This window comes from Peromyscus maniculatus, chromosome 5, assembly GCF_049852395.1.
Source record: "Peromyscus maniculatus bairdii isolate BWxNUB_F1_BW_parent chromosome 5, HU_Pman_BW_mat_3.1, whole genome shotgun sequence".
NCBI lineage: Eukaryota > Metazoa > Chordata > Mammalia > Rodentia > Cricetidae > Peromyscus > Peromyscus maniculatus.
In genome coordinates, this window is record NC_134856.1 from 98888142 (window position 1) to 98960230 (window position 72089).

Genomic DNA, 72089 nt, shown 5'->3' on the forward strand with positions numbered 1-72089 from the left:
ATATGGGACAATAGAAGAGTCAGCAACTCTGGTAACTGAAGTAGAGAATACAATGACTTCCCTGTGGGTATTTTTAAAGTGCTTTAAGAAGCAAGACTTGTGTTTGTATTGGGATATCATTTCATTGTAATTTTGAACAAGTTCTTTCTTGTTTTCAGAGGAATTGCTTTTTAAATGCACCCAAGAGACAGTCTGTGGGCTGGTCTCCACAGTCACACAAAGACATACAGAGAAGAGCAGTAATCATCAGTCACAGGAATACTGGTTAGCCACAATGACACACACCTCTAAAACAGATAGTCAAGATGAAAATTTAGAAAGTATCTTTATAAATGGATGTTTTATAATAATGACTACATCTTGAGCAGTGACCAAAATAGTCTGATCCTGCACCTTTTTGGCAACCAAAGAATGTAGATTCAGCACATCCCAAACCTCAAGTGGTTTCTTCCAAGCTGTTCAAAACTCTCTTTGGTAAAATGCTACCTGTATTTTGGTGAAGGATGAGCCTTGAGTGTCTACTGATTTTTTTCCATATTTAAGAGCCTGGGGAATGACGTGGTAGACATTAAGATGACTAATACAGATCCTCCATCCTCAAGAAACTAGACAGTGCATGGGGTGAACACAGCATGGGTGAGCAGAGAAACAAAAACCAGACATTAAACTCTATCCCCTAAGTGGGAGTGGGCATATGACAGGGAGGCAGGAAACAAGATACAGCAGAAGTTCTAAAAAAGATCAGGCAATCCTCATTAAAACCCATCACCTCAGCTTTCCACCTCAGGCATTGTAATTATATGGTCTTCTGACCCCCTTTCCACCTCCACGTGCTGTGTGCTACAGATGACATCATTCTTTGGCACCATTCACCGCAAGAGCATGCTGGACTTTCTCTGACCTGACTGAATGCTTCATAGATCTCAGGCCCATTTTTCATTCCTTGCCATCTCCATACACTTTTTATCAAAATGTGACAAGAAGCACTGCACACATTTATATGTATCTCATTAATTTCTTATAGAGGCCTACAGTACCTTCCTTTCATTTATGTTCATTCAGACTCCTTCTGATTCCTTGTCTTTTCTTTAAACTGTATATTCGCAAGCTGTGCTGGAGACTGGGGAATTTATTTTTCCAGTCCTAATGTAGCTAAGCTTTATATAGTTTCTTCTTCTAGAACTTTAACCTCTTCCTCATTATTTGACATTTCTTCACATGGGATTTCATTAACTGGTGATCAGGGTATGTTTCCATTTGTCTTTTCATATCATCCTAAATTTCATCACTGGTCTCTTATGTGGAGAACTAATTGTCTACTTTCAACACTTTCCTACAAATATCCTTTATTGGGTAAAAGTATTCAGAGAGAATCCAATTTTAAATGCTGCTTTTCTTCCCACCAATCATCTTCTGTCCTTTTCTCTATATTAGAATAAGTCAACAGAAAATTTAACTGTCTCCAAAGGCAAGACACCACACCATGTATACTCATTAGTAATGTACAGGTCTCTCATTAGATATGTTTGTCAACTTCAGGCACCATTCTTTTAGAAAGCAAGATTCAAAGGATGGTTGTAGGATGCCATTTTTATAAGGTTCATCAACATTCATGTCTCCTTCCACACATATTTTATGATGACTATCTTTTCAATAATTCATTCATACTTTTCCATTGGCCTTAATTTGTATCAAAGTAAATGTAATGTTTGGATTGAGGAAAGCTCTGATACTTCCTATCTCCATCATCTCTCACCTCCTGGCACTGTTTCCTCAGCTGCACTCTTGAGATTGTGGCCTCCTTAAGACCATATTCCCCAGTCTGTATGGCTCCCTACTTCTATTCATTCATTCCATTCTTACTGGTTACTTCTCCTTCACCAGATCTCAGTGATAGACTCTGAGATTTAGGCCTTAGCCTTATTTTCTTTACATTTATTTTCTTTTTATTTGTGTAGGGGGGGGTGGTATGTGTCTCTCTGTGTGACGTGTGTATGCATGTATGTGTGTGTATGCATGTGCACATTGTGTGTTTGCTCATGTGTTCCTGCAGAGGTTGAAGAGATCATAAAATTCCCTGGAGCTGGAGTTACTGGACATTATAAGCTACCTGGTGTGGATTCTGGGAAATGAACTTGGGTCCTTTCCTAGAGCAGCAAGTACTCCTAACTGTTGAGCCCTCTCTCCAGCCCCCTTACTTTCTATTGAGAGTATCTTCCTTAATAATTTTCATCTGTCATCATAACTTCAAATACCATCTATATGTGGATGTCTTTTAAATTAATATCTGAAATACAGATTTATAAAACCATGAATATGAGTTACTTTGATAAAACTAAAAAGAGCTATTTAGTACACGTTGAAGCCCAGAAGAACAGGCAAGCTACACAAAGTTAACTTTGACTTGTCAGTAATCTGATGTGCATTACATTGCCAAACAGAACTTAGTGAAGAAACCGTTTTATGAATATGAGTTGAGTTATCCATGAACTACCTTTAAAAGAAAGCCACTACCCTCCATTAGTTGAAACAGCATAAGGAAATACTACTGTTTCTTGGGCCAACATGTGAAATTGGGAACACCTAAACATAGAATCCAAGCATCAAAGCAGAGAAAACATTTGAAAGAGCTATCCCACACAAACCCAAGAGCTTCTCACACAAACTCTCATTTCATCTTCCGATGCCTTGCTAGAGTCTTCCATTTCCCAAAGTTTGCAAAAAGTCCCAGAACTGATATAGTCCATAGTATGATAAACTGTAATAAGGAAGGATAAAGACTAAATCTCAGAGGAATGAAAGAAACAAAGGGGCAGTAACCAGCATTATTATTCTAGAAGCCTGATTGGTAAACCAGTCTAATTTCCAGATCCTACATAATTTCAACTAACTATAGTAATTTTCTCCATTACAGATTAAAGTAAACATCTTCCCTGTGAGAGATGTAGTTGCAAATGCATGAGGCTTCTGGTCCCTGGCCCACCACAGAAACAACATGGATGACACTATCAAAACCTTCTGCAAATAAACTGAGAAGACTTCAAATCATCAGTTCTTAGATCTGAGCAACATCAGAATTCATAGAGCAAAACTTCCAAACTGGTAGAGAAAAATAAGAAGACATTGAGACTCTCAAATTACCACAAGGAATGAAAAGGCCTAACTTAACATTAGTGCAGCCATAACAGGCTGCAGACTAATAATACTGAGAGTAGGCCTCACCCTTACAATAACCAGAAAAAAACCACAGACTGTATGTACCCTGTGGGGGGGACCAATCAGAATCAAGACAAACAAGTACTAACTGCTCTAGAACATTAAGGATAGCTTGCATAATCTGTATATAGGTTGCCAGTTTCCTTGCAGCAACACCAGTACCAAACCCTGTTTGGCAACACTTCTGTTGCCCCACTCCTGCCCAATCAGGAGTTCAACCCCCATCTGAATCCAGAATTCCCTACTCCACCCCTCCATCCTTTACTCCTTAAAAACCCTGCCTCAGCTGAGCTCGAGCCTCTCCCTGATCAACCACTGTGTCAGATCATCCCTCTGAGCTTGCAATAAAGGCTCTTTGCTTTTGCATATGAATTCAGACTCCTTATGGTCTCTGAGGGGGCATGGCTAATGGCGTGTGCATAACAGAGAAATCCATAAGCAAAATTTTTCACATGAATCAATACTAGAGTATGAAATATGAGCGCTAACTGAAGAGTTGATGGGGACTTGGTGTAAACTCTTGAAAGATTCCAGTATAAAACAAAACAAACAAACAAACAAAACACCTTGCCTATTTAAAAAGATAAAAATTGTAGATGACCTCTCCAAAAACCATAATATCAAGAAGATAGTGGTAAAAAACTACAGAAACCGTAGGCTATTTAATGAAAATACCAGCGCCAAGAGCGATTTACCTATCTTTACATGTTCTACTGAGGTCTCTGAGTCCCTGACAGGATATCAGGAAATCCAGCTAGAACTAGACTAGAGACTGCCTAACTTCCTGCTAACCCAGTCCCCATAGTTCCAGAAAGTGCTGTGTATACTTGGGGAAAGCTGTCATCACTAGTCATATCCAGCTATGAATTCTATGTGCAACAATCTGTATTGGCCAGGAAAGATGAGCGCACTGGTGTAATAGTGAGTGATAACTCTGTTACAGGTGTAACCAATCATTTCCTGCTTGGATTTCATGAAGACTTCACAGGGGACAATTTATGCTTTGCTCTATAAATCAGGTAAAAAGTCTATGGCTGGGAAGGCTATAAGCATTAGCAGGGAAGCTACTGTACTGTGGAATGTAATTCTGTATGCTATGAATATGTGCTACTCCGACTGATTGATAAATACAATGCTGATTGGCCAGTAGCCAGGTAGGAAGTACAGGCAGGGCAAGCAGAGAGGAGAATTCTGGGAAGAAGAGGGCTGAGTCAGGAGTCACCAGCCAGATACAGAGAAGGCAAGATGACAAGGCAGAACTGAGAAAAAGTACCAAGCCACATGGCTAAACATAGATAAGAATTATGGGTTAATTTAAGTGTAAGAGCAAGTCAGTAATAAGCCTGATCTAATGGCCAAGCAGTTACAATTAAAGTAAGCCTCTGTGTGTTTACTTGGGGGCTGTGAGTGGGAGAGATTTGTCCCAACTGCCAGCCGGCCAGGACACAGGAATACTTCCAACTACACTACTGCTATTATTTTATTAAGTGAACATAGCATGGTGTGCTTGTCCAATTGTCTGCTACATATATGTGTGCCTGGTAATATAGTGCTGCTGTTAACTTGATCAGAGAAACTTTGTACTGCGAGTTAGTTCTGACTGCAGAGACTAACAACTGGTTGAAGTGCAGAAAATAAATGATTGTCAAATATCCATACATAAATTAGATTATTATAGCACTCCTTCCAAGGCTCAAACAGCATCATGGAGGAGGTACAGTGAGAATTTAAGAGCCAGTGGAAGTAATGTGTGTCAAACACTGACTTCCAGGCACAGTGTAAATGATACACCATTGAATCCATATCATCTATGATTACACGCACAAGATCTTCACAAGAATGAGCCTTTTATGGAAGTCATAGAGGCTAATGCAGCTCTACCCCTCTCTGAGGAATTATATACAGATAAAGTTTGATGGAGAGAGAGAAGCATTTTCTAAAATAATATAGCCACCTGAAAAGTATGCATCATCCTGTAAACATATTCCTACTCATTCAATGGTTCATATAAAAGGATGAAAAAAAGGAAGCTTTTACTTGTTGTGTGCCTACTCTCACTCTTGCTGACAAGTTCATCTATACTGCTGCTGAGACATTCTTTCACTGATATTAGACTCTACTTCTTCAGGATTCCTGAAGAGATTAAAGACCAGCTGAGACATGCAGTTTCATGGACTGAATGATTACAAGATCCTTGGCCTTTCTGTCAGGAGACAGCCATGATTGGACTATTTCAACCATAGCTTGTAAGTACTTTAATAAATCTCCTTTATAGATACATATATTGATTCTATTAATTCAATTAGTTTTGTTCTTCCTAAGAACTCTAACTAGCACCGATTGTGGAAATTAATTGGGTCACAAACCTGCACAAAAGACATGAAAGTAGAAGGTAGTTAGCTATGAAGGGGAAGAGAATTAAGTGAAGTTGAAGGCAGACAAGAGCAGGTAACAGGTGGTGAATATGATCAAATGATCAAATGTTATGTAAATGCATGAGAAAACCACAGTGAAACCTATTATTATGTATAATTACTATATGCTGATAAGAAGCTTAAAGGGGAGATTGAAAATTAATGTAAACATTATAAAAATTAAGTTAGGATTGATTAAAAATACACCAACATAGTATTTCATGCTCCGAAAGATTATCTCTCTAATTATCACATCCAGCTGGCTACAGAAAAGCCACACATCATCATCTCTAAAGAAACAGAAGACACAATCGTAAAACATGGCACATATTCATATCAAATCTTTCAGAAAACTAGGAATAGATGGGCAATGTCATGAGTTTATGAAGAAGCCTACCCCTACACACAAATCTTTTTAAATTGTTTATTGTTTTTACTAAATTTTTTCTGTACATGTTTTGATCATGCTCTTTTCCCTTCCCAACTCCTACCAGACATCCTCCCCACCTCCCTACTTTTCCAATTTCATGTTCATTCTCTCTCTCTCTCTCTCTCTCTCTCTCTCTCTCTCTCTCTCTCTCTCTCTTTCTCTCTCTCTCTCTCTCTTTCCTTCACAACACACACAAACACACACACACACAAAAAAAAACAAAAAATGAAAGTCAAGACAAATAAATTCCAAAGCAAAGCAAAAAGCATTAAAATCAAACAAAACCATAAAGTTGGTTTTGCCCACACATAGATCTTATAGCTAACTAACATACCACTTAAACAGTGAAGAAGTGGAAGGACAAAAATGGAGAAGAGCTCTTTCATAATTACTCTAGAATAAAAGCAAACAAACAAACAAACAAAAACCCAAGAAGTCTTTGGTTGTGTGAGTAAAATGATCAACTCTGATATATCCAAACAATGGACTATCTTTAAGCACTAAAGAAAAATGAGCTTGAAAGCCATGAAACATGTAAAGGAATGGTAAATACTAATTGTTAACAGAAAGAAGTCAATCTGAAAAAGCTAACAAATTTTCTCATTGAAACATTATGATTTTGTGGAAATGACGAAACTGTGTGTTTTCATTACTGTTCTATTGCTGTGAGGAGACAACATGGCAAAAGTAACTTACAAGAGAAAAGCATTCAACTGAGGCGTGCTACAATTTTAGAGGGTTATTACGTTGTAATCATGGTGAGAAGACAGGCATGGCACTGAAGAAGTCGCTGAGGGTCTTTGAGAGCTTTACATCCTGATTTGCAGGCAGCAGGCAGAGAGAAAGACACTGGGCTCGCCTGCGCTTTTGAAACTTCAAAGCCCACCTCCAGAAACTCACCTCCTCCAACAAGTACAAGTCTACTCCAACAAAGCCATACCTCCTAATCCTCCCAAAGGGTTCATCAGCTGGGGACTAAACACGCAAATATATGAGCCTATTGGGGCCATTTTCATACAAACCACCACACTATCCATGCAGTGAAAAGATTAGTAGATTCTAGGGGACACTAGAGGTTAAAAATGAATAGCAGAACAGACAGAACACATGGGACAGTCAATGAAATGAAACAACTCTATAGAAGCCTACAACAGAGGATTCATCCCATTATGCAGTTGTTAAAATTCGTGGGATGTACACCACCAACACATTGATTGGACTCATGACTGAGAGATTGCACCACTCTGGGATGGGATACTGTTGACAGGGAAGACTGGGAGCAGATAGAGGATCCATATCAAATCTCCATATCTATCTTTGAGATCTGTGAACATAATCTCTTAAAAAATTGTCACTTACTTGTTAAATATGGGTGTGATTTACAGTGTTGGGAGAAATGATACTTATAACTCCTTGAAGCCAGGCAATGTACACTTACCCCACTGTAAATTTTAAAACACAGTTCACTGGAAAAAGGTGGAATGGAAAAGCAGTAATGACAGCAGCAACTAACACACTATGATTAGACCAAATGACAAATAGAATCAAGCCATGTGATTTATTGCAATCACTCATCTTATTTGCAAACCCTTCATTAAGATGAAAATTACTCTCAATAATTTTAGCATACCACTTGTAAATAATGTCTTCTAGCTTGGACAATATAGCAATGGCACTAACATTTCTCTGCACACAATCTCTGAGATTTTGGCAGGTTAGTCACTCATTTAAGAAAGTTGTATATGCTACAACACTATATATATATATTTATATATATATATATATATATATATATATAGTGCAATTTTCTTTTTAGAATTTTCAGTCTTTAAATATTTTTAATGAAAATATGAGACATAACAAATACAAAAGTAAAACTTTAATATTAAACTTTTTAAGGAAAAGATAAAAATAATTAATTTAAAAGCAATTTGCTCTTAAAACAACTGGGCAGCAACTCTTAGCCATTATATAATTGCATTTTCTATTAGCTGAATCACATGACTGAAAAATACTATGAAGTAAGCTTTATCAATTCCTCTAATTACTATTTTATAGTATAATTCACCAGTCAAAATGTTCACGGGGAAATTGAAATACTTTGTGATTCTTTGACCTACTCAGGGCCCAGGTTGAAGTCTTGTGTGGTCTGAATTTGTGTGGCCACTTTTCAGGATGATGACTCACCAGTGGTTGTAGCCTCCAGCACATTTGAACACAGTAACTTGGGCATTGCTGGGGAATATTCATGGAGTTGGCTTCCTTACTGCTAGAGGAAAGGGAACAGAATAAAACCTTGTATTATCAAGCAACTCTCCATGTTTATACAAACAGATTGAACATTTTCATTGACAATGGATAGCTGATCGGCTCTACTTACTTGGTCACTCTACATATTAACTTTGGAGAGTTCATGCAACAAGGAGGTAAGACCCCACATTTTTGGAAAAGAGCCTAACTGCAGCAGTGAGGGACTTTTGCTTGAGCTGATGAAACAAATTCTCATCCTGAGCATCCCTAATATAGTTTTTCCATGGATTTAAAACACATGAACAAGTTTGAGACAGAATATTTTCCATTATTTTTCTTCCTTCTAAATAAATTGTTATATTATAATTTTGAGACTTGCTTATCATAAGAATAAGTTTATAGATAATAATTATGTGTAGCTAATTTTTATGTATACCCAATATATACTTATTTTGCTTTTTAATATAATTGATGTATTTTCTTCAATTATACTAAAAATCTTGCAAAAAACTCATTCACATGCCTTAGGGTTATGGGACATGGACAAAAAGTAGAAAAATTGAATCTTCTATTCAAGGTTAAACACATAATTAAATGTAAAAATGATCAGTAAATAATACATTTGTAGTTAACTTGTGCCTGAAGGAGGATAAAGGGGAATGCCTCCCTTTATTTCTGGCTTGCAGGTACTCCTCTGAAGACAGAAGTAGCCACACAGACAGAGACATCAACTGATATGTACACAAAGTACTGTTTGTAAAAAAATAGCATAGCAATTCCCAACATGTAGAGATGTATTTTCTTCATAGTCTTTGGCAGGTACTAGAGAAACATGAACTCTGTCTAGTCCTTTCCCTGATCTAGTTTGAAACAAACTCCCATCTTAGGTGTGTCTTCTTCGATTCTGAAAGTTGGAGCCGTTTTTTAGGTTTTTCCCTGATAGAATAGTGGCATGGCAGAGGAAATACACATTTCTTGTGCCTTACACCATTATCAACTTCTGATGTCACTTGTCATTATACTCTTTATTTTTTTTTTATTGTCGACACCATTTAGAGTCATCTCAAGAACTGCCTTGATCAGTTTGGCCTGTGGTGATGTCTATGAGAGAATGGTATGATTGAAGACTGATTTAGGAGAGCCCAGCCTACTGTGGGTGGTACCATTCCTGGGATGGTGGTCTTGAGCTTTAAGAGAAAACAAGCAAGCATGATCCAGATAGAAAGCCAACAAGCAGCCTTCCTGTACATTTTCTGCTTCAAGCTCTTGTTTTGAGTTCCTGCTTTGGCTTCCTTTGATGAAGGACTGTAGCCTGAAAGAAATCATTTCCTCGGCGATTGCTCCAGAGTCGAATAGCTGCATAGGATGTCTGTTAACCTGTGCTGTGAAACACAACTGTCAGACTGCTCTATTCCTTAACCCTAAGCTCTTCTCTGACAGTCAGAAAACCACATAAACACACTAGCTCCCGCAAAGTCTTCCTTATCGCCAATGTGCAGAGGGACAATGTCAGAAAAAGCAAGTCTAGAGATTGCTCTCAGGTCTTTACCTACAGGTTCCCCTTCCAACACTCAAGGAATCCAGGAGCTCAGTCTTACCTAAATGGCTGTCTCTTCTCCCCTGCTTGGGAAAGAAAGCAAAGAACATCAAAGAATAAAATAAAAATGAAAAATACTAAACCATTCTATAGTCAAAGATAAACATTCATTGTAGTTTGAATTAAGCTCTGGGCGGGGGCGGGGAGGGGAGAAAGGAAGGAAGGAAGGAAGGAAGGAAGGAAGGAAGGAAGGAAGGAAGGAAGGAAGGAAGGAAGGAAGGAAGGAAAGAAGCAAGCAAGCAAGCAAGCCTCACCAACAGATGGTATACAATGTATTTCTTTATATTTCCACAAATGTAATCTCCATTCCTGACCTAGCAGTTAAGGACCTAGAATTATCCATTGTTAATCTTAGGCACAGTGCTGAGCCCTCTGAAACTCACTCTACTGACAAATCTTAGAGACTGCCTAGCCTGTACCCTCATATACAGCCTGACCACATAATTCTATCTTGCTGGATTTCAGGAAACAAAAGCTGTGGTTTTCAATCTAGAAGATTTGATGACCCTAAAACTTTATTCGCTTGAGTTAATTATATTCTTGTGTTTTCCAAACTGATTCTCTTTGCAGGGTAAAACCCAGAAAAGCAGAATTTTGATGAACTGAATAATCTGAATTGCAACAGCTATTTAAACCAAAACTGAAATGCACAAAATACTGTGAGCTTTTTCATTATATGCAAATAGATTTAGAAAAAACTGCAGATAATACTGTGTCTTATATAAAACAAGAGGCTTATGTGTAGCCAGAAACATTCTCTCATCTCTTGTTTTTCAATCTTGTGGTTTTAAGATAATGGGTCCCTGTTGCACAACCTGGGAAGTCAAAGCAAACCTTGAGTTAAAATGTGAACACAGATGAGTGCTACAGAATTCCTCACGCAAAATCAGGCTTGTTAACTTACTTCCCTCAAGAATGATTAATAGCCCACCATATTTTAAAAGCTAGAAAATGTTGTACAGTTACCAGAATAAGCATTACTCTCATTCACCAAATTCTGAGCACATTTTAATTAAGACTATCAAGATTTATTAGAGGAAGCATGGAGACACAGAAGCCAGAGATTGAAGTCCTAGTTCTCTCAAGTACCTCTCAGGACACTAGGAAATCAGATAAGCTTTGCACACTCCCAAAGCTCATTGCTTCTTGAGGGGATGTTCTGTGTACTTACTTACTAGAGGCAACTGCAAGACAATTCTCATAACTGGTCCTGCCATCCTCTGTCGGATGAGCAGCCCTCTGTAGTGATTATCCCAGTGCCAGAAAGTTAGTGCAAGTCCTGACTGCTAGGGTCAGAACCCTTTCAACTAAAAAACAGTGTTGCCCATATTTAAGGTCTCTTCTTGCACTGACAAGAAGTAGTGTGTGTGTGTGTGTGTGTGTGTGTGTGTGTGTGTGTGTGTGTGTGTGTGTGTGTGTGTGTTGAAGCATCATTTATCACTCTCAAGTCATTATCTTAAAGACTGCACTTGAAACAAAACCAAAGTCAACAAACCTACTCTGCTTTACCAGCACAGTCTTGGCTTCATGTCTCTCTTGAGTTCTTTCATAGGAAAGAAAGCAGTGCAGTTATGTCTAGTTACAGCACCTTTGCATCCTCAGCTGAACAGCAGTTCTCTATTTCTCCAAGTGATTTCTCTAGCAGCTTTTCCACCTGTGACCCCAACTTATTTTGTCTAACTTGTAAACCCAAATCCCAAATGTCAAAGAACTCTTGTTAATATCATCTCTTTCTGTTAATAGAGTCAGAGTCCTTGTATCCTCCGGACTTTGGATTGCTGCGTTCTTTGGAGCAGATGGAGGAGGGTAGAAATGGAGTGAATTTCTGAAGTATTTCTACTTTACCAGACAATGAGCTTGAATCTCTGTATATGTGGTCATACTAAACCCTCCAAAATCTTCAATAAATATATCATAATAGTTATTTATGACAAGATAGATATTTATGGATTACTGAGCTGGTCAAAGGTTTTATAACAAATTATTTATTAGTAAAGATCAGAAATATTTATGGTTACCTCAACATGAAGACTTTTTAGGATTTAGAATCCTTAATAAGTTTGATATTAGACAAACACACAAATCTTGAAAAATTATAGCTGGGGTTTTTGGTGAGTATATGAATATATATGTATATTAATATGTATGTACTTATGTGTATGTTATTGTTTGAGATTGTTGTGCTATATGAATGCACACATATGAATATATGTGTTTATATGTGTATGTTTTATCATTTGGGATTATTGTGCTGAAAACTCACTGATCTCTTATATATAACAGTCTCTTAAGTTTGTGTGCATAAGTATTTGTGTACATGCATGTGCTTGCAATTCTGTTTGCATATGTAAACAAATGCCTGCATATGTGTTTTTGAATATGTATGTAATTATGCATATGTGTATATATGTGTCTGCATGTGTGTGTTCTTATTATTAAGATTATTGTGCAGCTAACTCACTGCTTTTTAGTTACTGGGGGAAAATTGCTGTTACAAATAATCTAATATTTTATAAAGTTTATTTGGGTCCATTTGCCATAAGCCAATTTGTGTTTCAGATGCATGGCCTTGTAAGACACTGTTGGATCTTAATGTATTAAAACTCTTCCTACTTACTCCTATTTTCAACTTTGGATCCTTGGGTGGTCCATATATCCCCTGAAGGTCAGATCTTGGACATTAACATTGCAGCTATCCCACAAAGATACTTCCAAAAATGAACCAAACCCAGAAATAAGCAAATAAATCTTGCATTTAATTGCACTAGCTTCACAGTGGCCTTTTCCATCTATTTTCTTGTCATTTTCCCACAAATTCTTCAGAGATAAAAATAAGCTTTTACCCCAAAGACCTGTCTTGTCCAATTTAACCTGTAGCTGAATTAAAATTGGAGTGTTGTTTATGCAAATAACCTTGACACAATTGCCCCAAATACAACACTTATTTTAAGAAAAATATCATTAGACTTCTAATTTCTAACAGCTCATAAACTCTCAATTATCTAATTCACCAGAAGTTCCCGATTGCTTCGACATTAACTGTGGGCTCATATGTGAAGGCAGGTGGCTGTCAATGATTTTCAAGTGGATATTTTCTTTTCCACCTGATTTTCTCAAAACAGACCCTCACATGGTTTGACTTTCAAAATCATAATTTACCTTACTTAAAGCCAGGGAGTCACTTTTCAGTGAGTAGCTTTGTGATGGAAATAATATGATGTTATCATCAGATTTGATCAAGTACCCCAGTGGTTTTCCCATATCTCACCTTAGTTATTTGCTAGTCTGCTTAGATACCAAACTGGCAGTTCTCAGCATGTGGCCTGGAGATCCCTGTGCTCCCTCTTCAGGAAGGGGAGGGGTCTTTACGGTCAAATCCATGACCAGATTAGCAATATTATAACAAGGATCATTCTTTTTGAATTTCATTTCTGTAAGAATGTATAGTGGAGTTTCCTTAGGCTTCATAGCACCATAGAACATGCCTGCATATGACTGTGCCCTTCAGCTTTCCATTATGCATAGGGGAGGTGCTCATGAGGTCTCGTACCTTCTCAAGAGGTGAAGACTGTTAATGGTGGCTACAAGAGGGAATATCATTCTCTCTAATGGTGTAGCCACTGGGGGAGAGAATAAGAGGCTGCAGTGAAAGGGAAGGGAATGCCTGCAGAGGTAATTATAATCCCAACACATTGTATATGTGTATGAAACTTTAAAAAATAAAGAAAGCAGAAACAGATGCAAAATACCAACTGTCCTCTATGCAATCACATATCAACATGATTGAAAAGATGTAAAACAACTCCACTTCTTATTAATTTTATTTTCATTTTATAAAATATAGCTATTTTATATGATGTTACTTGTGTTGATGAGATAGGTTTATTAATGCTTTAAAAATTAATTATAAATTTAAACTATGTTTTGGTTGTGATTAAAAATACCCTCCATGTAGACAGACAGAATCATATAAAACTCTTGAAAGTCTTCAATAATTTTCTATCATGCAAACTAGTTCTGAGACCAAAGAGTTTTAGAGCTGGTGACCTAGAGAAATGTCAATATTTTCCTGTAAAAGAGGCAGCCAAAACTCTGTCTCTGATTAACCTTGATTTTTTTTAAAAGAAATGCAACTCATGAAGCAGCCGGAGAAAAGACAGTACAAATGCTATGTCTATTACTTTTTCCAAAATATTTAGTCTTAAGTTCATGTCATCTGCCTTTGTACTTGCTTCTCATAACCTGATCTTGTAAATAAACATCTTCACCCTGATAACTCATCATTGGAAGATAATAAAAGAATTTCTCTGTATTAACACAATGTAGAAACATTGTTGAATATTTTCTCTTTGTAGCTTTTTCCTAATGGTGAGGATTTAAGTCACAGGGTCATTGATAATCTGTATTTGCATCCATTCCCCCACATCATCTAGAGCAGTGGTTCTCAACCTGTGGGTGGAGACACTCTGGGGGTTAACTGACTCACAGGGATTACATATTAGATATCCTGCATATCAGATATTTACATTATGATTCATAACAGTAGCAAAATTACATTTATGAAGTAGCAATGAAAGCAATTTTATGATTGGAGGTCACCACAGCTTGATGAGCTGTATTAAAGGGTCACAACATTATGAAGGTTGAGAAGTACTGCTCTAAAGAAATAGAAACAAAATGCTAGGAAATAGTCACTCAACTGGGCATGGGGGAGACGATTTGGAAATCTGTCAAGTCTGACTTTTTCCTTTTAGTCCAGGAACTTTATCAGTTCACACTAACTGGATCACAGAAGGACTGATTTTCCTTCTGTGTCTACACAATAATGGTGAGATCTCTTTCACCCCCAGAAGCTGGAGAAGAACAATGCAGCATTCTGCAGGTCTCAGGTAGCAGCCAGGGGCTTGCCAGCATGCTTGACACCTGAATCCTCCTGTGAAGGGCATCGTTAACTCTCTTTTGAAGGTGGCATACTTGCCACTATCTGGAGACATATGGTGACTTCTTCCCTGCCAACGGAAACCAAGCCCCTGTGCCAGAGACTGAGCCAACCAGTACTGACTCCCAGACCTCCTTTCCCAGGGGAGGGTACATGAGCAGCCCCCAGCATTGTTGTCTGTTCTGAGTCCAACAGCATGCTGAGCTCCTGGGTATCATGGTGTCAGGCACACAGAAAAGAAGAGGACGTGATCAATAGATAGAAGAGGTGATAAGGAGGACAGTAACCCTCTCTGATCTCTTTGCTGATAGGCAAGAGTTGGCGCCCAGGTTCTGCCCAGCAAGCTAATCCCATTCACTGGCTCAAGAAAGGAGCTCAGTGGCAAATGGCTGGCCTGTTGCTCTCAGGTTCAGCAACTTCAGCTTTTATTGATCTGTACCCTAAAGAGATGCTGGTCCAAGTGGGGTCTGTTTTCCCTTAGGACTTAGGCCACTTGTGGTCCTTCCTTCTTCTTCTTCTTCTTCTTCTTCTTCTTCTTCTTCTTCTTCTTCTTCTTCTTCTTCTTCTTCTTCTTCTTCTTCTTCTTCTTCTTCTTCTTCTTGTTTTAATCAAGTAAAAACATGTGAAAACCTGAACATTAAAAAAAAAACAAAAAACAAACAAACAAACAAAAACAAGCTTGTAAGTCTGATATAAAATAGCTATAAGGGTCATGTATTCCAAGACATGATTTTTATTCTATCACTTGTAAATACAAATTGTAATTTTGTTTTGTACCCAGAAAATATTCAAGAGTGTGTGATTTGGGGATCCATAGCCTATAGAAGACAATGATGCAGGACTTGGAGTCAGATTGTTTGGATTTGAATCCTGCTTCTCCATTTACTATAGTACTATGGTCAACTGAAAGACTTTCTGACACAGGGTCCCACAGATTGTGAACTCACTGGAGTTGTTGAGAGATAAGGCACATGAAATAGTACCTGGCTCATAGTAACAAATTTTTTATGATTACTATAATTAATATAATTAGTATTTTTATGATTCCTCTTGAAAACTTAACAAAAATATACAACACATGCCATTAATTTTAACTTTACCTTTTCCTCATAGATGAAAATAGTTGCAAGGTTTTTCTATGTAGTCACAGGTCTGCCTCAGTTTCTTTAATAGTCATATGAACTTTATTTTATGGATATACACATAAAATTTCAACAAAATTTGCATTGACTAGTATTTGGAGTTTATAGGTTTTTTTCCTACTTCAGATAATGCTTGTAAATTTTTGGTTAATATACTTGAATGATAAACTTCTAGACATGGGATCACAGGGCCAAAAATAATGTTTTGTTTTAAAATTACTCATGATTATTTAAAACAAATCTATTTAGAATTTAACTTTGATATGTTGTGAATTAAGGATCCAATTTTTCCACATCGACAACTAACTAATTACACAAATATCATTAATTGATCAAAATATACTTTCCTTCATTGGAATAAAAGACAAATTACAATATGTTGAGTTCTGGGTCTTTTTCTAGTTTATATTTTCCTCCAGTGAGTGACATTGTTATTCCTGCACATCACTTGCATCAAGTCTCTCAAATGCCTTAAGTAGGAAATAGATTTTAAAATCTTGGTGGAAGTGTCTTAGAAATGCATGATAGAAATACTGGATAAATAAATAACACTTTGGATAAATAAATAACACTTTCACACCTTCACCCTTCCAGCTTTACATATTATCAATTATTTTTGTGAGTCTGCTATTTGAAAAAACATTATTAATATATTTTATTTCATATATTTTAATTCAAACATAGAATTAAACAATCTTTTGCATTTATTTATTTGTCCTTTAGATTTTGTTTTTTTGTCAAGTTTTAGTTTTTCATAGTTTTAAAAATAGTTTTTTTTTCAAATAAGTTGGTTTCTAATTACTAAACCTGTTGTAAGATTTATTTCAAGTTTTACCTTTAATTTCTGTTTCTATATTTGTAGTATACATCCGTTTGACTCATTGTTTACTGTTTTCCTTGAGAGAGTCCTGACCTGGATGTATGCTTCACAGACTTTTGCACTATAATGAATAGATACACTGTTCCTGTCAGTGTTTCCTTATGTGAAAAGTCAATGTACACAGAGATAGTTCTTTTGACACAGACTTTTATAGGTTTCAGTTTGTGACTGATTAGCCCCATGGATTTGTGTCTGGGCAACACATCATGAAGGGAAAGCATGACAGAGAAAACCACCCCACTTACAACCATGGGGTAAGAGAAATAGAGGGAACTCAAGCTGGGTCCCTTAAAAGACAATAATCTAAAGGCCTTTTTGCCAGGTTCTGCTTCTGAAAGTCTCTAACCTACTTCCTAACCATAAGTACCAAGTCTACACATCAATTTTGGGAGCCACATAAGATCTTACATTGGCATAGAACATACATGGAGACATGAATTTCCTCCTTATTGACTCCTATTTCTTTGTGAAATTTATTTTTGTGTATACATATTTTTAATGATGAGAAAAATATGTTATTGTGAAATTTTATACCTATTTTGAAGTATTGTAGCTATCTATCAAATATTGAGCTAGTTTGTAATATTATTTACTATTTTTCTTTTCAATGTTGATTTAAGATAGCAGAAATCATCAAATGCTGAAATGTACAGATCTACTCCAGTGTCAAAATGTGCTAGTTAATAACTCTCTGATGTGACTGATTTTTAATTTGACTGATTCTACTTCTTTCCTTTAAAAAATTGTTTTGAAAACTGGATATTACCCAGTAAAATCTAGCATAATTTCCCCAATTTTCATAGCAGGAAAAATATTTGAGACTCTGAGTAATATAAATAAATCAAATTTCATGTTTTGAGTATTGAAATGATGAAGTTGTGTGAGGTCTAAAAGCTGTAGTCAGGGTGTATCTCCAGTTCCCCACTGCATCTCACTCAAGCGAAAGTTAGGGACTTGAGACAGCCAAGGGCCATGCAGGGGTCAGCCCTGACTTGGTCTATTACATTATCTCCTATGTTGTCTTTCTTGTTCCAGACCAACTCTGTGGGTCTGCTTAATATTTCTGAACACTTGTCCCTTCTCTTAGTTTAAGAATACTGTATTTTCTCTTCCCCTTATCTAGAATCTTTTTCCCTCTGATAGCCACAAGACCTGAATGCTCATTTCTTCTAGTCACAGTTTCAAATGCTGCTTGTTAGTGACGTTTTACTTTGCCAGCATCCATGCCATGCTGCTTAGGATAGCACAGTTCTCTTCTAGTTGGCACTCTCCAGTTCCCTTTCCTGTTGCCCAGCTTGTCATAGCATCAAACATCATCACAGCGTAAGGTGTTTATTCTGTATGGTGTCTGTCTCCCCTCCTTCTGCCCAGCTTGATAAGCCTAGGAACTATTTTTTCTCCTATTTTTCCTTATTAAAAATAGACCTTTTTTCATACAATATATCCTGATTACAGTTTCCCATCCTCCACCTCCTCCGAGAATTCTCCACCTCCCATCCCAATCAAATCCACACACTTTCTGTCTCTTTTAGAAAACAAGCAGACATCTAAAGGATAATAATAAAATAAAATAAAATAAAATAAAATAAAATAAAATAAAATAAAATAAAATAAAAAAGACAAAACAAAAACAAATCAGAATAGGACAAAGCAAACAGAATAAAAAGAGCCAAAGAAAGAGCACAAGAAACACACACACACACACACACACACACACAAACACACACACACACACACACACACACACACACACACACACACACACACACACAGGAATCCCATTAAAAAAAGAAAAAAAACACAAAACCAGAAGCCATAATATGGCTATATATCCCAGGAAATAAAACCTAAATACAGCAGGATGGCTGCACATATGAACTCACAGAAACTGTGGCAGCATGCAACACAGTCAGCATGAATCTGTCGGATAGGATCCTGGAGTTCAGAGAAAAGTGGATATATATATATATATATATATATATATATATATATATATATATATATATATATCCGTTAAGGCTAAAAAATGTCTTGACAAAACATTATGAGACGAAGAACCTCCACTGGCTAGGCATTGGGTTCTGCACTTGAGAGTGGTTTGTACCCCCAGTGAGATCTAGTTGGAGACAACTATGTTTTCATTTCCAAATGGTTATCAATGGGTGATAGCTTCTAGGCTAGAGATGGGAGTGTGTTTCCACTTTTCTCTCAGCTCCAGGATCCCATCCGGCACAGACTCACGCTGACTGTGTTGCATGCTCCACAGTCTCTGTGGGTTCATATGTGCGGCCATCCTGCTGTATTTATGTCTTGTTTCCTTGGAGTTTCCCATCCCTTTTGGCTCTTACCACCTTTCTGTCTGCACTTCTGCAGACTTTCTTGAGCTCCGAGGGGAGGGGTTTGATGGTTTGCAAAGGTTTCTCCTTTGACAGTGTGCAGAGTACTTTTCAGTACCATGAACACCAGTCTATGAAGGCTCTAGGTAGACATCAGATTGACTTTTCTGTGTTCAGTCAGCTGTGTAGGAATTGTCTTCAGCATATTGTCTGGTTATGGGTATTTGTTCCCATCTGCTGCAGAAAGAAGCTTCTCTGATGATGGTTAAACAAAGCACAGGTCTAAGTCTAGAAATACCATTAGGAGTCATTTTATTGCTATATTCTTTAGCAAAAAGGTAATATTTGGTTTTCCTCTAAGTTTCTGACCTATCTAGTCTCAGGCACTGGCCACTCAAGCAGCATTGGGTATGGGCTCCATCCCATGGAGTAGGCCTTAACTCAGACAAGATATTGGTTGGTTAGTCTCAATACTTCGTGCCACTATTTTACCATTGTATCTTGCAGGCTGGTCACCATTGTGGTAGAAGGCTTGGAAGCTGAGTTGGTGTTCACCTTTCTAATGTGGTATCATGAGGAGTACCTTCCAGTACCATGAGCTCTAGTCAGGAGTGATGAAGACTCTAGATAGGTACTAGCTCGACTTCTCCATGTTCGGGGACATATACAGGTGTTTTCTTCAGCAATAGGGCCTTAGTATTAGTTTGTGGAGATCAACCAATAGCCTTGGCTATAGCCTGGCTTATTTGGGGGTTCCTATAGGCCTCTAGGACCAACAACTCAATTAGATGTAACCCATCCTGGAACTGAAAACTTCATTTGGTAATGAGAGATGTCTAGTTGAGGTTCTGACCCCATTATTTGACAATTTCATTTAAATTACCTTCTTACACGCATGTTTTCCAAAGATTCTACTGTACTAGGTTTCTGTAGGATCCCTAGAATGGTCCTTAATTTTAGATGTCCCTCCTCATATTTCCCCCCATTGTCCCCTCCTCCTTCCCCCTCTTTGTTTGAGCCTCTTGTTCCTGTTCCTCCCAATTCCATCCATAACTATCTATTCTATTTCTCCTTCTTAGGGAGATCCATCCCTCCCTTACTCCCTTACTCTTTAAATGATCTCTGTTTTTATACTGATTGCAGCCTGCTTATTTTTGACTTAACAGCTAACATTCACATATAAGCAAACCTAGGATTTCCTAATGCAAGAACTTTTACAAAATGAATTGTTTGTCTAAAATACAATATGGTTTATAATGAAATTTTTCAAGTCCTTCATATACAGGTGATTTATAATATATAATCTTATTTTTCTGTTTTAAAGCAAAGATACTCTTCTGACTTTTTAATTGGGTATTGGTTGCACATAAAAAGGATTATTGAGTCTTTATTTTCACAGTGTTATTAACTATTGATTTAATGACATTATTCTCATATATGCAGCCATTTCTAGAAGAGACTGTTTCATAGCAGAATTTCTTGTATTATGACTCTTAAAATCTTTTTGCCTCCTCTTCCACAATGTTCCCTAAGCCATAGATGCATGAACTGTGATGTAGATATATCCCTTGAGGCTGGGATCCACGTGATCTGTTGATTTCTGTATTATATCTCTTGTAGATTTTTGTGATAGTCTCCATTTGCTTGGTAGAGGGGCTTCTTTGATGAGAGGGCAGTAGCCACAATTGTCTATGAGTATAAGGATAAGATTTAGACTCTAGAAAGGAATTATTCTGGTCCAGCAAAGTGCCAGTGGATCTGTGACTTCATTGGCCTGGAAAGCTGTCTAGATTTCCTATACCAGACATGGTTTCCTCCTGTTGAATGGGCCTTGAGTCCAATTAGATAGCTGTTCATTACTATCAACATGTGAGTGCCACTTATTGTATTTTTTATGCGAATCTTTCCATGCTGGCAATTTTCATGTTTCATAGGTTGCAGCTGAAAAGGCCTGCTTAATAGTTTTACTCCTTTGGAAGCTTGTATAGTATTTTTTGAAGGAGGCATTATGGTTAAATCCATCTCTAGTCACTGGGTTTTATTTCCAAAGTATACAAGGTTTTTGGCAATAGGGACTCATTCTCAACCTTTGAGAGACCATCAAGTGTTACCTCAATAATTTATTGTTTTGGTAGTCTCTTAGACTACCCTACTCAACCATTCAAATGGAAGCTTTTCATATCCAATATTGGACACACACACACACCCAGTTATGTATAGTGTGTATGTATATAACTTTAGTGAATATAAAATAAAATAATTTTGGTGCTTTATCAAGCAATGTTGGTGCTATTTGTCCCTTGTTCTGCCTTCTCCTTCTGTATTGACTATCTACCTTCCTGTCCAGCTGAAGCCCTCTTCCCATTATTCTGTTTTCTACTTTATATCACCAGTATCCTGCTCTTTCACTCCAAATCCCCAATCTACCCATGGTTCTTTTATACATTTCTAGTTTCTAGGGATAGTCTATGTTGCATACTCAAATATGAGCATTTGGAGCTAGGAAGTAAATAAAGATAAGAGAGAACATTCAGTGTTTGTCTTTCTCAATCTAGGTTACCTCATTCAATATATTTTCTAGGTCCATTTATTTACCTGCTAAATCTCATGTTTTCTTTCATTTTGTTTATAGATGAATAGTATTACATTTTTATATGTATCACATATTCATTATTCATTAATCTACTGAAGGCATTTAGGACTATTAATTCAAACAAGTCAAACATAGACACACATACTTTGTGCCTCAAACAAAAGGAGGTAAAATTCATACTTCACTGGGTCTCAGTACCATATTTAATGTAAAATAAAATGGGAAAAAATAGTCCTCCTTTAAGAAAATTTACTTCTATTTTGCCCAGAAACACTTGTTGAGAACAGGTTGCCACTAACAGCTGGTGCCCACTGACTGATGGAGAGACATGGATGAGCAAGCAGAGCTTGCATATTTAATACACAATGGAGATTCGCACTGCTCCTTCCAGACAGCGATCAAGATCAGACCAGATTGAAGGCCGAGGGGGGTAGGCCAGGGATTCAGGACACTGGGAGGTCTGGTCCCAAGAGCCTAGAGGATGGAGACAGAAAGAGCAGGTGGCTGCACATAATAGGTACACCTGAAACAGGCACCATTCACTTAACATCTCCATTTAAGTGGACTTCTTCCTGCTAACCCAATTTCTGGGGAAGCTCACTGACTTGGGAGAAGTATTGCTTTGTTCCAGACTGAAGTCTAAACTTCATTGGAAACACACCACAAAGACATCATCTGTTCCAACATTTCTCAGCTCCCCCCATGTAAGGTTGGCCAGGATAAAATCTAGACAGAAGTAATGGTGACACAGAAGGGAACAATGAGATGCTGTTTGATCTCAATTTTTAATTTTTTTTTTTTTACTATTTCAGTCTATTAAAAACATGCTTATCCAAACTCATGTTTGTAGAGCTACAAAGGCTTTGAGTGTCAAGATTAGAGTTTAAAAAACTGAAAACAACAACAAAAAAGTAAAGGATGCCAGCCCTTAATGCTGGACAACTGGGTTTTATTTGGCTGGAGTTCTTTCAGTCTGTCAGAAGCACTGACTTCTCTTCTGTTTGTTTTGTTTCAGAAACAGAATCTCACTTCATGCTCAGGCTGGCTTTGAACTCAGTCTTGCTGCCTCTAGCCCCAGTTCTGGGATTATAGACGTATGCCATCCTCAAAGCTTGTTGAAAGATTTTTCTGGATGAAGACACTTATGTGTGATATGTGCCAACTATAAAAGAATGGAAGTCAATATCCTTTGTGATTCTAGTGAATATGTCACTAAATGAAGGTGTTCCCAGCTCATGAAGTAAGAGAGAACTATTTATAGCATCAGGAATGGTGCAATGATAGATCTTGACTCATCTTGTGCCAGTTACAATCCTTAATCAGAGCATTAACAAGAAGGAACATTTTTCTCCAGAGACACTGTTGCAGGTTTGAATTCTGATAAGCATACACATGATAAGAAGTCAACACAATTGGCTTATGATGGCTCTGTGGATTGAAGTAAGGAAGTACCAGGCTGAAGAAAACCACCCTTTCTGATGGAGAGACAACCAGTCTCTTTGATGATCTACACAGTGTGTCACCAGATGCCAGGCCCCAAATTTCAGCTCCCTGGTAGAGAGGTCTGAGGTTCATTTAAATACTAAGGTCAAAGTTAAAGAGAAAATTGTTGTGCTTTTGTAGGGGTGGGGAGATAAACTATTATAATTACTGGGGGTATAAGAAAAAAATGTTCTTTCTAGCCAAGGTGGAAAATGTGTGGTGAGTTAAAAAGTAATCTCATTCATATTCATATTCATATTCATAATGGTTTGAAATGCTAGAAAAGAAATTTACCTAATCTGTAGAAGAAATAGGACAAGAATAAGAAGGGTACAACTTCATTTGAAGTATCTTTATTTAAAATTATTTCTATGAGAATGTCAAAAATGTCAACACGATTAGTAGAGAAATAATGCCAACATCATATAATTGTTATATATTTAAGTTTATCTGTAAAATGAAGAACCCATAGTGACAGATAGTTTTCCATGTTTGTTTTTCCTTTAACAAAATAAGACAATAAATCCATTATGGCTTGGGATTTGGGGGTGAAAGCGAATGAAATGCTTGTTCTGCTATAGAGTGGCTTCTATTTGATGGCTTCCTGGATCTCATTTATTCCTATGCATTTGGTATTAATTGTGCTTAAGACTTGGATATGACAGGATCTTGGAGGAGACAATGAGGGTGTCACTATATAAAGTGATCACAGCTTGAGCTGTGGCTCACTAGGGGTACAGGAACCATGAAAGTCAAAATGGTGACCTTCAAGTATGATACACCAGGGGCAAGTTTGGAGTTCTGATGATTAGGAGAAAATTGCTATAACTTCAGTGTTGGCCTGAGAAGCAGCAAGTCTCCAATGCATTTTTTAAAGTGTTTTCCATCGTTAATTTAGATATTTCAAGGGAAATTTTATCCATATGTTTGGGATCCATTTAGACTTAACTCATAAATATACTCCATCAAGGACTGCCAAACTCTGCATTTACTAGAATCAAGCAGTTTCATGGGACAACAATACAGACAGGAAATTTGATATCCAAGGGTCCATCACTCAGACAAGGAAGAGAAACCATCAGGTCCAACCACTGCCTATAAATAATCTTTGAGCAGTAATTTACTCTGTAATACCGTCATAGCAAAACAAACCACTTGCAACTGTTGGGGCACACACAGATACACAAACATTCAATGCATGTCTCTTCATAGGAAAACAGCATAGCACACAGTCTTTCTTGCTGCCACATCCAGAAAGGTTAACAACCCTAATAGGAAATTATAGCCTTCTATTTATTTCCATATTTAAAAGAATCTGGATAGACTTTCTGCTTCTTCCTTTCTGTCTTTCCTGTATGCCTGACAACCATGGGGTTGGCGAAGTCACAGGCTGAGAATCCCTGTGTCTTCTGCGTACCACTGATCAGTAGGATAACTTTGATTAACTGTATTGAGTTTGTATTAATAAAATGCCATTTTTCAGCTATGTTGATATTGTATTACTGAGTAATATTTTCCAAATTAAATCTCCATCAGCTGAGATTTGTCTATGCTGTACTTGGGAGCTGTGCTCTGAGGATTGTGAATCCTAGTGTCTTCCACTTGGAATTGTACAAATATTGTTGTCTCAATGAAGATAAAATATAAGTTTATTGCTTTAAAAAAGGTCAATTTCTATATATTGTTAATCAAACATCACCTTTCAATGCATTATGAGCTTTTAATCTTTTCATACTGTCTTGGAGACTTGATAAATGAAGAAGAAATCTACAATCCATTTCTACATCTTCTGAAATTTATTATGACAGTGGCACCTGATATCTCAAAACACCTGTTGGAATCTAATAACAAAACACATCTCAGACATTGTGATCATGTTATGAAAGAGGGAGGGAGGAGAAAAGGAAAGGAGAGGGAAGAGAGAGATACAGAGAGAAAGGATATGAAAGATGATTTACTATATGAATTCAGACATTTGAGCATATTCAACTCACAATTATTGGTAGGTAGGGACAGCAATTCACTGGTGAGGGGATAATAATTCAGAAGTAAGATGGCTTAATTATTCCCCTACCACCTATTACCTAAATAGTTAATAACAGTTATGGTATCTGTTCATTAACAAGCATGAGGAAAAGAATAAATCGGTCAAGTAGATCATAAAATATAGAATTGTCTTTTTTAAATTAATGGTTTTATAGTTGAAAAGACCATCTATTTTTGACTTACTAAGAAAAATTACATTGTATTCTTCCCTTCTATGGGAGAGGACAATACATAGCTGGTTGTTAAATTATCAGTTTAAAAATGGTATGGAATTAGGGCAAGACAATCTTTTAAAGTAGCGTAGTGTGATGTGGAGGATGCCCACTTTCCTTCACTCTACACTTTCACTGTTGAAAAGACAAATTACCAAATTGGTTGGTAAGTATACTTTGCCCACAAGATAGAATACTTGATGCCATGTGTGGTGACGTTTTGAGGTACAACTAGACTTCAGGAAAGGAAAGCAGAGACAAAAGATGAAGGAAAGAAGAGAACTAAGTGTATTCAGAATGTTTACTGGTTCCCTTGCTTGTGGAAGCTACCAAATCCCTCTCCTGGTTTCAGTGCAAGACAAACAAGGAAGGAATGTCCTTCTCAATGTTGGTTTGAAAAGCACCAGACTGAGGCAGTTTTAGCCAGAGCAGCCAAACCCTGCTGGGAACCATGACAAACTTACCTGGTGACTCTCCCTGCCCTGCCCTCTTTCCTCACTCACAGCCTCTAGGCATCAAACTGCTTCTGTATGGCTGGCCTCAACCCTGCCCAAAACCACAAAACTCCAATATTCTCACCATCTACATTTCACTGGCAAGCCCTTCCTGGGTAGTCACAGCTGCCAATGACAAACCCATTACCTTCAAAGCATAATTTCAACATTCACTATCTACAGCCTTCTTCCCTTGGTCTATTGAATGGATTTGTTTATTTATGAATGTATCAAAAATGCTGTTTGCTATATGTATTTTAATCTTTAACCTTTATCAAATTTTTGCAAGGGACTCTAACACTTTTAGCCCTGATTGACTTTTCTTATGTCTACAGGTGGCTGAAAGTGGTCTTATTCCACCTTGAGTGGCTTTCCTTTATAAGCCTCAGAAAAATGCCCTAAAAGGAATATTTCAATACAATAAAGGTCCTTTTGTTACCTGGTGTATTAGGTAAGAGCCTGGGCCACAGCAGCCCTAACAAACTAGGTTCAGGTTCCTATCCTCAACAAGCCAATTGGAAAATAGGAAGTGGTAAGAAGAAGAGAAAATACATTGATTAGATGCAGAATGTTCAAAAGAGGGAGAAAGAGGCCAAGTTACTTTCTTAAGTCCATCTTTGGGGTCCTGATACCAAGTTCAGGACTGAATAGAAAGCATGGTCAAGGCATGATCCCCACACAGTCCTGGTCAAAGCATGATCCCACACAGTCCTGGTCAAGGCATGATCCCACACAGTCCTGATCAAGGCTGATCCCACACAGTCCTGATCAAGGCATGATCCCACACAGTCCTGGTCAAGGCATGATCCCACACAGTCCTGGTCAAGACATGATCCCACTCACTCCTGGTCAAGGCATGATCCCACACAGTCCTGGTCAAGACATGATCCCACTCAGATTTGTTGCTCTCGCCTGTCCTCCAAGGTGGCCTACCACCTCTTGAGAACTGTGTGAAATCTCTTTTCTGGGAAACCAGTGCACTTACTGATTGTCATCAGGTTTTGTCCCTTTCCTTTTCCTAGCATGAGATTCTTTGGGGAATTCTGATTTCTTAGAGAGTGTTGCTTCAATAGTCTAAATAGCTAAGGAGAGAGCACATGTGTCTCTTAAAATTCTTGCCAGCATACTTAGATTGCCCACTCTTTGTCTTAATGTACATGTCACACACCAAAAGAAGTAGAAGCAAAGACAATGGCATTCAATCATTGTCAATGGATCATGTGTAAGAGCTATTTCTCCATAACCTCTTAGCTTTACTTGCTTTTTTAAAGGAATAGCTCAAGTAAGTCCAGTCCATTTCTGTTGTTCTTGTGACTGATCTCCAACTATGAAGTTTGGGCTGGCTTTAAACTAATGATAAACCTGCTTCAGCCTCCCAAATGTTGGGGTTATAGGCAAGTCCTATATAGGTAAGTCCTATATATACCATGCACAGTATACCTATATTTTAATCCTGGCCACAGCCCCACTCTGTCTCTGAACAATGTTCTTGGAAGACATTGACAGTTAACCAGCTGAAGGTTTAATCCTGGCCGTCCCTTATCACCAGGACAAGACCTGCCTCAGATAATCTAATGTGAGGAGGCAGTTGACAGACAACAAGGAATTAGTGCCAATAAGACTCTTTAGTGCCAGTTTCATGCAACTGGGAGTTCTGGAAGGAGGGGCTCTCAGGCCAGGCCATCTGCTTTCTGTCCTGTGGGTGATTGCCTAGCACCTCAAAACTCCACAGGTTCTTATGTCCAAAGCCCTGAGTCTACATAATATTAACAGACAAAACTTATAAGGTTCTTTTTTTAAAAAATACAACCAACAATAAAACACAATATAAGAAAAGTAGTTAGAGAATTAAGTATTTATTTATGGATATATTCCTCTCCTTAGATGAGATCCAGCACACTTTAATAATCAGAGATGCTAGTTTGGAGTGCTATGTTAAAGGCTTATCTAATCTTCGATCTCCTTCTATCATGTAGGTCCTTGGGATTGAACTCGGGTTCTCAGGCTTGGTGCCAAGTGACCATACTCACTGAACCATCTTGCCACCCCCAGTTTAGAAATTTCTTGAGCATTAACAAAATTATATTTATGTTTTCATTTTCTGTTATACTTGACTATTAAAAATAAGTAGATTTAAAACTTTTTCCAAAACTTGTTTTGAAGGAAAATTCTTATCAAAATCTGTAGTAATACAAAACTTTGTAATTTAGCAACACGTTTATCTTACATCTGTTGTTTCACATGAACAAACTGGACGTTAAGGAAAGTGGTTTAGATGCTTATTGTCCTTCAAAATACTTGACTGAGAAGATAAGTATCTTTCCTAATCCTGTAACAAGAGTTTTTTTGGGTTTTTGTTTTGTTTTGTTGTTTCTTGTTGTTGTTGTTGTTGCTGCTGGTGGTGGTGGTGGTGGTGGTGGTGGTGGTGGTGGTGGTGGTGGTGGTGGTGGTGGTGTGTGTTTCCCTAAACCTCAATTTTAAGAATTAACATTTAAAAGTTCCAGCCCATCACCTTTAATCCTAGCACTCGGGAGGCAGAGGCAGGTGGATCTCTGTGAGTTCGAGGCCAGCCTGGGCTACCAAGTGAGCTCCAGGAAAGGCGCAAAGCTACAGAAAAACAAAAAACAAAACAAAACAAAACAAAAAGTTCCAGCCCAAACCATTCCACCAGAAAGGAAGCTCAGCTGTCAGGTCTGACTGAGGTTAAGCCTGCATAACAAGGTGTCTGTCTGTTTGTCTGTCTATCTGTCTGTTTGTTTGTTTCAGTCTCAATTATTACCATTAACCATAAAATTCCTATATTTTAGCTAGCTGTTTTTGTTTTTTTCAGAGAAAAAAAAAGACAAAGAAACAGCAGCTCTTGTACATTAATGGAGTCTAAAAATCACCCCCAGACATACGTGTACATGCGCACACACTGTCAGCGGTCCATGCCAAGACTAGAAATGCCAGTTTATAATAAGTTCAAAAGAGCAACAATGAAGTGGCCAGAGGCTTCTACTAGTTTCTCAGGCATCCTCAGGGCAGATTACTGTTGTCCTGTGCTACTTTGAGGATTGTTAAATTTACAAAAGACTACTCAATGCCGTTCCCCCTAGGGGACACCAGTACACACAGACATTTTAATGTCTACACAATCACAATGGTGACATCAAACAGACAAAGCTGCTCACCAAACGGCAACTGTTGAAATGTTTCCAAAAGAACACTAAAACTCAAGGAAGCCTCCAGATAACCAACAAGAAATTTTGTGAAAGTCCAAACCAAATCCAAAATCTTATTTATCTGCTTCACCAAACAGAGACAAAAGCAGCTGGTGGGGGCTGAAATGGAAAGGTAAGAAAAAGCCCATGGAATGAAATGATTCCAACAGGCACATGGCATCACTGAATCTTTCTGCTTTATTCAGGGTCAACATGTGAGTACTGGCATGCAAAAATGTATCTCTGCTGGCCATAGCTCCTAATTGATATCAGGATTGTTGTTATAAGGGCTTTGGCCCCTAGATGTCCTTGGCTTGGCTACCTGTCTGAATAGACCAACTAAAGAAACAAGTAATAATGAAAAGCACAGAAGAGTGATTTATTTAATGTGGACACACTGGGAAGATGAACAAAAAGGTCCAATGACAACTCACATCATTTTTGGGGTCCTGACAGAAGTTTAGGCAGAAGGCAGAAGTCTGTATGACTAAGGGTTCCTGGTCAAGGAATGGTCTAGCCCATTAATTTTTGGGGCTCCAGTTTGTCTTGAAAGATAGTTTAACAAGTTGTCAGAACCATGTGAAAACTTTCTAAGAGACAATTTTCTCCTCTGGCTGGCAGCAGGCTGGGATTCTTGAGGAAATTTTACTTTCCCAGAGACTGTTGTTTCAATAGTCCAATAGCCAAAGGGTGAGCACAGTGTCTCCTTAGAATATCTTCATTCCTACCAGGATGATTACACTTTGAAGTGAATGTCTCCAAACAGAGAATCCTATTAATGTATATATCATGTTGAGCTGTAAGTCTCTTCATTCTCTAGTACCTGTTTCAAGTGTGTTTAACATGTGGGATGTCCATGAGAAATGGTGGAGGTGGAAAAATAGTGGCAGAAGAAAGGAAGTCTCTGGGGGAGGTCATAGCTCAGAAAGAAAAGGAAGGCTGCCCTCAATTACCTACGTGAAAGCAGCTCTAAGAGGGGGAGATGTAGAGATCATGCCTTCTAGCCAACGGGATGTCAGAAATGATCAGGGAGAACGTCTTCTAGAGAGACAAATGCCAAGTTTCCGGAAGGAAAAAGAGCAAAAGTGCGTCCTGAGACACCCTTTTGGGGCCTGAACCAACTTTTTTTTGGATTTCTCAATTAAATGGTCTTTTGTGTTTCCTCTTCTGTTTCAGATGGTGCACGTGTTTTGTTTTGTTTTGTTTTTCTCTCATTTTCACATAGAAATCTTGCCTGATACAGAACACTAGCCAGTAAAGAGAGTGATTTATACAAAGCATAAAATTTTGAAATGAGCAAACAGATTAATTTAACTGGAGTGAGAGTCCATATAAGACAGTAATGAGAAAACCATACGATCATCTCAATGGATGTTGAAAATGCATTGGACAGACTCCAACAGCAAAGACCTAAGCAAAAATGGATGGCTACTTCCTTATCACAATCAGAAGCATCTATGATGTTGGAGGATTTATTTGGTGATGAAACATTCCAGGAATTCTAATTAAAATGAGCCACAAAACTCAGTAGGTAGATAGATAGGTAATTTATAGATTTGATACTTTGATACATGTTCAATTCCTGACAGGGCCACTTTCTTCTTTTGTTATTGGAAATTGAAAAAGTAACCCTGAAGTTCATGGATCAAAGTGTACATGCAAACAGTGAAGACTTATTCGAAAAGGTCTTAATATATATTTTAATGTAGCAATAATACAAATGATTTAACACTGGCATGAAAATTAATCAGTGAGGGACTGAAGAGATGGCTCTGTGGTTAAAAACACTTGCTGTTCTTACAAAGGATCTTGCTTGGTTTTAAGGATCCACATAACGGCTCATAACTATCTGTAATTCCAGAGATTTCAATACCTTCTTCTGGCCTCTGCAGACACTCTACTCATGTGGTACACATACTTCCATACAGTCAAAGCACTCATATGTATACATTAAAAACAAATATTTTGCAAATTGACTGGATGGGGTTGCTAAATGATTGTTCAATGAATTTATATAATTATTTGATGGAATTGCTTGATGAATTGACAAAATGTTTTGGCAAGATTAGAAGTAGAGTTCTATTTATAAAATATTTAAATATACAAAAATACATACAAACATTCTGAATTTAATATTAGTAGCAAAAATGAGAGAAAGTCAAGGAACGTATTGTAGAGGCTATATGTCCTAAACCTGAAACATCTCTGGAAAAATAAAGATAAGTTCAAATAGGGAAAGAAAGTAAAACAAATATCAAATTTATTTCTTAACAGACAACCCTAACTAAATATATAATTATAAATCAATTTTATTTTGAAAAATGACAAAAATATTTTCTGACAAACTTTAAAATTATAAATTTTAAATATTATTTTTTGAAGATAGGCAACAGAATTATAGGTTCTCCTTGCTATTTATATGAGTTAATTTTTCTTTGTGTTATTTTCTTTTTAAGTGAAAATCCAAGAGAAAAGTGAAAGGCAAATTTGTCATTAACCCTTTGGACTTTGACTATTGATAGGACAACTAAAATTGCCAGGACTTTTGAAATCTTTAAACAATACATTGAATACATATAATTATGTTAATTGCTATTATTCCCAATGTTCTTTATACAAATTGTTTTAATTTTATATGCATTATCTAAAATTAGTGTACACATTCAAAAGATATTTTTAGATATATTTTGAAACAGGACCTCCTTGTTTAATTGTACATGGGTGTTTATGTAGATTCTTTTTGTACTCTTAGCTATGTGAAGGAGAAAGCATGGTTATTCTTTTTCTATAATGAGCCTTTTGGCAACCTTTCTTAGAAAATATGTAGGGGAGAAAAATCAAAGTATGTAACTTTGGAAAAAAGTCATTCTTTTACTTTTACTCTCTTACAATACCTCACAAAGTAGGAACTATCCTATAGGGTATCCAGCCATTACATGTAGATACAAAGATAACAAAATACTTCCTAAGCCTTGACTTGATAGCCTGCAAGTTGTGGTTCTGAGAAACATCCACAGAAAGCCCTTGAAACAGAGCCTAGCATACTGCAAACACTCTAGACATGTGCTCTGCTGATTTCCCTTGCTTCTCTGGAACAGTAGAGGCACCCTGAAAGCCACTGGCATAGTAGGAGCATGTTGCTAACTCTGTGACTGTCTCTACCTCCCAGATGATTGCCTCCCTTTTCCCAGGTTGCAATTTACTCTAGATAAACATGATCAGGACACACCCAGGTCAGAGGCTTCCATCCAAGTTGCTCTGCTGCCTGGCCATACAATTAGCAATGCATTCCCTTGTGGTTATTAATCATTTATTGATAGCAATAGAAGGTGAGAAATTCCCATGTTGGATACACAGGTGAAGTCTGTCACTCCAATCCAAGTCCTGTGCATGCAAAGAGAAGCCATGTCCTACTGTCTATTGCTAGTCATATCTCAAAATGGCTTAAATCATTGTTGTGCTGTGCTGAGCTGCTGGTAGGTTCTTCAGACTAACCTGAGGGCTACTATGTGGGTCTTGTTCAACATGTGCTACAGGGTTGGGTAAGAGAGGAGACTGTTAAACAGAAGAAAGGATTTTACTATATTTACATATTTACATGGATTATACTTTTTAAAGAGCAAGTTTTGCTAATAGTGGCATTTCATGTGTCATGGATAATGCATCTATGGTTAACTAGTCATTAGGCATGTACCATTGCCTGTGGGGTTGATTTTTCCTATAGGGACTGTTTAAGATCTCAGACCGAGGCAGCACTTGCTGTGTTAATAAAAGGCAAATAGCCCTGGGTGGTTGAAATCTGTTGTGTAGTCTGTATGTTGTTCCTACCTTCCTGGCTATGATTTCTGAGCCATACTTAGATCTCCAGATGCCAAGAAGTAGTCATAATGATGGAAGTAGAAGGCTGGGAAGGGGATCTCCTTCATGAACACCAAGGGGTCATTCATGATGCCCAACTATGGTGCTCAGTCTGGACCCAAAGCCCAAATATTAATCCTCCCATCCTTCACTCCCTCTTGGAGGGCATCCTTTGGATTTCATTCCTTTGTTTGTTTGCCAGTGTTCAGAAATTCCTTGAATTTTCTACCTTGTGGTTAAAGGCAGATTTTCTTGTTTCCTTCACAATGGAGTAAGCTTAACTGCTTTACTAGTCACCCCAGCTAGAACAGGAGAGGTCCTCCTGACCAACTGACTACGTTCATGATGGTAGAAATGGGGGCGGGGGGGGGGGGGGATTAAAAATTCCAACATGCCTGTCAATGACCCAGAGAGTATTACAGTGTAATATTTAATTGCTCTAAAATTCATTTCGTGCTTTCAAATCTACTCTAATAAAGAATTCCCTAATGCTCTGGCCTTCTCCTTCGACATTCTAAGCTGGGAAAGAGGACAGTTGTCCCAGTAAGGATGCTATACATGAATCACAGACAAATATTGTCACCAATTTGCCTCAGAAAAGCCATTGCAATAGTTCCTTTTTAAAGACACAGCAAGTGAATTTTCTCATGTACCCTCAACATCTAACACAACCAGGGACTTTTACACATACCTGCTAGACAGGTAACATATTCCCTTTTAAAAAAAAAAAAGTGGAAATTCTTTGCTTCAAGTTGTAAACTAAATGCTCCTCCCCTTGGAAATCTCAGAATAGGTCTCTGTGATATCAAAATCCTATGCTGGGAAAACCAGAAGCAAACAATGCCATAGGGGACTGCCTTTGAAATGGAGCCTGGGAACTAGTCAACCACACAGCAGTATTTGTTTGCTTTCCTTGTTTTCCCAGAACAGCACTCACCTGAAGCAACAGTCTGAACTTTGTCCTTTGTGGGGATAAGGAGGGGCAGGAGAAGGGAAGCCTTCTGGCTACTTGTCAAGGCATTCCCAACTAGAGACTGTTCAGAGTGTATATCTTAGGTAACTCTAGGCCTACTATTTATTTCACCTGGCTAGATATACAGGGACTATGGCATCCTCAGCTAAGTAACAATTCTTTAATCATCCTTTAAGCCCAAAGTTTCTTGCTCCCTGGCATTGGTGGTATGTTTGCATACTGAGAATATGGAGAGGATTTGACCAGCTCTTACTTTGTATTCAGTCCATCTGAAGCCATTACTTCCTTCTGTAAACTTTAGTCACAGATGTCAGAAAGGAAACAAGGGGCTCTTTTCCAGGACAGCTTATTTGGCAGACTTCTAATCCTGACTTCCACTCAGGAGGGCAGAGATGGGACACTCTCCTCCATTGATAATGAAACCTACGTCAGAGTCTTAGGCTCTTTCTTTCTTTTTCTTTTTTTTTTTTTTTGTCTTTTTGAGACAGGGTTTCCCTATGTAGTTTTGGTGCCTGTCCTGGATCTTGCTCTATAGACCAGGCTAGCCTTGAACTCACAGAGATTCGCCTGCCTCTGCCTCCCAAGTGCTGGGATTAAAGGCGTGCACCACCAACGCCTGGCTTCTTAGGCTGTTTCAAATGACAAGACTCAGATGGTACTTTGCAGAACTTTTTCGGTGTGGTCACTTAAAATATACCAAGTAAAAGGACCATTATACCAGAATTGAAACATCACCTTCTATGTCAAAAGCCTGATTTTGATGACTTATAATTGACATTCCCCAAGTCAAAAGCTTGTGATTGTCTCTGCTCAAAGGCTCCACCTCACCAATATTGTTTGATTGTTTGTAGAGGCAGCATCACTATGGAGCCCATCCTGGGCTGGAACACATGATTCTTCTGATTCTCCCTATTGGGGGATTGTAGGAGAGTGCCATCAAGCATCCTACCATTGTAATATTGTTTCTACTTTCTATTTCTGGAGCCCAAGATTAGGTACTTTGTAGCTGAAGTTTTCCTGTGTCCTGCCTGGCCTGCAGTCAGGGCAAATCTCTCTCACCCTCTCCACAGGATTTCTGTACTATCTGAACAGGAAAGCTGTGGACATCACTTCCAGTAAGGTCAGTTGCTTGTAGCTGGAGAATTTCTCTCTAGCCCCCTCCAAGCCCCGGCAGTCCCGCAGCCCATTTATAAAATAAACACACAGGCACTTATATTATTTAAACTGTTTGACCTCATGGCTCAGACTTCTTGCTATCTAGTTCTCATATCTTAAATTAACCCATTTCTATAAATCTATACCATGCCATGTGGCTTGTGCCTTACCAGTACCTTTACATATTGCTTCTCATGGCGGAGGCTGGCAGCATCTCCTGACTCAGCCTTCCTGTTCCCAGAAGTCTCCTCTCTCTTTGTCCCACCTATACTTCCTGCCTAGCTACTGGCCAATCAGTACTTTATTTATTAACCAATCAGAGCAACACATTCACAACATACAGGGTGATATCCACAGCAGTACCTGCCTTTAAACTTTTCAAATAACAATTGACAGTTGAGTTAGTTACTATCCAGGAAAGGTTATTCTGCTAATCAAACTTTTCCCCCAGTCTTCTTGTTCACTGACCACAAAGATTCTCTCTTGGGTCCCCAAAACCATCCCTGGCTAGCTACATGATAAAACCCTTTGTTTCATGAATGAGGTTTCTGTTCATCACTGCTTCATTCAGGACTACAGAGTTGGCACTCTAGGAATCACGTTTTGCCCAGTTCTGAAGAAGCACTTTCCAATGTGGGCTTTGCTAAGTAGTCTAATTAACTTACATTATCGAAGGTGTGGCTTGCTCCTCTCTCTTAGTGTAGCTGAAAAATAAGATGAGGAGACTATTTTCAATCCCTTCTAGATTTCTAATTCTTAAAAGGCTTTGGCAAAACTCACTACATATCTAGCCTTCAGGACTCTAAAGCTACCACCTCAGAGGTAAAATTGGTTCTTATGACATATCAGGGCTAATCACAGAAGTGACATTGGAGTGGTCCAAACAGGAGAGGGGTGATACTAGGTGATTGGAGGCTAGTTGGAATTGACTGTAAGGATGCACACACATCCTGAGATAACCTTAAGACTTGACTGAAAGTCTTTGGCACTATACGGGCAAGCACAAGAAGAAACACAAAGATATATACTATGAAGAAGAAAAAAAAACAAAAGGAAAGAAGGGAAAATAAATAAAGGAGAAAAACTTTAACTTTAGAATACATAGAAATTGGAAGTCAGTTCTGCAATACCATTAAGTAAGGAGTTTAAAAGTTAGTCTATTTTCATTGGTGTTAACAAAGTACATGAGATTGTATGACCAGTGAAGTACAGAGGTTTTAACTGGACCACATCTTGGGATGCTACAACAATCTCAAGCATGGCTTCCACATTTTCTTCACTTCTAGAGAGAGAGGCCTCACACTGCTTCATTCACAGTAGGAAGCAGAAAAGCAAGTAGGGAGGTGTAAAAGACTAACTAGGAGCAACAGCTCTGATTTATAAACAACCTACTTCATAATGTTAACAGGGAGAATGCACTCCTAAAACACATGAATCCTTCTGAGTAAATGCACAATCACCCCTTAATGGCCCCCACCCCCAAGAACAACCATAAGAACAATCAAATTACAAGGTGAGTTTTAAAGAGCTTTGCTCCTCCTTCACCCGCCCCATGGCCCATCTGGAAATCCTGTCTATTCTGCTTGGGACTGTGGGACTTGTCACTCTCTCCCGTTTGTCTTCAGCTTTCCCCTTTTTGTTTTGTTCCATTTTTAACCCTGAAAGGCTTTTGAATGTTCTGTACCTTCAGTAGCCTTGGAAGAAAGCAAATGCTGTCCCCGGGATGAAGCTAGAATATTCCAAATATTAAAGCAGAAATACAAAGTTCATGGAAGGTGCTCCCTTTATAACCAGCAGTGGTTGCTGGGTATGTGCTTCCTGTGTGTTGGGTATGGAGCTCTGGCTTCTTTATCTGTACAGAGGCTCAACTCCATCCTGTTTCCCCCTCTCCTCAGCACTTTGTAATTTTTGAAAGGCACATGCCTCCCACTGTAAGAAATACTTCTGTCCACCAGCATTCCACCCACCCTCTCCACACCACTGCTATCTGATGCTTGGTATTGTCTCAAAACTTGTTAAAACGCTTCCATAATCTTTGTTATGTTTAATCTGTGGACCTGTCTATGACCTAGTCATTGTACCTGAGATTGTTTTGACTTTTTTCAAATAAGTAAGAATCTCCCAGCTGGATGAGGTTGCATGCTTCAAGGTGAAGATTCTCAAGGCCATGGAAAACCAGAAGCCTGTGACCTAAGGGCACCACCTCTCCCACTTTAAACCCTCCTCTGTCCTTTGTCCTAATTCATAGGGAGTTGTTTTTGTTTTCTGCTAGCTTGGAAAATGAAGTTTGGAAAGGATCTTATGTACTAATACTTCAACAGGCAACAGGTCACCCCTCTCAAGGACACTGTGTTTTATTGAGCTTCCATCAGTTACATAACATGAAGAAAAGCTCTCCTAAATACACAACTGTAAGCATTAGAGGGGGCTGTGCTCCAGAGATACTAGGGCTGTTTGTTTGTTTGTTTGTTTGTTTGTTTTGTTAATAGCTCTCAAACCACATTATGCCCAGGATCCCTTTGTACGGACTCCCTAGTTCTCTTAAAGATTACTATTTTGAGACATTGATTACGCACCTATTAAGAATATAAATAGAGGTAGAGGGACTTCCTTGCCATTCACCCATAATACAGTCAGGGTTGTGCTTCGATCTAGTGATCATTAGGCATGCCTCAGATCTGCTTGTGTATGTTCTCAGTATAGTCTTATTCTGTTCTTTACCACACTGTGTTCTTTACAACATTTAGGTCTCTGACCATAATAGAATAAAAGCAGTCTAGCTACCCTGGGCCAATGGCAAGCAGGAAGGGTTAACCGTTTTTGCATGAAGCAAGCCTGGCTCAACCCCATGAATCTCTTTTTCACATTTGCTGCTTATTCATAACCCAAGCCCATCTGCTGTGCAAGTAACGATCGATCAGCGGCTCCTGTTTCAGATGTCAACCGCCCCAGCTGTTTCTCTCTCTCTGTAAACACAAAGGGGGAAGCAATTACCACATTAATATTCTGACTTGATTATGCCTATGCAGTGAAATGAAGCCTGCTGAAGTCTCCTCTTTGCCCACCACCACCTCAATCCTGCACATTGTACCCTTATGCAGCCCAGTCTAGTACACACCTCCCAAGATAGCTCAGGTGACTACTGCAGCCTGGACTGTGACCCAGTCCAGCTAAAAATGCAAATACGAGCATCATGGGCTTGAGAAAATTAATAACACACTTGAGTCTTACAGTGCTTCAAGAAGTCAACACTGAAATTAAAGAACAAGGCTTGAGCTGGGTATGGCAACACATGGCAATTACCCTAGCACTTAGGATGTTGGTGCTAGAGGATGGGGAATTCCAGGCCAACCTGGGCTAGAAAGGGAGTTTGAGGGAAGTCTGGTTAGCATAGCTAGACTTTGCCTCAAAAGATAGCAAAAGAAAGAGAGAAGAAGAAAGAATGATTTACATCAGCCCCAGTGTAACCACAATAACTCTTAGATACATTCTAATATAGATTCCTATGTGCCTAATAATCTTATCTATCTGCAATATTTAATTTAAGGTAAATATCATACAGAAAGTATTGTGGAAAACATGCTTTTCTCCTAGGTTTTTTTTTCTAGCAGGGCAGGAGAAATGGAGTGATATTTTTTACCATGAAAATTGTCTTCAATGATTTCATAAACTTGTATTAAACATTAATTCAGCTTTCTTCAGTCATGAACACAGACAGAGCAAGGCAAGTTATGAAGCATCACAAGGCAACATGGAGCACTCCATGTTCTCCTCAGACTTCATGCTGGTTAATAGTTGAGTGAATATTTAGAAAAAGAAGAGGATGAAGGAGACTGAGTCAGCCTGCTTCCAGTTCCTGGCTCTGTCATTTAGCAAGTTCATGAACTTGAGCATGCTCTGTTTCTTTTCCTTTGTCAACTTCTGAAAACCTTGATGCTTTGGCCATGGTTTTGTCAACTTGGCACAAGCTGCAGTTATTTGGGAGTGCAAACCTCAATTGAGAAATTGCTTCCCTCAGATTGCCTGTAGGTGAGTATGTAGGGTATTTTCTTGATCAGGCCAGGCCCACAGTATGTATGTGTCAGGGTTGCAACTCCTGGACAAGTGGTTCTGAGTTGTGTAGGAAAGCAAGCTGAGCAAACCATAACGAGCCAGCCAGTAAGTGGGATTCCTCCATGACTTCTGCTTCAGTACCTTCCTCCATGTTCCTGCCCCAAGTCCCTTCAGTGATGGAGTACAAACTGACAGCTGCAAGGCAAACAAACCTCTTCTTCCCCAGGTTTCTTATAGTTGTGATGTTTTATCACAGGAACAGAAACTTTAACTAAGAAAGTTGATAAGTGGAAAATTAATAAAGGAAGCCCTGAAATACACAATGTGAAATATGCTGCACTGTTGTGTTCCTTTTTCTTAGAGAGTTTTCACATGGTAGTCTAAATGAAACGTTGGGGAAGTCCTCATAGTTAGGGCACCTACATACCAAGCTCTGGCCAAAAGAACAGGAGCCTAATATCCCCAGAGAAGATGGAAGCCAAAAGAATAGCTGGAAGACAGAAGAGAGAAGCCAAAGCTCTCTTTGCCTTCAACATGAGTCAACATGAATGCTGAGTGCCTTCTGTGAGCAAAGGGGCACCTTGGAAAAGAGACATTCGTGTGGCAGGCTGGAATGACCTCTCTAAGAAACTAAGGAATCGGGATGTGTTCTTACAAAGCATGAGAATACTTGGAAAGTCTGTAAGAAATAAATCCACACAGAAAAGTCGGGGAGCAGACAGTAGAGAGCTTGGTTTGAATGACTTCCTAATAAAAAAGTTAAAAAATGTGTCTCTGTAGAGACATTTTAAGGGACTTTCACTTGGGGCAGGGGGGGTTGTAGAATTCCTTCAGTTTCCTTTAACTTTCACTATTGAGTTGCTGTATTTTACTGAAAATATAATCTTGTTTTGTGAAGCAGCATTCTCATAGTTTGTGTACAAAGATTTATAGGTGTTCTGGTACACTTCTCTTTCTCTCTCTCTCTCTCTCTCTCTCTCTCTCTCTCTCTGTGTGTGTGTGTGTGTGTGTGTGTGTGTGTGTCTGTGTCTGTGTCTGTGTCTGTGTGTCTGTGTGTGTCTGTGTGTCTGTGTGTCTGTGTGTTTATGTATGAGTTGGGGAGAGTAGATCCAATAAGATGGCTCAGATGTGTATGGTAAAATTCATCACCTTCATATCCTGTTCTCAAAAATCTCTTATTTATCCCATTATTCTGAAACTTCTTTAACAAAGAATGTTTTTTTCTGTTTAGCATAATTTTGTACACTATGGTAGACAAACTTTTTGCTCAGACTCCTTCTTCAGCAACTACAGAGTCCTTGGGTGAGTTACAAATCTGACCTATTCTTAAAAACAGGGTTAATTAAAGGGGAGACTAAAAAAAAATAGAGAAAGATGGCATTCAGATCCACTATGTACAAAGTAAACATGATCAGCTACTGTGGAGAGAATACCTAAAGATTCTTGAATACTGCATAATTCAAGGTCATGCACAAAATCAGATGCGGCTTCTTCTCTTAGTCTATAGTGTGTATTGTGAAAGTTAAGCCTCAAAAGGATCCAGTTCTACCACTGTGATGGCCAGTGAATCTTAGTGCCAAGCTTCCTTTTCTGTCAAATGAACCTGACAAGCAGATACCTGCTGCTTGGTGTTATTGAAGGATGAATGAGCTGGTATCTGCAAAGCTGTGAGAACTGTGCCTGGCCTGCAATGGATGACACCATTGTAATGTAGTTGCTAAGAGCCTGGGGAAATGGGGTGCCACTGTGAAATTAAGGGTGACCAACCGAGGCCTGAAGATGCTTAAGAAGATTTTCTGCTGCTTAGGTTCCAAGTATGCCCTAGAACTATGGCTGTCTAGAAACTAGTCATGCAGTGATTACAAGTGCACCAGGTTGTCCTAGCACCATTCTCCAACACAACTCAGCATAAAGAGTACATACACAGGATGTGCTAGGTTGTCCCAACGTGATGACTTACAGGATATGGTGCTGATTTGAACATACCAATCTTTTAAAACATATAAATATTTTAACACCTTTGTTCAATAACATGTAGCTGAGACATGCTACATAGAGCAGAGGAGAGACACACAAAGCTAGGGCTACTGCCTGGTAGTAACTGCTGCCTGGAACCAAGTGTAAATCCCATGTTGAGACTCTCCAGCACCCATTCATCAAAATTCTCTAAGCTAGTAAAGAGGAAGCAGAATCTTTTGGGAAAAGAATGAAAAGAATCAATCACTTGTGTTACCAAAGATTCTGTGGGAAAAAAATTAAAAAGTTCCTCACATCCTTACATTGCCTCCTTTCTGGTGCATTTCCATCCTGATTCAGTTTGCATGTAGTGCCCATGTATATAAATGGTATGTTTTGAAGAAAGGATAAGCATTCATAAAGTGAGGCAGCCCTGTAGGAACAACATCTAAAAGCAATGAAAATAGCCAAAGAAAAGGATGTCTTTTCTTTAGGAAGAATCTGAGTGATTTAACGTGGAGTATGCAAGCTTAAACATCAGCTGAAAACCAGCTGCTGCTCCGAGGAGCATGAGCCAGGAGAGTGAGCCAGGAGGAAGCTGGGACGAGAGCTATTTAGTTCTTTAATGCTCCTGTGTGTGGATAAAAGGGTGAGAAGGGGAAGAAGGGGATCTTCTTTGGCAAAAGGAACATTTTCAAGCAGTTCTAGAAGTTTCTGCCTCACTGAATCTGATCTTCTCCCATGGATGGCTTGAGGCAAGGACCAGGGCCAAACACATGGAGCTGTGCTGCGGCCTTAGGGTCAGGCACCTGTGAGGCGAAGCCACTGTGATCTCCAGAAGCTGCGTTTTGACTTAAGCGAGCACAATTTTCCACCCCATATGTGCAAAGCATTTTATCCATTAGTGTCCTCTTGGCTCTTTGGGGATTTTTTTCCATTCAAAAATAAAAACCTTCCCAAACTCCAACTCATCACACACAAATATTTTGCTTCTGAAATCCACTCCATTTCTCCTCAACGACTGGCATAGAGCTTTAACCTGTAGAGCCTCAGCTGCGCCATCTGCTTTTGATTAATGCAAGTCCCCTCTTTCCTGGGTCTGAACTCAATCACATGAAACAAGGTACTTTCTTGAGTGTTGTGAGGCATAACAAGAGACCATGAGCAGCTGACTTAAAGGAGCTTACGTTTTAATTTAATGTAATTTAATTTTAATTTAATTTCCATGTAACTGCCTGTCTGGTTTCCTCAATTTCTACTGTAGAGTATAATCCCCACCCCCAAATACATGCCTTCAAAACCTTGCAAATCAACACCATAAATCCTGTATCGTTGAAGTGAGGCATGTGTGTCTGCAGTACATACGTGCTTACATAACAACACACAAAGACACATTGGCATCTAGACTAAGTTGTTCAGATGCTGCATTGTGGCATACAAGCAATATAAAACATTAGGGAATCTCAGACCAAAGGTCTTTGACCTGAGGATTACATATATTCCATATGAGACTGAGCAGGATGAGAAAGTGTCAAAGGGTCAGAGGCCAATGAAAATATGAAGTATCAAAGAGCAGGACTGCAGTTAGAGGGTAAAGCCTGAAGGCTGAATGAGACAATGGTGGGTCAGAAAACCGAGCCTAGGCATCTTCAAATGCAACTTTCTAAGAGTCAGTTGAATAGTAGACTTGAGACATAGACAGTATTCACTCTCACCTTACCTCCTAATTTCTTATTAACTCTCCAGGAAGATGATATTCTTGTTCATTCTTATAAAATTTTCAGAGAGAAGTAAGTAGAAAGTGGAAACACAATGGATTAAGTTATAGACATATTAACTGGGAGATTTGAGCTTGAGAGGAGGTGGCATGGCTGGAATGCACCACGCACAGCAAGATGACCAGACATAGAAATAGATAGAAGCAGAACAAGGCAAGGACACATGGGATTGGGGGCCAGTGCACAGCCATGACAGACAGTGCAAGTATCTGAAAAGATAAGCAAAGGCAAAGTAGGAACTCTGTCCAGAAAGCATCAGTGGCATGGCTGGCACACTGAAAATGGCAAGACTTGGGATTGAGTGGAAGGCATCCAGTAGAAATTGTGTGAGTGTGACTCTAATATTATTCAACAATGAGAATAGATGTTTTTACAAATGAGATTGATACAGTGACTGAGGTTGAATACCTCAGTCTTCTAGAAAATGTGTGTTCTTCTAGGAACAGAGGCAGGTCATAGTCTTCAAGCTTATTCATGGAGATAGAAAGCATTTGGCCTAAAATGTATGCCCCAAGGAAATGAAAGGATTTGAGATTCATTTCAGTGCATGAAAGAAGGGATGTTAAGGACTAAGAAACACTGAGGATAATTTGAAAACATTTACATTTACATTTAATGGTCTGATGTACATTTATTTGTAACCTCTTCACTAACCCTTCCTGACCACTTACTTAGCTGATCAACCTTCCTACCTGGCAGAGGATGCAAGTGAGTGGTTGCATATCTCTTAATTAGAGTTTAGTGGGCATAAAAAGCTCATTTAGAAGTGATAAAGTTGAGCCTTAGGGTGATTCATCAAGAAATGATGAAACTATCAGTTTCTCTACTGAGCCCAAGTTCCAATCCATGAACTGTTGAAATAGATGGAAGACAGAATTAGACAGCCTCTCTCTATTTGAAGACATCTGTATGAATATCTCACTCATGCTTTGAAGGACCGTGTGATAAGATTTTCCTCTAGAAACTGTGGTATTTCTGCATAGATTTCTGTCCCACGTAGTGTCAGAAAGCTACTATGAGTAGTCTACGGAAAGTGTTGCCTGTAAATGCCTGGTGAGGATTGTTTGAGACTTCTCAGGTATTGATTAACCCTTCAGATATTTATAAGTCCCCATGTCCCATTTGCTGTAACTGTGGCTTGTTCCTGTCAGGTTTATGTAAAATCCCGTCATTCATGATGTGAACCTCGTAATCAACTTCTATTTTTTGTGACAAATACAGGTGCCTTAGGTGTGTGTCCAGTTACTGCTGTTAGTTCTTGTTCTTGATTTTTTGAATTTCAGAACCTTTATTTCCTTCAACCTGCGACCTTTTCTGTATATAGGTTGATCATTTTAGTGGTCAAGAATACAGCCTCTGGATTACATCTCTGAGTTGATTTTCAGGCTCTGATATCTACTACTATCTTAGAGAAAGGGCTAAGTGTCTCATGTGTTTCCTTATATTCAAAATGGAAATAAAATGGCACTTCTCCAGACTGGTTATTATTATAATTAGGCTAAATAACATGTGTAATGTAGATGGAAGAGTGCCAAGCACAGTTAACTTTTATAAATGCATGGTGAGTGTGTGGCTGTACTTGTTAGTACCTGCTTTCCATTAGGAATGGCTTCCCATACCCCCACATGATGATGGAGTGGCCCCTAGGAACCTGGAATCTGTGAGGCCGGCCTAGCAGTGGTCTTTCCCACAGAACACTGTGCACCTTAGCACCAGGCCCTTGAGCAGCTCTGTGAAATTACAGATATAACTAGGGGCTCAAGACTGCTCTGACTACTGAGAAGAAGCATGAAAGAGAGCAAAACCAAGTCACAGTTCCCCCAGTTACCCTTTAGTGTTCAGTATCTCCTTGTCAGTCCTTCAAAGCTTTACAACCTCATGATCCATTAAGTTGCTAGGAAAGAGGAGCATTTTTGAGATATCCCAGGATCTCACAGGAATGAGGCATATAGGAGACAGTATAAACTCCTAAAGTATTCATTTAAGAGATCAGTTTCCTAACTTTTGGACAATTGGTGCAATGCATTCCCATGTAAACCTGTGAGTTCTCTGTTACTGGACCTAGAGCTACTGATCATGCACTGCCTGCTCAAGTATCTTCAGGTGCTATGTGGAAGAAGAAAGCCATCCTCCTAACAAAGCTATTGGGATATATGGGGGCCAGGGACAGACTCCAGTGGAGGCCTAAGTCATAGAACCCACACAGAAAAACAAGCACTAACAGTGTACAAGGCAGCTAGGTCAGAGGAGGCCTTTTTTTTACACTATGCTCACAGAGTTTTCTGACAAAAGGTGCATGCAACCTTTAAAACACCATTAATAACAGAGAAGTGAGACTGAGGGGAGAAGCTGATAAGAACAATAGAAAACTGACTTTGCTGAGCTCATACATCTACTCTTAATTGTGCTTTGGCCCTTCCAGGTATCACCAGAATTTATGCTCTATATCCTCATCCTTGATGGTGTTGTCTGGTGAGTTAGTGTAGTGTAACAGTCTTATTAAATAAGAAACACAGAGCCAAATGCAGAGTTAAAAGCCCAAGAGGTCAGAGCAGTAGCTAAGAGCTGAGACTAAAACCTCCTTCTTATCACCTGCTGCCGCTGCCATCCTTCCCCTGAGAAAGAGACCTACTTCCTGTGTGTCTGTCTTTTTATTGACTTTCTGTTCTGCCTTCTAATTGGTTGTAAACCCAACCACATGACCTCATTGTCACTGCCTGTCTATACAGACTTCCAGGTCTCTATGGTTTGTATTGAGATTAAAGGCATGTGTCTCCAAACTTGCTATGTCCTTGAACACACAGAGATCTGCCTGCCGTGTGATCAGATTAAAGGTGTGAGACACCACCGCCTGGCTTCTGCTATGGCTTGCTATTAGCTCTGACCCCCAGGCAACTTTATTTATTAACATACAAATAAAATCACATTTCAGCACAAATAAAATATCACCATAAGTTAGTATAGTGGTGAGAATAGGTTCTGAGCTGGCCATTCTCTGCTTCAGTATTGTGGACATCTGGGGCTGGATAATTCCTATTTTGGGGGTGGTCCAGTACTGTAATGTGAATCAGCATCCTTGTTCTCAGCCTCCAAAAGACCAGTAGCACCCTTCTCTTAGCTGTGTGATAAGCAGAAATGTCCCCAGACAGTACTAAGTGTCTGTTTGGATTCAACAAAGCCCTTGGTTGGGAACTGATGCTCCAGAGAAAAAGATCAAGAAATTCTGATTCAAGCCCTTACTGCCAATGTGTTGTGTGTCAATTTTCTTGCTGGCAAAAGGGCTATTCAAGTTGTATTTTTAAGATGTTAACAGAAACAATTCTAATATCCCACTTAGAGCAGTGCCTACCTCTTGGGAAATTTTAATACCTGCTCACTATTTTAATTCCTTTAAATTACACTTTGTTTTCACTAGATGGGGGGACTGGGACCCAGAGAAGTTAAATGACTTGCCATATTTCCAGTGGAGTATGTTAAAAAAAACAAACAAACAAACACACAGACCATCTGCCAATATAGTCCCCTGGCACTTCTGAGGGGACAGGGCAAAGAGATGATCAGGCTAAAAAAATGCCAGGGCCAGGCTACTTGAGGTCCTAGAGAAGAGAGAAGGTGTGAAGCTTAGCTTCCTGAAAACAGTGGAGAGCTTCCATAACTGCCCACCCAACATTAGGGGCAGCGAGAACATGAGCAGCTTAGCCAGGCAGCCACAGCATTTCTCTGGCATTTGACATTGTTTGTGGAATCACAAGTGGTCACTATCAAGGATTACTATTTGTGTAAGCATGAGTCACAATGCGCAAGATTCATAAAAGCCAGATGTGGCAGTTGACCCAGACAAGGCTCTCAGACCAATCCCACGCATCCCGTGTATCAGGCTTATATTCATTCATAAAACAGTTCCCTCCCAAAAATATGAGTCTGAAAAAAAAAAAAACCCTCAGATTGGTTGTACAATTCTCAGACTAGCTGCAATGGATTTTCAAGCCTTTACCCCCATGCCTCTCATACTTTTAATTCTGGATTAGTTCTTCTATGGTTCATAGAGAAGAGGGGAAATAGCATCCATCACTTGACCCCAGAAGAGGAAACAGGAAGATTATGACATAAATAGGTGAACAGAGGATAACAACATTGATTTTGCTTTTGCAAATGTTAAAGCTACAAATCTACTGGTCAGAATAAGGCAGATGTTCACTGAAGGCCTCCCCCACCCCCGCTGCTGCCTCAGTTTTTTTTTTTTTTTTTTTTTTTTTTTAAACTTTGGACTGAGCCACATTCTTAGAAGCACAGCTAACAAAAACCCTTAAATGCACATGCATACATACAGCAGTCTCAGGAGCTCAAGGTGTCTGGAGTAAGGATTAGAGAGGTCAAGTCGGCTTTCCCTTGTTAAAATTACAGCTGCACTGAAGATGGTACGCTATATCAACCCAGGGCTCAGGAAACTCGTCCGGTTCTCAGGAATGAGAAAATGCAGCTGTGCTGGATCAGACAGAAGGTGGAGGGTGAGGCTTTCCTTTCCCCATCACAACTCTATCCAGAAAGAAAGGTCAGAGAGATGCCCAGCTGCTCCGGGCGCCATCCAAGAGGGCTTGGGTTGAAGTGCACACATCTGCCATTCTTTAACTGCCTGGAGAACAGGCATACATTGAAAATGATACTGAAAATCACCAGAAACAAACTTTCGGGTTTAGGTTTTTTTGTTTTTTTTTTTTTTCTTTTTCATTTTCACTCTTTGTTTTCCTCCAGAGGTTGAAATTTAATCTCTCTTTTAGCAAAACAGAGCTGGCTCTCTCTTCTTCTGGCTTCTTTTTCTCCAGGATACTCTCAGTGCTGATTCCACAGATACTACACTCAACAACTGATTATCAAACCTGTGCATTGTCACTAAGGCCTGTTGTCAGCATAGAAATTATGGGGCAGGTGTTTTTCCATCCGGTCCCCTACATCCAAAGAAGTGTCCACAGTCATGGTGACCTTACTAATCTGTAGGTCTAACACTTGTCAGGTGCTGACAGCAAAGGAATCCCTATACTTTTGCATGCGTATACTGTGGGGTGTTCATGTATGTACCTCTCCTTTTTCTCTTCTCTTCTCTTCTCTTCTCTTCTCTTCTCTTCTCTTCTCTTCTCTTCTCTTCTCTTCTCTTCTCTTCTCTTCTCTTCTCTCTTCTTCTTCTTCTTCTTCTTCTTCTTCTTCTTCTTCTTCTTCTCTCTCTCTCTCTCTCTCTCTCTCTCTCTCTCTCTCTCTCTCTCTCTCTCCTTCTTTCTCCCCCCTCTCTCTGTCGATCTCCTTTCCGTGGTTCCACATTTCCCATGGGCCCCACTCTAGCAATCACTGGAATGGCATGACCTCATTCAGTAGCTGTGCTGAGAAATTCTGGTCCAGGGCTAAGCTTGTCCTTCTTCCTGGGATGGCCTCTTTGACATTTCTCTTCTCCCCAAGAAGCGCTTTTGGTAAGTGAGGCAACACAAACATCATTCCCCAGCTGCACCCTCGCCCCTACACACGGTGACCTATGTTATTGGCTCGGACAGAGTCATTTTGACTTTAACTCATGTCCGGTTAGACACAAAGATATTTTTAAGGTTACTTTGTGGGGGGTGAGAAAACATCAGGGGTCACTCCAAATTCATTCCAAATCTAGCCTCAGCCCAGCCACACAGGGAGTCAGCGGGAGGAAATGACTCACTCCCTGGGCCCATGGCTCTGTTGTTAAAGCTCCCTCTCCCATCTAAGAAAGCTAAGGATTATCACCAAGATTCAGTTGATACTTGAAATCCAAGCACTGACTCCAGAAGCACACATTGCCTTCCACCTTCCAAAAGACCATTTCCTAATGATCCCTGATTATGCACTGGAAAATTCTTTTTTTTTTTTTTTTATTTTCACATTGCATAAAAGGTTCACAAAAACAATATCCCTAGACCCTTACTTTCTTGTAGAAACCATTGCAAGGTCAGTCCTCAAAACAAAAAGGCTTAAAAATCTTCAGTAAGAATCACCGAGTAAGAACCACTCATTTCTCCTCTTCACCACCTTCAGATCCATTATTTCCCAAGTGAACTGGGAGATAATATTGACAACCTTCCTTTTCATTGGCTAGAACTTTCATTTATTCAATATCAATCTGCCCACTCAAAAGGATCTAAGTGTCCTGCTGCCAGGCCTAGGGACACTCAGGAGACAGGCAGACACCCCCCTCCCTTAGCGACTGGCCGCATGATTGGGGAGAGAAAGAGTAAACCATGGCATTAACACAGCACTGAGGAGTGCATCTCAGGTTATGGGGCAGGGACATGACACAGGTGGTCACTGCCACCTGCAGGCAGAGGGGAGGCTCCTGAAACAGGATGCTCTGGTGTTCCTGGGCAAGTGCCCATCAAAGGAATAACAGCCATAGAAGATCTTTGAGTTTTCTCATGTCTTTTGACCTTCTAGCCATTGAGGAAACTTCCGGCACATTTAAGAAATGTCCATTGAGAAACTTTAAATAAATTCACAATGATTAGTGAAGAAAAGATGGGGCAAAATGAAATAAGTAAAAGGAAAATGGAAGAAGCTTTGAGAGGAGGATGGATGATTGCAGAGCACATGAGTGGCAGACATCATTACATCTCTCAAGTCTCTCCTCTTGCATGATTAAGCAAAGGCTCTACAATCCTCCTGAGACTGTTTCCCAAGCACCAAGATGGAACCTACTTTGTGCTTGTAGACTTTTCATATGAGACTACCTCTCATCTTGAAGCAGAAATCAAAACTTGGGAAATACAAGAGAAGAGATTATCTTCTTAATAAAGAGTGGGAATATACTCAGAGAATGTGAATGTAAAGATGCTGTGTGTGTGTCGTGGTCACCAGTTAACTGAGCCCTTTCTTCATCACATATGCTATCAATAGGAACAAAGGTCCAGCAGTCTGCTTATGTTTTCATACTTTGGGGCCATATAGGACATAATTAGGAAACAGAAGGCAGGACGGTCAGGAGTCCCTATGTTTTGGTTTTGGTCTGGAAGGCAATCCTGAGCCACTTATTCAGTGCACTGCTCTCCTACCTCCTTCAAAAAAGGTAGCTAATAAGGCTTTTTGTTTCTGAGAGATAAGACACTATGAATCCTCTGGAAATAAGTACTTAATTCTTTAATCTTCATACTTAACATTTGCAAGTTAATATGAGTAATATCACTGAATTCAAATACTTGTTGTATCAGCTGATAGAAAATGAGAATCTAATGAAAGGAAAATAGAGGTCAAAGAGAAAAGGAGGATGAAGAGTGAGATAAGAAGGGGTGATAAAGGAATGATTTGACCAGAGTATGTGATATTTATGTAGAAAAATGTCCTAATGAAATCTTATATATTTAATAATTAATATGCACTGATAAACAGAACTAAAAGATTGTAAGTCTAGCCAGGTACACAGTATAAACATGAGTTGGGAAGGAAAGCACACCTGCCATATTGGGATGCATGAGAACAATCCAGAAAGTTGCTTGAGACAAGCTTCTGCTCTCTCCCCATCCCAAGTTTCTGACTCTGTGGGTCTGACTCTGTGGGTCTTGGGAGGATGTGAGCTCTGAATCCTCAAGTGATGCTGCTGGCCTTGTGAAGCCCACACACAGGAAGACCTGCCTTCATCTGCTGAGCCACTTGGCACGCAATTCTAAGTTTCTGCCTATTCCTTGTGAGACCCTCTAAGCAATTCTAGACACGGAACTGATAAACTCATCCAGAAAAATATTTCCATTATCCTAATTTACAAGATATTAATTCATATAAATGCCAAAAAAAAAGTTGAATGGTAAAATCTAGTTGAGCACCTGAGCCATGAAGAGGGAAATACTCAGGAGAACATGAAGATGTGAAATCATTTATTTCTTTGTGGTCAGGTGATGCTGGAAATTTGACAATTTCCCGAATCCCTTGGCTAATAAAGTCAACATTTTTATGTTGCTTTTAAAAAGGCTTCCACTACCTTTCACTTGGTCCACAGCTATCACAGAAATTCAGTTTCACATTTATTCATTCTTCTTTCCTCCTCTTACCAGCCTTCCTTGAACATCACAGAGCCACACTGTGTGCTATGTCTGACCCTTCTACATTAGACCTAAGCACAGATAAGATGGCACCATTGTAAAAGGTCATACACGGTACCAACTTTGATGTTGACTTCCATGTTGGCCACCTGAGGATCCTGAGAGTGCTGAGGACTGAGAAAGAAACTGGAATTTTCTGAAAATGACCCAGTTTCCAACAAAAGATACAGCATCATGGAAGCTTCTGAGATGAATTGAGAATTAGCAGCTACAGGAAGAAATGGCAGCATTTTGACAGTACATGTAAATAAGTCTGTCCCACCCCTCATCCCCAGGCAAATAAAAAGACATTGATTTTGTTAGAATAACCGGTGTAGGAAAATGGATGTTTTTGCTAATTTTAAAGTTTATTAGGCGATGCCCAGGGAAGTACCAAAAATGGCTACAGAATGTCACTGGCCAGTAGAACCTGAGGTCCTCTTCATACTGATCCTTTAAATGATGAGGAAAAAACCGCAAGGCATGTGTTGTTGATTTTAGCCAAGAAAGTCTCCATATAAACCACATTTCCCTTACAATCCAGTTGGGCTCACCAATGTGTGCTCATGAGTATGTAAATAAAGGAACCTAAAATTTGTTGAGTGTTTTATGAACCAAATTTTGTAAAAAAAAGTACATAACAAATGATGTTTTCTAATTTAATCCCCACAGAAAATGTATAGATATAGGGATACATTAACTGATAAGTAAATTTGGCCTTTATTGAAGGAGAGGCATTTGCTAATGCTAGTGATAAAGACAGGATTAGAAACCAGTTTTGCTTGAGAAAGAACAGAATCTAATCACCACTTTTACCAGAAGATCTGGGTTCTTAATCTTCCTATGATAAAATATATATGCAAATAAACCATCATAACTATGCTTATATGAATATATATATGTTTGTGTTGTATATGTGTTCATACATGCACATTCACATATTTAAGTGTGAAGGCCAATGGATAAGCATGAATGTGGTGTGGTTCCTCTGGGACATTATTTGTTCTACCTTTGGCTGCAGAGTCTCACTGTCCTGGAGTTCAAGGGGTAGTCTAGGCCAGCAAGACAACAAGCCCTGGGCATCCTTGTGTTTTTTTCTACCTCTTGGATTATAAGCATGTCTAACCATGTCTGGCCTTTTACATTTGTTCTAGACCTCAAACTCAGGTCTTCATGTCTGCCAGACAAACACTAGACTGACTGAGCCATCTCCCAAGGTCAGTCATAACCACTTTTTAGTAAACAAATAGGAAGTCCTAAAGTATACTCATATTGTGGAGCAACCTCCAGAACATTTTAATCTTAAAAAAAAAAATGAAATTCCAAACCCTTTGAAGATGGACTCATTTTGTCTCATTCCCTGAAAAAATCACTATTTCACTTTATATGAATTTGACTATGCCAGATAATTCTTGTAAGTGGAATCATATAGTACTGTGGTGTTTTTTTTTTTTTTCATGTCTAGTTTATTTCACTAAGCATAATATCCTTACGGTCATTGACATGGTAGTATGTGTCAGATCTCCCACCATTTAAACACAGGATAATATTCCAATTCTATGAATATATTATGTTTTTCCTTTATCTACTGATGAACAGACACTACAGTTGTCCATGTTATAACTATTATGAATAATGCCAATGTAAATATGGGTATGAAGATCAATTTTTGAAGATCTGATTTCAATATTCCCTGAAGCAGAGTTCTGTGAAAGTAGGCAATATGCTGCTTTGGTTTTTAATGTTTTAAAAATTATAGTATTGTCTTTCGATACAATTTTATTATTAACACCAACATATTGTCACCGACACTTCCTTTTTCTTTTTTTTTTTTTCTTTCTTTTTTATATTACAGTACCCATTGTAGTAAGATTGTGGTTTGGGCTTGTATTTCTCTAGTGATTAGTTATCCTGCTAGTTTGCTCTCCATGGCTATGACAAAATACCTGAAAGGTTTTAAACAAGGAGAGATTTATTTTGGCTTACAGTTGCAACAGTTTCTGTATGTGGTTCCTTTGCTCCATTTTAATGATTTGTGGTCTTATAAGGCAGAATATCACAGTGGAGAATATATATGAGAACCATGCTGCTCATCTCCTGGCTGACTGGAAGGAAAGTGAGAGAGAGCATGAGACTGAGAGCAAGTAGAGCTGGAAGTTTTCCTGTGTCCCATCCAGTCTGTGCTCAGACCCAAGTAAACACACAGAGGCTTACATTAATTAAAACTGCTCAACCATTAGCTCAGGCTAACTAATGACTAGCTCTTACACTTCAACTCATCCCATTTCTGTTAATCTATATGTCACCATGTGTTTCATGGCTTTACCTTTGTGCCATTACATGCTGCTCCCTGAATTTGTGAACTGGCATCTCCTGACTCAGCCTTCCTCTTCCCAGAATTCTCCTTGTCTGCTTATCCTGCTCATACTTTCTGCCTGGCTACTAGCCAATCAGCATTTTGTTTATCAAACAATCAGAGCACCACAGATTTACAGCATATAGAACATCCCACAGCAAACAAGAGCAAAGTTAGAATGAATGATATGTCATGGACAAGGGCAAGATAGCAAGAACATTCGTTCAACGGGCAGTCCTTAAAGGAACCTTTCCTTTCAACTAGTTCTATATTATAAATTTTACTACTTCCAATTATTTCTGTCAAATTATGAACCTAAGCCAGGTGGTGGTGGTGCATGCCTTTAATCCCAGCACTTGGGAGGCAGAGGTAGGCAGATCTTTGTGAGTTTGAGGCCAGCCTGTTCTACAGAGCGATATCCAGGAAAGGCGCAAAGCTACACAGAGAAACCCTTCTTGAAAAACCAAAAATAAATAAATAAATAAATAAATAAATAAAAAATAAAAAAAATAAAAAAAAAATATGAACCTATCTATTAATGCCTAAAATCACAGAGAAGTCAGTGACCTCATGATCCAATCACTTCCTAAAGCCTCAACTCTGAACATTGTTGTTTTAGGGACCAAACCTTTAATATTCATACCTATGCATCAATTGGTCAAATCACAGAAGAGTCAGTGACCTCATAATCCAACCACTTCCCAAGGCCCAAACGCTGAATATTGCTGTACTAGGAACCAAGCATTCATATCTCAATCAAAGCAGCAATATTAAATATCTTTTCACATGCTCAGTAGTGGCTTACATGTATTCTTTGGTGAAACACTACAAATCTTTGATCTATTTTTAAATCAGATTCTTTTGGTTGTGGTTAATACACAGCCCATTTTACCTAATTTTTTCCAATTGTTTTCTGAGATTTTGATACTATATCTGAGAAATCACTGCTGAATTCAATATCATTAAGATTTCCTCCCATGATTTCTTCTAGGAGATTTACAGTTTTAGCTTTTATGTTGAGATCTTTGATCTGTTTTGACTTACATTCTATGTGTTATATATGATATTGATTCACCTTCAGTTTTTAGAGTGTGAATGTCTAGTTTCCCAGAATCTTTCCTCATTGAACCTTGGTGTCCTTGTTAAAAATCATTTGACTATATATGTAAGAGTTTATTTCTGTATTTTTCTATTTCACTTATCTGGTCTACATATCTGTCTTTAGCTGTGTACCACACTATTTTTATTACTGTAGCTTTGTGATAAGTAAAATTAAGAAGTATAAGACTTTCAATTGTGATCTTTTAATATTAGTATAACTACTTTAAGACTTAGTCATTTTAAAAAATATAAATACTAAAAGTTATTCAAGTCCAAAAAAATGTATTAAGTTCTTTAAACTGTGTTTGGATTGCCTATAAACAGTCACTAAAGAGACCAGAACATTCCTTTAGTTTAAAGGATTGTAGTCTATAAACACCTGAGAATGTCACCCACCCCTTTATAAGTTATGTCACCTGACTTTAGAATCAGCCCCACATGGTCCTCTCTTCCTACTTTCCCAACAGATCAGAATCCAAGCCAACCTTTATTAAATTCAAGGCTCTAGGTGGGAACTTGTTCTACATTCACATTCTCAAAACCACAAGGCTATGAGACACAGATAAAAGATGGTCCATAAACAAAGTGAGAGATGCAGAACACATAGAGGACCCTGGCTTTTCAGGAAAAGTAGTTCTCTGTACAGTTCAGCTTAGTGGCAGAAAGCTAAGAGTCTGGCAGAACACAAACACTGAATAACAAAAGAAATGCCTCTTCTGATCTAAAATGTGGGTGTGAAAGTGGATAATGGAATATTTCTCCATCCTTTGCAAATACATACAATCAACAAGAACTATGAACTGAGATAATATTGTCACATTGGAAGAAAGTGGTGAGAAGTTCACTGGAGCTTAGAGACCAGACATAATGGCAAAGCTAAAAAACATGAGCAAAAAGGCAAAAGCAGATGAGATAGAAATGAAGAAAACAGGGGTGATGGGCAAATAAGTATAGAGATTGCCTCAAGGTTCACAGGCCAACTTTTAGCACAGCCCTGAGACCTAGCAGCCTTCCCGACACAACAGTGAAAAGCAGGGAAGAGATTCTCCTCTCCCCTTCCCATATATTCCCTGATGTCACCACTATGAACTCTCCTTCTAAGAAATCTTTGTATTATAAGTTGATCCTACACATCCAAGCCCCCATATTCCCTCATCTCAACTCTAAACACATGTGTGCACACATACACACACATATGCATGCACACACACACACACACACACACACACACACACACACACACACACACACACACACCAGTACCCTGAACTCTCCTTTTTCCCATCTTGATCTTATTCTCACAAAAGAGTCACCTCCCTAATAATAAACAGAAGGAAAAAAGAGAGGTTTTGCTCATATGGAAACTATGAAGTAGGGTCTGAGAGAGATTTGGCCTCCTTTGATTAATGTTTTCTCCTTTTACACATAGGCCCAGCTTACAGGGAGTTCAGAGTAGTTTTATGAGGCAGTCATATGAAAAGGTGATCCTTCACTATTGATGAAACCTATTTTCCCCTCTGAAACATGCATTGACCATAGAAGGGCACACAGTGAGTAAAACATAACTATTGGTCTGTTCAGTGCATCATCCATATCCATCATATTATTTCAACCATGGAATGAGCCATGACAGATGGCAACCTCCTGTGGGTTTTTAGCCAAGTGCCATTTTTGAGGGTTAACTTCTCAGGCTCAGTGAGGTGGGAGAATAGGGGAAAGGTAAGCACAGTGGGAGCATCGACAGGTCTCCACACAGTCTAGTTGTGGCCCTCCAAGATGCACAGGAGTGAAGAAAGATGGGCACCTTCAACTTCTACCTAGCCCAGCCCAGGAAAGGCAAGCTGGTAGTTTAACTGCCACCATCCGTCCTCTTACAGTTCTTCTCCTCCTTCCCTCGGTTTTAAGGCTTTCCTGGGAAGAAAATGAGAAGGCGGATACGACCTGTTCTCCTTCTACAGGGTGTGGTTGTGTGTTATAATTCTACTCCTTTCCTGTGTTCCGAGTGACCCCAACAACTTTTCCTCATAGCAACTGCACTTTTATATGGATTAAGGACCAAATGTTGAAAACACAGCAGAAAAAGGAATCTTATTGCAGTTTCCGACCTCAGCCTTGCCAAGAGCCAGGACCTTCAGGGAAGCTAAATCAATTACTTAAGAAGTTTCCATTTTTTCAGCTTTTCTTGAGAAAAGTTGGAGGACAACTCAAACCCACCTTTCCATAAAAGAAAGTGCACATGGCAGGGAATTGATAACTCAAACATTTCCATGGTTTGTGCGTTGGATGGGAGGAGCTGTCTAGGGATTTGCCAAACTCCAGAAGGCTTTGGGGGATTGAAACTGAAAGAATTTCTTCAGTTCCCGGTCTTTCCAAGGTTAGCTGAGACATTTGTGCAGTTCTCTAGTCAGTAAACTTAACTATCAGAAAGTTGGTCCTCTGGGGCAAACATGATCTAAGCATACAGTTCCTTAAATGTTCTTTCTATATAATTTCTTAAAGGGTCATCAGTTACTAAGGAATTAGGAAAGATGAGGAGGGATGGTAGAAGAGATATATCTGACTAGTCCATGCTGTGTACTTGGGGAGAAAGGTCATACTGAGCACCAGTCATATGTACACTTAATATGTGGTAACAAAAATGTTTCATTCAATTTAACGTAACCACCTAAAGTTTACTGAATGTCTGGTGTGAGAATTAAGATTCAGTCAGAGCTCAGGAGAAGTTCATAATTTTGAGGCAGACAGGAGAGCACACAGAGATTCACACACGTATGTCTCCCATGCTTCAAGGACAGAGTGTATACTTTGGGAACTGATTATTGTAGTATGGAAAGGCAGGAAAAATTGGAGTGAGAAGATAGAGACAAAAGCCCTTGGCTGGCATGTAAATCGGGCAACCCTAGGGAAGGATTTGACACACAGTACTGCATTTCTTATTCACACATGGATGGTTTTAGCTCTTACAGGATATGTATCTCTATGTTACAAGTGAGGAAATGAAACAGGAGAAAAGGTTACACACTACATGCCTAAGGTTAGAAAAGTATTGAAACATACTTTGGACTCAAGCATTTAGCTCACATCCCGAGAACAAGTGAGCTTATCCTGGGCTTGTGTGCAGCAAGGGATGAAGCAGCTATATGAGAATCTTGGTGGACCGACCAGCATCAGATTGTCAGTAGAAGCAGCGAGTATGGCTGCAATGTGAAAGGAAGCACGAGGCCATGGAATTATGGAGAGCGGGGGAGAGGCTTTGGGAAAAGAACAGGGTCAGTAAGTAATAACGTACTGTCAAGAGCTTAAGCGGGATGATGACAGCAGTCACTGGATTTGGCAATGAGATGGCGGGCAGAGACCTGAGAGAGTAAAACATCGAGGTAAGAAACAAGAATAAAGCATGATAAAGAGGAGATGGACATCTAGCCTTGGGCTCCATCGAAGAAAATTTCCAGAGATTAATGAGCCAATTCAAATTTCCTCAGGCTGAGTCCCGTGAGGTAGGCTTTCTGTGGGGTGGAAGAAAATGGAAGGCATGGGTAGCTTTCCAGACAAAGTATGGAAAGTACATAGTGTGTAGAGCTACCCAGCTTAAAGGGCTAAAATAAAAATATCTCCTGCCTTCTGATTTCTCATGTGGAGTCATACCACTGCATTACTATTTGGTTGTCATTTTGTTTTAAAGCAACTATTTTCTAAAAATCTAGCTTCAAATTAGAAATCCACAAATGTGTCCTAGGGATGTTTGTTGTATTTAATTGTCCTATGACATTGAAATAAAAGATTATTGATGACATCTTTATGAATTACCTTTTCACACCCACAACTAAGTGGAAACACACTAAACTTGAATGTAGAGGTAAAGGTATAGATTCTGTGGCCAGAACCATTGAGTATAACGGGAACAATGAAGCCTCCAAGCACTACATATGCATAGTCACATGCATTCATGGAGGTGCACTGTGCATGTTACTTTAGGACAGGAAGACACAGGTTGTAGCTGAGAGGTCCTGGTCCTCTGCTTTAGGAACAGGCAGGTTCCATCATGAGTGGTTGTTAAAGTGGAAAATAGCAAATGTGCATCCCCCTGATGGCACCTTACTTGGATTTCTAGAGTCTACCTGGGTATCCCAAATAGTTAGAGCTACAACTTTAGGACACTTCTCAACTGAGCAACTGGAAAAGCATGGCTACAAGAGGTCCAGTGAATGTAAATCAGCCTCTGCAGGCTGAAAGACTAGACTGAGTTAGCTCAGCAGGCAGCTAACAGCACTAAAGAAGTCACTGAGGGCCTGAGGGCTGGGTCACTGCTCACAGAGCACAAATGCCTGCTTCGCTTGTCAGCTCACATATGGGCCAGCAAAGTAGGGAGTCTAGCCAGCCCAGCAGCTAGGAACATTGAGTAAGAGTAGAGTAATGTCGTTCCCATTCTCTACTCCATTTCTGAGGCCGGGGCCTCATTAAGGGCTGCTTCTCCTCACCCTTAGAGAGAGGCCAGACAACAAGGAATGCCTGTCTTCAGTTGGCAGGATGACTCTACTCAGCGGCCACTCACAGCACCTTTCTCAAAAGGCCAGAATGGAGGGCAAACAGAAGGAAAGAAGAAAGAAGCAAAAAGGATGGATGGACATGAGGAAGAATGTGGCTGGTGGCTTAAATGTACCACTGTTTAAGCTCCAAGCCCAGTAGCCAAGAGCACATGTTAAATGGTGAGCAAATAAAAAGGTCAGCGTGTCCAGGGATCCAATTATCTTCATCCTGGTGGCAGGAAGGTCCAATTAGTTCTCATTAGCTGGATGTGGGCTGCTCCGGCCCCTCCAGCTCCAGCTAAGTTTCTGTTCCTGGCTACAAACAGAGGCTGGGCTCTCAATACTTGCTGGTTGAACTAAAGAAATAAAAGATTGTGGCCCAAAGGTAAAGAATTATATTCTTAATAGTCTTCTTTTTCTCCAGAATAAAAAGGTTTTGACCATACATATATTTCATGAATAAAACCACTCTGTGCCCCATTTCCCTCACACACTTAAAGCACATGTGCACACATGCACTGGAATTTTGGAGAGCTGCAGCTGAGTAAGAAACTGCACCACAGCATTTCTCCCACTTTAATTGCACTAAACACAACAAGGAGTGTGACTCAACTGAGTGTCGCTGTTTATGTTGCTTTTACAGACTGTGGTGATATATCGTGTACCCTAATAAACTTCCCTGAGGATCAGAGGACAGAGCCAGCCACTAGATTAGATATTGAGGTGAGGCAGTGGTGGCATACACCTTTAATCCTATCACTCGGGAGGCAGAGAACCATCTGGATCCCTGTGAGTTCAAAGCCACACTGGGCTACATGAGATTAATTCAGTATAGAAGAGAAACAGAGTCAGGCAGTGGTGGCACACATCTTTAACCCCAGCACGTGAGATCTCATGCCTTTGCTCGAGAAGCACACACTCCTTTAATTCCAGGAAGCAATATGGCAGGGCAGAGAAAGTCATATAAGGTGTGAGGAAACAGGAACTCATTTTCTTTAGGCTGAAGATTTCGTAGAGGTAAGAACTTCTCTGGTCTTTCAGCTTTCACCCTGATATCTGGCTCTGGGTTTTTTATTAAAAGACCATCTAAGATTCGAACAAAAACAGACTATTGTGATCACTGTACCATCAATTTGGGTGAAGCAAGCCACTGATCATCTTGCCACAAAGACAAGGGAGAACATTAGCATATTCAAACTTAGGTCGAGAATTTTGGTTTCTGATAAAGTCATACTTTGAAATCATCATCACTTTTCCTCCTTCTCCTTCGTGGCAATTTTATTCTCCTGCATCTCTAATGCATTTGGCTCCCCAGAAACAATTCAGGTTCCTTGTCCTCAGCACCTTTCTCACAGGTGGTGACCAGCTCATCTCCATGGAGCCATTTCAGGCTTCCTGTGGATAAGAATTTCTTCAAGTCAGACCCACGGAATATCTGGTTCCAAAATATGTCAGTGTTTACTCATAAATAAGTCTCTAGAATTAGCCAACTAAATCAAACTTCCTAAAACTAGAAAATGAAAGCAACCATTTTGAATATATTTCCCTGGAATTCCTATGTGAATGTGCATATGTACACATGGAAGAACCGCTGAGCCAAAAATATTTGGTTTCCCAGAGTCACAAGAGAAATTTGTAAACATAAAGACTTGTAGATTCCAAGACAAAGTCCTGAAATCTGGCCTTGGCTGGGAAACTTATAAACATGACTGGATATCAGAGCTCCTGTCGCATGCAAACCTCTAGATCCAGTTACTGATAGGCACAGACTTCCCCCCAAACCAGCAGACCAATGGAGAAGTCTGGGTAGCTGAAGATTGTCACACAAAAGCCAACAGTGAGAGGTGGTGAGATAAGAAAATAGGCGGGAAAGAGGGTGAGAAAAGATGTAGGAAAGAAATGCTTAGTTTGCAGATCTGTTGCCATTTCTGAGCACTTGCTCTTCAGCTGCTCTCACAGGTGTGAGATTCACGGTTACTGATCTCCCTAGAAACTGAATGTTGAATGACCAATTGTTGGTGCTCTGACAGTTTCTCCAACCCTGTACATATAAGAACATAGAAAGTAAACACATAGCAGGGTTTTGTTTTCCCACCATCCAACTGCGCTCACTATAGGGGCTTGGAAAGGCATTTCTGGGACTGTCAGAGTTTGAATAGCAGAAGCAAAAGCCATCTACTATAGTTAGTCAGCTTACTTTTTTCATATAATAACCCATTTAAATTGCAGTGGGCCCCACAGCATATATTAAAATTGAGGGCTCTTTCAACTTTCTGTTTTCCTTAGTAGTCTTACCTTCACTCCTTTTCTTACCAATGCATTCTGTACCAAAAAAGGGGGGTGGAGAATGAGGTGTCAGGAGTAAAAGTGCCAGACTGACTCTTCCCCCCCCCCACCCCAGCAGTCATCAACTGCCAATACCTCCTCAGCAAGGGATGGGCCTTATATGACTACCTCATCCACACAGAATGTTGACTGGTTTGATCTTGGCCAGGTGCTGTTCTGGCACACATCAGTGCTGTGAGTTCAAGAATGCCACAGATCTGACTTGACCAGAACAGAGCGTTTTACAGTAGTCTTTTCTGACCTCTGACCTTCACAATCACTCTGACCCCTCTTATACAATGTTCCCTGAGCCTTGGGGTAAGGGACGGCAACACAGATGTCCCATTCAGAACTTTGTACTCTACAGAAACTCTCTGCATCTTTACCAATTATGAATCATTTTATTAACTGACATCCACTGGGAAGAGAAGATTTTCTGATATATTAGCAAGTATTTAGAGATCAGTTTGATAATATGCTAAGTTAGCAAAGAAATACTAAGTTTTTCCCCTTCGGGTCTGTGGACACTTTAGCCTTGGGCTCTTGGTTAGATTTATGGTATCAAGCATTAATTTGTTCTTTAGGCCTTAAATACAATCAGAAAACAGATGGTTACTCCCATAGCATTGTGCCATGGACCTGCTTGTCAGACCCATCATCACCACAGCTCACAAGGTTCACAACTGGATAAGACTGTTGGTGACTTTGTTCTCCCAGAAGCCTGGATGGCTCCTTTTGGTGCTATAAAAGCTATCCAGCAGGGAGTAAGCTTTCAGGTCAGTACCAACATATTTTTCTCCATGTCCTGTGACCGAAGCATGTGGTGTTTTCAGCAATATCTTCTTGAAATTCAGCAATATCTTCTTCAAATTCAGATGAGCAACCAAGTGCAGTCTAAATTACTTCTATTTTTGGTGTGTGTGTGTGTGTGGGGGGTGTTTCTGGAACTCTCCTGACCAACAACTTAACACCATGTGCTGGGCTTTTTGTTGGACAATCTGTAGATCCATGACTTTTAGGAAGCTTATAAAATAGTAGGTTTCCATGTGGCTTTCCCAAACATTCTTAGTGTTAGTTATCTCTCCACCTCATCCTATGTCTTACCTTCCCATACCCTTCCCCATTTGAACCTATATGTCCGTATTCCTCTCTTTTCTTCATTATATCCACATTCTACTATTCTCTTCCCTTAAGATATCCCTTCAATGATCACTTTCTAGTTTCCTAACTAGTGATTATTGACACTCTAAACACACAAATCTAAAGATTTGAAGCTCTGTGCCACATATGAGAAAGAACCTGTTTGTTTTTTTAGATTGAGTCTGGACTAACTTACTCAGTATATATTTTTCCACATCCCTTTATTTTCCTGAAAACTTCATAATCTCAATTTTATTTATAGGTGCATAAAGTTCTGTTGTGTATGTGTGCCCCATTTTCATTAGTTGGTATAACATCTAGACTGATTCCATCTCCTGGCTATTGCGAACAGAGTTGCTATGAGCATAAACATGCAGTGTTTTTGGAGTGGGTTACAGATTCTCTAGGGTATACCAAGGAGTGGTATGCCTGGGTATTGTGTTATGGCTCTAATTTTTTATTAAGGAATTTTTTATTCATTTTACATACTAATCACAGATCCCCCTCTCCTCCCTCCTCCCATCCCTCCTGCCTTCCCACTCCTCATTCCCTCCTCCAACAAGGCAAGATCTCCCATGGGGAGCCTGCAGAGCCTGGTACATTCAATAGAAACAGGTCCAAGCCCCTTACCCTGCATCAAGGCTGTGCAAGGTGTCCCACCATAGGTATTGATCTCCAAAAACCTAGCTCATGCACCAGGGATGGATCCCAGGAATCCACAAGGATGAACCCAGCTTAGACTACTAGCAATAGTGGAGAAGGTGCCTGAACCAGCTTATCCCATTAATCAGATCAGTGAATACCGTAACTACCATCATAGAGCCTTCATTCAGTAACTGATGGAAGCAAATGCAGAGATCTACAGCCAAGCACCAGACCAAGATCCAGGAGTCCAGTCGAAGAGAGAGAAGAGTGATTCTATAAGCAAGGGGCATCAAGATCATGGCTCTAATTTTTGAGAATCCTCCAGTTCTATTTTCAAAGTGGGTGCACACTAGCAGTAGGTTCCTATTTCCCTATATGCACACTAGTATGTATTGTCATTTGTATTCATTCTGACTGGGATGGAATATTAGAGCAGTTTTCATCTCCCTGATGGCTAATGACATTGAATACATTTGAAAGTATTCCCTAGGCATTTATATTTTTTAAAGAACTCTTTATTTAGCTCCTTAGCCTATTTTTAAATGTGCTGTTTGTTTCCAGTTTTACTTTTTAGTTCCTTATATGTCATAGTTATTAAACTTCTTTCAAATATATATCTAGCAAGTATTTTTTCCATTCTGTGAACAGTCTTTTTGCTCTAGGAGTGTCCTCTGCTATACAGAGCTTTTTAGTTTTGTAATATACTATTTGTCAATTGTTGGCCCTCTTCCCTATGCTTCCAGAGTCCCATTCAGGAAATTCTTACCTTTACCTATATGTTGAAGCATGCTCCCTACTTTTTTTTCTTTTTACTCTAGCAGTTTCAAGGTATAAGGACTCATACTGAGGTTTTAAATCCATTCGAAGTTGAATTTTGTACAGAAAGAGATATAGTGAGCTAGTTCCTGGCTCTGTATGTTGACATTCAGTTTTCTGAGCACTCATATTTCAAATGAGAAAGGCTTTAAAATAAAAAAAAAACTCCATTGGATGGGCTGAGAAAAAATAAGTAGAACCAGAAGACCTATAACCTATGTGAAGAATTTAGTAAGAAACTAAAGTCTCTAGAAAAGCTTAAGTCCACACAAAAGCATTAGTTTTATTCATAATTGCCTGAGAATGATAATAACCAACATATTCATCAATAGTAAATGGGGAAATGTGTAACATCCATGCAGTGAGGAGTATTATCTATTAATAAAAAAATTAACTTGCCAGGCAATTAAAAGACTATATTGTAGGGCTGGAGAGAGGGCTCCACTGTTTAAGAGAACTGGTTGCTCTTGCAGAAGATCCAGGTTCAATTTCTAGCACCTACTTGGCAGACTACAACCATAGGTTGCTCTAGTTCTTGGGATCATACCTTTTTCTGGCCCCCATGGGTACAGGGCACCAATATGGTATATAGATATATATGCAGGTAAAGCATGCCCAAACAGAAAATAACAAAATAAAATAAATTAAAGACTATATTGTTCCACTGAATATGAATAGACTTCATCTGTACTATTGCAGTTATGACTTTCTGAAAGATGAAAGAGACAATAAGAAAAATAGTGGTTGAAGTGATTAAGGTGTGGGATTGGGGAAGAAAGGTGAAACACAGAGAGTTTAGCTCAGTGAAAAAGTTCTGTGTCGTACTGCAATGGTAGATACATGGCAGGCGCCATAGAAATGCAAACACAAAGCCGGATGTGGTGGCATATGCTTTTAATCCCAGCACTAGGGAGGTAGAGGCAGTCAGATTTCTGTGAGTTTGAGGCTAGCCTGACAAGAAAGCTAGAACCCTAATGTAAATTACAGAATGAGTTTTAGTTCATTATAATGCACGGATATTGGTGTATCAATAACAACAGATGCTAATAACAGGAAAAACTAGAGGAGGGGTCATGTAGAAACTCTACATATCTTCCTCAATGGTTTTTATGAAAACTTAAACTTCCCTAAAATAATGCCTCCTGACAGTTTCCTGCCTCAGTTTACCATGGAAAGAAAAGAGAGTTTCAGATACTAGGCAAGGGCCGCCTAGAGAAGAGAATTTCTCAAGGTAGAAGCAGGATCCATCTACTTAGTCTTGAGTTTGTCACAGGCTACAGAGATAGAGGGGAGCTGTGACAAAACCACTTTTGAGGAGGTTCTATAAGTTACATACTAAACTGGAGAGAAGTACACCCTCTGATTTGGAGGTGGTCTGACTAATATGTGACTAAGAACTTTCAAGGAGACATGATCATATATAGCTAAGACCTCATTGTCTATGCAAAGAAGCAGCACTCACCTTAGGGAATGCAGCATTTTGAGAGCTGGGTGACTCATGCTCCCATCGCAGAGGCTGTAGATGACTGGGTTTTCAGGTCATCACACTGCACGTAGGCTGGCTTGCTCAAGAGTCCTCGCAAGGAATCCCACATACTTGAGGACAGAGGGAGGATTGCATGAGGAAGGACTGACTGAGCAGAGCTGTGAGCATTCAGATCCAATAATCTTTTTATCTGAAAGGCATGCCCAAAATATATGGTGATGCCATTTTGTTCTCTACAGCTCTTCTCTAGGTATGTATTAGGAAAAGATACCCAGTAACACTATTGAGGATGAAACATTTAACACCCCTCTCAGTCCATGAGGGAGACTTCACTGATTCCTCAGTAAAGAAAGGGGGACCAGAGCTCACAGACATGAGGCAGCCTGACTTGCAGCACTCAGCCAGGGTGTGCTGTAATTGCTCATCTTCAGAGATGGACTGCTGGCTCATTTAAGTTTATTGCTTCTCATGTTAGTCACAGAGGAGAACCAGAGATGCTGTAGACCTCTTGGGATTTTTTTAATCTTCTACAGAACCAGGAACCAGCATTTTCTTTCTTTTATTATCTTTCTTTTATTTATTCTTTTTGTCTTTCACATCATGCCTCTTGATCCCACCAATCTCCCCACCTCAAAAATTAAACAAAATAAAATTTAAGAGAGAAAAGGGGGGAAAAAAAGGAAGAAGGGGAAATTTTTGTCATGGAAGCTGCAGTGTGACACAGTGGGTCGTGCAGTAGACCCCTTTATCCATACATTTTTACATGCAAGTGTTCATCACAAAGAATCACTGTACTGGTTAGAGGCCCCTGGTCTCTGATACACCATCAACACAAGGCCCTCACTGGGACTCTTCCTGGACATCCCCTGCTGCCCTGTGTCCCAAATATCCTGCAGCCCTGGGTCTACGAGACTAACTCTCCCTCCCATGCTCCAACAGATCACAGATGGTGTGGATGTTGGAGTGGGCTGACACATAACCCTGGTTCTAGGCCTGGATATTTGCAGGGTTAGTCAGCCTGACAGCTTTCCTGTCTTCCCCAGCAAGGTGAGCTCTCCAGAATTGCCCTGGCTAGTTCACCCCTTGCAGTGATGAGCAAGGGGTGGGGCCACTTCTCGAGCTTTCACGTGCTTCAGGGTCAGTTCTCCCACGCCTACATCTTCAGGGCCAACTCGGCTGTGTTGCTCAGGCAAGGTGTAGGGGCCACTCTTCCCAGTGCTGCGGCTGATGAGGGGCAGGGACAGCTCCTCCACTCTTCTTCAGGGTAGCTCTTCCACCTGCCTCAGGCATTGATGGGGGGATCTCTACCCTCCCCACCCCCGGCCCTGCCCATGATACCACACGACGGATGAGCAATGGCGACATGGGAGCATGCTCGCAATATGGGAGCTGGCTCACCCACATTTCTGCCAACAGGGTCAGTTCTGCTGTGCTGCCCAGGCAATGTGCAGGGTCCACTTTCCCGAGTGCTACAGCTGGTAAGGGGGAGGGTTAGCTCTCTCACCCACCACAGGTGGTGGGGTCAAGGGGGAGCCAGTATTTTCTAATGTTTTCATTTCTTGAAGTCTTTCTTTGATCTTTAGTCTATACTTCCCATTTATTCCATGAAGTTTCTGTATTTCCAGAGTCTCAGCCTCAAAATAACCAAGATTGCTTCTTTCACTTGACTGTAAGTCTGCTGGTGCAATGTGGGTCCCTTTGCACTGATGTTACAGAGGGATGGAGGAGGTTAAGGTCCAGAAACCAGAGGCACAGTGCCAGTACCTGCCTCTGTATATTACTCAGAGGAAGAGCACTGCTAGCATGTGCAAGCCACTTGCTTTGATCACTAATGCTGAAAAAAAGCAATAGTCCTGATCCTTACCAGAAACTTCCTCATACTGCACTGAGCATTTGTCTTGCATGATCATTTAATTCTGAAAACCTTTTCTCAGTATTACTTCTAGCATACAAATAAAGAAACTGCGGTTGTAAAGGGTTAATTGAGCCTTTAAAAAGCCAAGAGCCGGGTGTCCACTGAGATGACATCTGTGCTCTCTGGACTTTTTGAGCCCCTACTTGTAATATTGTAGTTATTACTCAGTTTAAGTAGATCAAAGAGGAATTTGAGAATCTCTCTATCACAGATTCCTTGCGGTCTTTGGATGACATTACAAAGCTAAGTACGCCCCTTGTTATGTCTGTTTTTTCCAATTGTTTCTCTCATGAGAGCTTGATAATTTCCACAGGAGACGACTGGTTTATATTCCCAGGAGCCATGACGGAGGATGCTACTGCCCTGAATACCTTTGATTCCTTTTAACCACAAGTTGTAGGATGCATGAAATGGACAGACAAACTTCCTGAATAGCTGCCCCTTCCATTCCCGTCATGCTCTTCACACCACAGAACATTCTACATGTCCAGGAATGAGGAGCTCTTTTAAGAGGATACAGTGTAAGCATCAATCCTAGTAGATGACAAACAAGGAAAAATCTGCAGTTCTCAATTTTTTTTTCCCAGAAGATGTCAATTTCAAAAGTGAATGAATGAGTTAACTATTGTTATCAGGGACATAGAGATGACATAGATTATGTGTAATTTTTCTTTAATATATTTTTAAATATAAAACTTGAGGGCTGAATCATCAGCATCTAAGATGCCTGAATAAGTCAGAAGTCTTTGATATGGATGAACACTGGAGCATTGGGTAGGGGTGTGTTTGTGTGACTGTGTGTGTGTATACTATGTAAATAAAATCAGGATATACAATCAGAGGCACCATAACTTCATCCCTCATTGCACTTTTATATTATTGCTGCTTCAAGGACAGGAAATCTTGGCAGTACCCAGACACCAATAACATGATTGCAGCCTCTGCCCTAGCCATTCAAAAGTTTTACAGAGCTTGGTGGCTGGTGAGCACTTTTGCCAGAAACTCTTCCGTGTCCTTTGTGAAGCACCATCAAACCAAAACTAGAAATAGGGACAGAATTGCCAGCATTTGTCTGGCAAGTACTGTATAGGAGAGGTTCAACATTCGTGATGCCCAGTGAGAAGACAGATATTGCACCCTATAACAAGGACCATTGCTACACTGTTTCTCTAGGGCCAGGGCTGGATGCACAGGAGATGCTTAGTGAAACATGGAAATACAGGGCAACGACAAAGTATCAAACCAAGCATGAGACTTTGCTGGTAACGACCCTGTGTACATTCTAGGAGGCAGGTCTGTGAAGTTGATTGTGGGGAGGGAGAAATACTCAATTAACTGGACAGTGGAGCAGTTGTGGCTGGAGAAACATGAACAAACCTGCTTGCTACCCTCCAGAGGTTTTTACACTCAGAACAAGGTTCTACACGGTGGTTTGAGGAGGTGTCTAGTTACCACTTCCCCTCCTAAATTTATAAATACCAGCATATTGCCAGTGCTGGAATCTATTGGTCCAGAGTCTTAGATTACTTAGCAAAGAGCTTGTTGGAAGGTTTGTGATGGCAAGACACAAACAGGCACCATTCTTTCAACCATGACCTTTAATATCTTTTCACCCTTATTGATCATATCTTTTACTTCTTAGTTTTAACAAAATTTATCATTCTTATGTCTTCAAAAAGCATTTGTATATGGATTGTATGTCAAATGTACAGGATAATTAATTATATTTTAAATAAAGTTAAGGTAATGTACAGCTAGCTATCCAAATACAGCTAGTCCTAGATTTAACAGATGTTGCCCCCCTCCCCACTCCCTTTTTTTAGTAGTTTGGTTATTTTTGTTTTGTTTTCCTTTTTGTCTTATTTATTTATTCTTTTTCTTTTTTGTTTTTTGTTTGTTTGCTTGTTCATTTTGTGTGGTTGGTTGATTTTGTTTGTTTGTTTGTATGTTTGTTTTTCAATACAGAGTTTCTCTGTGTAGCCTTGACTGTTCTGGAACTAGCTCTGTAGACTAGGCTGGCCTTGAACTCACAGAGATCCACCTGCCTCTGCCTCTCTAGTGCTGGGATTAAAAGCGGGAGCCACCAATGTCCAGCCAGATGTTGCCATTTTGAATAATTTTCTCAGATCTGTTTGCTTGTTTTGAGAAATGATTGTAGATATTTAAAAACTCTGTATCTTTGTTTTTCTTACTCCCACGAATTAACAGCAAATGTATAATTGTTATAATTTTTCCCATCAATAGTTCTAATTTTGACACTTTAAGAAATATATAGCATCATTTTATCTTACTTTTAATTTTACTCCTATACAGTTTTCTCAAAACCAGTATTTTTATCTTGTCAAATGTTATTGAGTAAAAACAAGATCAGTATATTTATATCTAGAATATTCATTTTACATAGAATTGAGTGAGCCCCTATGACCAAAGAGGATGAATTGCACAGGCCTCATGCAAAGAACTGACAGCTTTCTGCTGTTTGTCATGTACAGTGAAGTTGTGCATATGGGTACCTTTCTCAAGCTTAGGTTGCAGGATTAGGGATGAATTATCTTCAACTTGTGATCAGCGAGGCCACTGGCTATGTGTAGCTTAGAGCAATTCATCCTCTGCAGTCAATTTGTGAGAGATCGCCAGTTCAATGTCCTCCCCAACACTTGTTATTAGATTTATTGATTACCTGTACTGTTTTGCTGGGTTTTATTTATGTTTCATTAATTTCTGCTCTAATTTATATTATTTCTTCTCATCTAATGGATTTGTTTGTACTTGATTTTCAATACTCTTGAATTGCATCATTAAGTTATTTGTCTGTGTTCTTTCTTTCTGATTTTTGAAATTAGGTAATTAGAGTTATAAATTTCCCTCTTAGGAATGCTTTTAATGTGTCCCAGGGGTTTTATTGTATTAAGTTTTCATTTTCATCTAGGATGCTTTTTATGACTCTTTTATTTCTTCTTTAACTCATTCACCACTCAGTAATGTGTTGTTTAATCTTCATAAGTATGTCTAAGTAATAGAGATGTTTATTTTATGTTGATTTTAAGCTTTATTGCATTGTAGTCAGATAGAATATATGGAATTTTTCAGATTTTCTATTTTTATTGAAATGTTTTTATGTGTATCCAAGCATGTGATCTATTTTAAAGAAACTTTCAGGTCTTCCAAATAGAATTTTCTTTGGTGTTTGGGTGAAATAATTTATAGATATCTGTTAGGCCCAGATGATAGATGGTGTTGTATTTCTTGATTTATTTATTTTTCCAGACAACCTGTATTTTGGAGAATGAGTAGTACTGAAGGCATGTACTCTTACTGAGTTGGGTCTAATATGTGTCTTGAAATCTTGAAGTCTTCTATTTTATACTGGGTGTTGCAAGTTTGGGCACATATGTCTTTGGGACTGTAATGTCTTCTTGGTCAGTTGTTCCATTGTATGAAAAGAAGTGTTCCTCTTCATCTCTTCTGATCTGATATCTTTCAAGGCTCCATGTGGCACTGCATAACAAGTTGTGTTCACACCATGCAGAGCGGCCTCTTGTTGCAATGCTATTAGCCTTCCAGCCAAGAGGAATAAAAACTTGATGCATCATACATTAGATGACAATATTTCCACACCAAAATGGCACACATCTGTGGTGATATATTGTGTCCCCCAATGTATTGTGCACCCTAATAAAGCTTATCTGAGGATCAGAGGAAAAAGCTCACCACTATAGTAAACATAGAAGTTAGGCAATGGTAGCACATGCCTTTAATACTAGCATTCAGGAGGCAGAGATCCATCCAGATCTCTGTGAATACAAGGCCACACTGGGAACAGACAAGGCATGGTGGCATCCTCCTTGAATTCCAACATTAGTTAATCATAAAGTCTGGAAGTCTGTACAGACAGACAGGACATGACAGAGCTTGGCAGGAAGAGGAAGTGATGTAGCTGGGTGGAGAGAGGAAGTGAGATTGCAGGGACAGAAAGGCATATAGGCATAGGTGTAGCAGGATTCTTAAAAGTTCTTATTAACAAATCAAACCCGAGGCCAGTTATTGGGGTCCATGCTGGTAGATCAGAGAGACAGAACAAGCCACAGCTATCTCACCTCGCCGGATCCTCAGCTGGTCTTGTCTCCTCAGACTGGAGGCCTCTGAGTCCTCATCCGGAATGGGTCTCAGCTGAATTACTGCTCAAAAGCCTGAAGCTTAACCAGGCCAAATGCTTAACCAGCCAAAAGCTTAACCAGCCAAAATCTCCTAGTTTCTGGTCCTCACGCCTTATATATCTTTCTACTTTCTACCACCACTCCCTGGGATTAAAGGCTGGCTTTCTGGGATTAAAGGCGTGTGTCACCATGCTTGGCTATTTCCAATGTGGCCTTGAACTCACAGAGATCCAGAGGGATTTCTATCTCTGGAATGCTAGGATTAAAGGTGTGAGTGCCACCATTTTCTAGCCTTTGTATCTAGTGGCTGTCTGTTCTCTGACCCCAGATAAATTTATTAGAGTACACAATATTTTGGGGAACACAATACCACCACACATAGGTATACAGGAAGTAGGTCTCCCTGGAGACTCATGTATCGGTGAGGTAAGGCTAGCTATGGCTTGTCCTATTCCTCTGATCTCTCAGTTTTAACCCCAATATCTGGCTCTGGGTTTTTTTAATTATTAAGACTGTTTAGCAATTCATGTTACACAC